Below are 72089 nucleotides of genomic sequence, written 5' to 3' on the forward strand. Positions count from 1 at the left end.
GAGGACTTCTGCAATCTGCCTCCCCCCAAGATCCCGTAGCTCCCAGCAGCTCCGTGGAGTGAGAAGAGTTTCGCACTGCTGTGCAAGGTGGGACTACACACAAACAATATGGCAACTGCGTGTACGTTTATCCAACAAAGAGGAATTCATAACTTTCTCTTTTGTTCATTTGCCCATTATTATCTTACCCTATGTTCTCCCCACTCTAGTTTTTGTAGCATCCAGAGGATGGCACAAAATTCCTCAGGAGATGGTTAAGGACAAAACCCACAAAGCAGCTACTCCAGCTGAGGAGAGGGGAATTTAGGAATAGGCCAGGAGTCCTATCCTCATGTTGTCCAAGGAGGAAAGGCCAGGCCAGATACCCCTCATGGCTTGAAATCTTTATTAACAGCCCTGTGGCAACTGCCTGGCTGTAGAGAGATATGATACAATCCATTTTTCTGACAGAGCTTCAAACAAGAGCCTCTATTAAGAGGAATGAAAACAAGGTCTCAACTGACTTCCAGCCTGCCTTCCCTCACGCACACCGCATGAGCCACACACTTAACAAATCGGCTCTGTGGTTCACCCTCCCTCCGGAGCAGGACCGGCTTCTCTGCTGTGCCGCAGGTACACCACTGATCTTTCCATACCCAAAACCCTTCCTTCACGAAGTGGATCAGAGCTGTTCTTAAAACCACGGTTATCTTGAACTTGCAAGACAGCAAAGGAATAAATAATTTAAAACTTGGGGAAAGTGTCCATTTAGATTAATGCTAGGCTGAAAATAGTGCTTTTGTCCAATTCACTGGATGACTGTTATAACATTCAGTCCAGTTTAATGGAGTGATATTCCAGTTACATGAAGTTTCTCGGAAAGAAATGTACTATCTATCACCCACTTTCTACTCCATTTATCTGTAATGGAGATGATTACTTTAAAAATATCTTTCTTTGGTAGACTCGCATGCAAGTCATCTCTCTTGGCTAACTTTTGAGAGACATATTGTGACGATAAATATAAAGCCATCAACTTTGAAAGCAAAGAAAGGTGACCTGTCTATTGATACAGACAAATCAGACTGGGAAAGAGTCCAAGGAGAAACACAGAAGAGCTTTTAACCCAGATCAGGAAGCCCTCCCATTTCTTTCTCCAGAGATGGAGGTCAAATCAGACAGGCCAGACTTGAGAAGTGAGTCAGCTGAGTGCCTCCAAGGGGGCAAGAGGCGAGCTGAAATGCTCCACAAGTGTCTGAGGGCTCCTGCACGGAGGCATGGGCAGGCACAGGCACCGTTCCTCCCTCTCCCTTCCCATGGCCAAGGGCAGCATCACGGGGTTTGTAGCTTGTGGCATCCCTGCCAGACCACACATCTGCTCTTCCTGCCCACTCCTCTACTCGCAGCATTTTAGCTCTGCCTCTAGGGATGTTTAGGGAACTCTATCTCTAAATTACCCTGGTGACCCAAGCACACCTATATGTGTGTGTATATCTCCTCTCCCTGGAGACCCCCAGCAGCACGAACCCCAAAAATACTTCAGGAGGTTTCATACCTCTCCAGGTGAACGTTTTAGTCCCTGACAGCTCATCTTTCTTTCAGGACAGTAATACAAGAACTGTCTCCCTGGATTTTTGCTCTCCCAGATGAGCCCTTCCCTACCTCAAGGCCTCTTCCAAGGAAGAGATGCTCTTGCACCAGTGTGCTCAGTTTTCAGAGCAGCCCAAGGGTTAAGTCCACAGTTCCACTGCAGACTAACCTGGGATTATCCTACAAAGTGGTGAAATTCTTTATCCATCTTTGACAGATGAGAGGCAGACTCAGAGCCAGAACCAGCAAGGTGCCTGTAAGAAGGGTTCAGATGGAGTTGGGGTAATTACAGCTAAAAATCACCGTTTACACCTTAGTCTTGGCAATGTCACCTCTCTGTGTGACCTCCAACTTCACCAGGTCCCTTAAAAACCCACTGGAGATGTCCGGAGCTGCCCAGGTTTGAGCCACTCACAGCCCAGGACCCTCCAAGGAGGGCGGCATTTTCAGACATCCCCCTGCATGTCCCAAGTGGAGGCAGCCCAGAGCGTGCCCAGCCTACACGGACAGCAGAACAGCATCTGAGACAGCTTTTCCTTAAAAGGGAGGTCAAGGTGTCCCCATTAGCACCACCACCACCATGCTGGAAGAACAACCTACTCAGCAGAGGCCAGGAGAGGAAGGATGTCCCTGCTGCCCGCGAGCTGAGGCCACAGGGAAGGATGTGTCTCAAAGGTCGATATTATTTGACTAAGGTAACGCTTTACTTCTGGAAAATAACTGTAGTAAAATAACACCTTGTTGGCTGTAAGCCAGTGGCAGAGCTGGCAGGGCCCCAGGAAAGCTGGGCTCTACCCCAGCCCCGCGCTCCCCCTTTCCTGTTCAGTCTGGACAGTCGCTTAATGAGATTTTCAGGCAGAGCTCTAACACGGGCGCCCGCGCGTGCCAACGGCCCCTTTGGGTGCAAGGCCGGGCTGCGAGGGTAATTACACCATCCGAACAGCACCATTTGCTTCGTTACTGCAGAAGAGCATTAACATCTGAAACCAGTTGATCACCTTGCTTCATAAGACCGGTTTTCACAGGTATGGTTAAAAGTCACATTCCAGGAGGAAACGAGACCACGGGGGAAAACATCCTCATGTGAGGTTTGCTGCCAGTGCAGTACATATACATTGCTATAGGAAAGTGAGACCATGGCTTCTTCTGCGCCCAGGTAGCCCATCCTCAGCAGGAGAAGGTTTGCACCATTTTCAGGGCCCACCTAGGAAGGAAGGAGAGAAATTTCACCGTGTTTCAAAACTTGATCGAGACTGCCACCTACTAACACGCAGCTGAAATGACCAAAATTGTGCTGTGTTTCCAGAGAGAAAAACAGAACAGAAGCAGGAAAAAAGCTAGAAGAATTGCACTTGTAAAAGTGTTTAAAATGAAAAGCATCTTTCCTTTTTCTGGATGTGATGGTGAGAAGGCTGGTCACGCTGCCTCCGCAGGGTGCAGACACTTGCTGAACTGATAGCTCCCAGCACCTAATTCAGACTCAGCTGATTATTTAATTAATTAATTAAATTATTTTTTCTTTCCATATATGAAGTGTCCACAAGCGCACCATGCTTTCCTAGAAGAGGCCATCTGAAATAGTTTGACACTCTGGGAGAAGTACCTGCACTCCAGCAACTGCGGCATTTAAGCTGTATCTCTTCAGCTGTGATAAGCCATGTGGTCTTGCTCGTTCCCAGACCATGAGGGAGAAGGAAGCAGAAAGGTTTTACTGGTGTAATGGGGACCCCAGCCCTGCCTGCAACCTCAGGTGTGACCTCAGTAACCAGTGAATCTTTGCTCTGGCAAAGCAAACACTTGGAGTGTCACTGATACACATGCCTTTACCTAAAGGTGTAAGCAACACCTTTTTGTCTGGGTGATTAGAAGGGCCATCAGGAACAGTCCCTCCAGAGCAAAATTTACGTAATCAGATAAAAGGCTACATTTAACATGAATCAATCCCAAGTACATTTCATTTGACATAGTGGTTTAATGCACATCAGAGCTCAGCACATCGGCACAGGGAGGATCGGCAATGAACCACTCCAATTAGGCTCATTTTCAGATGAATCTCTACAAATTTCTAAGAGCAGATTAACACAGGCTCTCCAAAGAGCCCCCTAATAGGACTAGCAACTGGGAACAAATTAAACAAGTACCATAAGAGAGGATATGTAAAAGTATTTTAATTCAGAGAGCGAGGGCCTGTTTCAGTGCAGAAACAATCTATTTCATTCAAACGCTAAATACATGCATGTCCAAGCTGCAGTTAATTTGGGGCAAACACTGGAAAAGGTGAAATATTTTCCAAACAAATCTTTCAAAAGAAAATGGATTTATAACAAGACATTAATTTTAATGAAAAAAAGGCTCTGAACTATTTTTGGGTCCCTTAATGGTGGAATGAACCTGACCTGAATTCTCTCTGCTAAGGTCATATTTGTTTGCGCCCCATGTGTTAATATAACATTTCTAATATGATACATCATATACATATGATAAACATATCTAAGTGTGTCCTGCAGCAGAAGCTATCCCCTGCCAGCCAGCATGCACAAGGGCACAGCTTTCCCAAGCTCACCTGCACCACCCACAGGGATGCTCTAATTGCAGCTCCAGGAGCTGGACCCTCTCCACTGATGGGCAGGTAGAAGAAGGAGATGAGAGAAGGAGCTCCTGAAGGTACAAAGCTATAAAGGCCACACTGGCTGCTCCAAAACTGGTGATTTTTCTTGAGCCCAGAACCAATGAGCAACTTTTTCCAGCATAGGTGGGACATTTGGAGAGCCAGCTAACACCATCACGTCCATCCCAGAGGCTACCTGAATGTGACCGTTCCCCAAAGTTTGCCCTACTAACAAAGGAACAGAAATCAGTGTCCATGTCAAGATTTTGGAGACTTCTCACAGGGAGGAATAAAGATTTTTCCCATTTTGGTTAACCAGAAAGGCCCAAGAACAATCAACCCATAAATCAAAGGATGGAGATTAGACTATGGGCCCAACCATTCCTGTACTCCCCCTGTTCTCAAAAAGCAGACATAGGAAGAAAATTTCCACCAGGTCTTTGTGATTTTTCTTTCTGTCTTCTGACCAGCTAGTGGAAGCTGTTTAAAATTTATATTTCAATTAAAATCAAAGAAGGATAAGGGGAAATTCCCAAAGTTTTCTCTTAGTTCTGGATATGATTCCCTGCTGATAGGTATAGCTCCTTAACATGTATTCTAGTAGTCCCCTTAAGGAGGAAGAAATTCCCCTTTACTCCCTCTCTTTCAGTAGAAATTAAGTACCCAGGTAGGCATTAACCACTTACATAGTTATTCTTTGGGTCTAAGAGGAAGCATTTCTGTAAAAAGGGCATTTGGGGCTTCCTGGAAAGGAGTTTCCCCACAGGAGTATTCAGTACAGAGCTCCAAGCCCAAGTGCATGCCCTGACCAGAGAACCATCCTTACCTTTCCTCATGGCCAGCTGGGAAGAAATAACTTTTCTTGTAAATGCAGGATGTAGCTTTTGCATTTGGTGTTCAGTTGATCTTCTTTTTGCTCACACTGTTGAGCAGTTTAAATTAATAATTACATCTCTCTAAATACAACACATGTATCGTATAGCAACACACATACTGTTATATATTATATACACAGAAAGAGAGTTAGAGCCAGGTATCATTAATCTTAAATATTTATATCTTCCTGGAACAACTAGTTGACAGCTGCTAAACTACTGGCAAACTGTCTGCCTGAAGTATTTTTCTCCTTTCTTTTGGCACTATGCCCCTGGCTTGGTTTCAACTACAGATTGCAGAGACCATTCAGAATAACTACGCACTGTCTGGTAAAGTAAGCCGGGGAGTACATTCCCCCTCCAATCACGCCTGCAGCTCATTAACAATAATGTGACTTTTACACACATTTGCATGGATAGGAGAAATTAGCTCCGCTATGGATCAAATGACTTTCCTGTCCTTGCTGAAGCCCCCCCAGCACACCAGCTGAACCAGTGGAAAACTCAGTTTGCAGACTGGTATTTGGATTAGCAGCAGGAACCACAAAAAGCTTACAGGGAGAGAAAACTCAGGTTCTGTGTGCACTTCTGTATAATCTATATTTTATTCTGCCATTACTGTTTTACACTTGAACGGTGCCGCTTTGCTCTGTTTTGACTAAGTTTACACCGGGGTCAATGGCAGCACAGGAGGAGCAGTGCCCAAACGGAACTCCATCAGCTTTGCTCATTAACATGTCTCTGATTCCTCTTCCTCCTGTGCCACCTTCCTCTGCCATGTGGTACTGCAACTACTGCAAGAGAGCACAGTGACTTTAAGAAGGGGCGTAGAGGTGCAGCAGGAATTACATTTTTGAGGCGGTGATGTATAAAGCCTAATTCCCATTGCCCTGCACTGTATACAGTCACTTAAAGAAAGGCAAAAGGAATCGGATGCTCTGTGGTCCCTTCACCTCAACAGAGCTGACTTCATGCTACGATGGACTCAGTTTCACTGGAAATGGTGTCAGTAATGCAAAACAAGCAGAGCGTAACACAAGTGCCTGGCCTGGGGAGATATAATCTTTGTAACATTTTGCAGCCTGCATCACCTGTCCATGAAACACTAGACTTGTGCGGTGTTTCCTTAGGAAAAAATGATGTTTAACTATTGTAGCTGTACCAGTGAAGTCACGGGGAGCCTGTGAGCACAAACGATGAGCAGGTAGATAACAGACTAACAAGCAGGATGCCTACAGCCCATTAAAGAACTAACAAAAGGCCTACATGAGACACCTGTGGTATTGTACAAGGAAGGCGTGCAGACCAGGAAATGCCTAAATATAGCATTTAAAAATGTATAGAGTGAACTGAACATGTGGTATCGCTAATAGCTGGTGCTCTAGTGCGTGCTTAGCATATGGATAAAGTAATTAACCAATTAAAAAGTGCATGAAAGACAAGTGACAGAAGATGCTAACCAACAGGAGAAGCAACAACTGCAGTACCAAGGACTGATGCAGTGTACTTAAATGGGGGGTAAGGCCTGGATTCTCTGTATCAGGGCAATAGCTGGAAGCCACTCTGCTGTTTGCTGCTGAAGACTTTGCGTTGTGCTTGCGACTTGCATCAATATAGGAGCTGAACTGATAATGAATAGAGTAAGGGGAAAACTGAGTGATTTGGAGGGAGAAGTGGACTTGAAGCAGCCTGCATTAATACTGACCAGAGGGCAAGCGGCCAACTCGAGGATACCTTGAGTATTCCTGGAAAAAGGAGACAAATCACAGCTGTGAACAGAATATGTGCACCTTACAAAAACACTGACATGTTTTTAGCGCACAAAATCCATCCAATAGCATGTGTTGCATTAACTTAACGTATTGAATCCATGGCTTTTCCCTTCCAGTTTTAGCAATTTTGGAAAAAATATCTTTAGCCACTAGTGGTCGTTGTTGGCCTGTGCAGCAATAATTCCCGGAGTTCGCCCAGAGAGAGAATACTGCCAAATAATTGCCACGAGCTTATTTTCATCAGGTACAAACCATAGTCAAAATTTTAAAGTCAAGCATAAAACAGTAGCTCTGCTCATTCATCAGAAGATGAACGGGTGTTACATTTACCTGTTCCTGTAAATTATATTCAGTGTCAAGGGAAACACAACAGTTTGACAACAATTAGGTATTACAATGAATTGGAAACACTGCAGCTAGCCAAGCAGATGCTGCTTTGTTTACGGAGTTCATGTAAACACTGATTTTGAGGCAGCTCCTTTTATCCCGTGCGCACGTCTGTCCCCCAACCTAATGACAGGCAACTGCAAAATCACAGGAAAATATGACACCCTGTTTTGTGGAAGTTTTGTGTGTTTGCTGAGTGCTTATACAAAGCAAGTGCTCAAACAAAGCAGATGCTGCTTTCCCTAGCTTCCTCCAGACAAAGTCTCTGCTGTATATAGAGTTAAAAATTTAGGCCCAGATTGACAAAGGGACACAGGCTTTTAAGTGCTTAGCTTTTAGGTATCCAGCTGGTGGAGCAGAATTCACAAATATGAGTAGGGCATTGAGGGGGGGGCTGCAAAGCATATTTCAGTGCCATGCAGAGTTACCCTGGCTACTCTACATGAGCTAGTTCAAGCAGTGGAAACACTACAGTCACTAGCCCTTCTATAAATGCCACAAGGTATACAAAAGGTGACCACAGCCATAATTAATAAGTTGAACTTTACACTTCTAACTGACTGCACTGGTGAAAACCTCAGTACCTACGGACTCTGAAATGCTCTGGCCACCAGGCATAGTTTTTGTGGGTCTGTGACAGTCTTATGTGGTTAAACTCTGTCTTAATTTTTTTTAGGCACTTGTGATTTTGGAGGGTTTGGATCTCAGATCCCCTTTGGGATCTACGTTCATTAATGAAGGGAAAAAAAAAAGTTCCATTCCTTCCCCAAGCTTTGTTCCTCCCTTTAGCTGATTCACTCCATAGCCTAAATCCTCCTTCTCCAGACAGTCACATCTACCTGCTTTACACCCAAGTGGGACAGACAGCCACCCAAAAGAGACACCAAAGGCACCTCCCACTTTCCAACCAGATCGCAGACACTTACGGTCTACCTCACTGGGGTTAACATACAGTACTATTTCTAATCCACCTCAGAAGAGAGACAGATTTCAAGAATAAATGCAACTCTCTGATGAGGGTAAATGCAGGTTCTGCATTTTGTGGAGGATGTATTTTCTAAGTTCCACATTTGTAACAGTGTTCTCAAAGCTATTCCACAAGATTAATCCCAAGGGCTAGAGGTAAAATACTCTCATTGAGCAATTTTGCTAGAGGAAGGGTTAATAACAAATGAAGATACAAATTAGGGGAAAGGATGAATACGGTAACTGCCTGCACTTGTTCCAGTTTCCTGCATTTTACAGATGATAAATTGAGTTACTGTAAAAATCTCAACCTTTAGTAAAATGTCATATTACTATTACCATCCAATTATCATCACTAATCAACACTGTAAGGACACCATACTGTTTGCCCTCTTTCTATTGGCTTCAATGTAACATTTCAAAAAATAGAAAGCCACAGCTTAATTTTAAAGCTACGTCAAAAATATGAAGGTTTTAATTATACGTACGTAACTATACGAGTGTATAAATATATGCATGTATATATTCACACTTACACACAATTCACTTTCACATGGGCAGGAGCTTGTCACCTTACTTCAGTGGGGCCAGATATCACCTATAAAGGAAAATCCATCCCTTCTCTGGGAAAGGAAAGCAGGAACTTTCTCTGGGACAAGCGTGATATTACCGCCCATTTTAAACATTTAGCAGTGCTTCCACATTTTGCCCATCCCCCTGGTTAAAGAACACAGGAAACATTCCCCATGGATGCACACCAAGCGGGATTGACTGATTGAGACAATCTGATAGAAAAGAGGACTTAAAACAGACTAATACCACTTTGAACAACGTGGAAAAAGGTTGCTAAAAAAATGACCTAAGATTTAATTCGAATTTCACTGTTGTCATTGGGAATTTCTCCACTGACTTTGCTGAGCTTTGGATTAAGTCTCAAGCCTATAAAATGAGAAATGGAAGAAGGAACTCTGGTCTTGCAGAAACCCTCATGTCATCTCCATCACAAGCCTCCCACAAGCCTGTACAAGCAGGTGTTACTACTACACAGACTATAGAAGGGAGACAGCACGCACCTAATTTCCAAGTGTCTTCCTCATTCAGGTACAAGAAACCATTCTGAAGTAGCTTTCTACTTCCTAAAAAAGTTTTTCTCTTCTCCCTTTGAATTTTCGTGCAGAAATGTACTCAATACTCATCCATACTCCAGTGGCAGACATAATCAAACATGTTCATACCATTCATGCAGCAGATGTTCTAGACACTCAGTTCACTTACTTGCAGACTGTCCCAAAGGCTATGTACTCATGGAAAAAAAAAAAGTTAAAAAAAATTATTTACTTTAAATCCAGTTCTACATAATTCCATTTTAGTGCAATCTATATTCACGCAAGCATTTAAATATTCTATTAAAATGGATCCGTCATCAAATAACATGGAATCCAGCAAAGTAATAGCTAACATCTTAGTGCTAAGCCTCCATCAGAGTCACAACGGTGCCTTGATACCCCCTTCATTTATTTCCAATTCTGGCACCTGTAACCATGGCAACATACACTGAAACCTTTCAAGCAGAACAGAACTGACAATCACAATAACAGCACAAAATACCTGAGGTGGGGAAAAAAGAGGAGAGGCACAAGCAGGTAGTTGTTGAAATTAAAAGCTAATGACAAGAAAACAGCTGGAAACAAACGCTGGCTCACATGACCATGTTCTCTAGGCAGATGTATTTTTGCAAACCTAGTCTGCTCCATCGTATTAGCTGTGCAGCTATGGAAAGGGAGGTAAAATAAATATTGTTTCAGCAAAGAGTAAAACTGTGAACTCGAAAAAGTAAGTTGCTTCAAATAGAAAGTAACTGTTTATCTGTTGCATGCATGTCCAGGAGTGCTCAACATTAGCCCATGGAAAAGCAGGGATTTTTTCCAAAGGCAAATAGTCACAAACGTGCTTCAGAGAAACACCATCCAACAAGAAAGAAAGAGAAGTCACCTTTTAAAGTGATTCTAAAAGAATAATTCCATTAGCCTACATCAAAGAAAAGGTTTGAAATGAGCATGAGTTAATAAACCATATATGTGTAAACTGGGATAACTTCCTAGACATTTAAGGGATCTAATTAGCATTTGAATGCTGTGAAGCAAGAAAGGGAAATTCTATCTTTAAACTGTAACAATCAAAACTAGAAATGAGATTGACCTGTGTGGGAGAGCCTGGCAGGACGCAGCTGCAAGGTTAGCTTCGAAGGTTTATGGGGCCGGAGCTGAAAAAACACAAAGATCAAGGCCATCACGAGACCTGCAGGGAAGGCTTGTCGTTTTTATCTGTTACCCCATGAAGCTGAATTTGGAGAACAGAATTAGAAGAACAAGAGATGGACTTGCACCAGCCTCCCCATTGCAGCACCCCACTCACCTCACAAGCCATAAGCCATGACTCAGGCATCAGAACCACCAGGAAAGTCAGTGAGTAAGGCTTACCGAAAAAAGGAAAGAAAAATAATACAAGACAAAAGCAAACAAGATGTTAAACTAGACAGTCAAGGGAAAGAGGCAGTGTATCTAGGGATTTCTCTGCTAAGAAACCATAACCCACAAGAAACCAACATGAGCTACTTCACCAAACCTTGCTTTGAGATCGCTTAACTGTTGCCTACGGGGCTTCATATGCTCTCAAAAAAATGCATATTATATTTAGCCTGCTACAATCCATGTGGTCTTCTTTTAGATACCTTTTTCATCCTTAGACATCAGAAGGAAACAGAAAAATAGTGCAGCAGGTATTAGGCAGGATAAATCCCATGCTTGCATGGGATAGAGTGACAGCAAATGGGATAGGCAGAACTGGTTGCAGACTGTACAAAGGCCTGAACCCTGCAAACCTGTAAATACACCCAGGGGAAGTCAGACTTCCCAGGATCAGACACTGCAGCCAGTTCTCCTCCCTTTTCAGTGCCTTGTGCATGAAGAGGAGGACAAAGAGCTGTGGCGGCCCTGGCACGTCACTGCTCCATCTCTCTGGGTGACGATGGTGGAGAGTCTGTGTTGTCCTCCCGCTCAGGGCAGTTTCATCCACTTCACACTGGGTCAGAAGATCAGGAGGAGACTCCTGGAGGAAGGCCACCGCTGGAAAACCAGAGCTAGCCACAGGAGCCTGAGGAGGGCCTCTCACTCCATGGGGTGACTGGGACCTCACTCCTCACAAAGCACCCTATGCCCTGTCTTGAGTTGTGTCTTCCCTTTTCCCTTGTCCAGGAGTGCTTGCGGAGACCCATAGTCCATAATCCTGTGAAACAGCAAATGCACCAGGCGTCTCTTGGTTTCCCCACGGTGCATGGTTGTGTCTCCATGCTGAAGCTCCTGGTGTCACTGAGAATTGTGTTTCCCACTGCTGATGATCCAGCACCCAAGGGCTGCAGCAGCGGGTGACATGGAGGGAAACAGGAGTGCTTGCTTTTAGGGCAGGAAGCAGAATGTCGGTCCATTCCTCTTTTCCCCGGTCTTTTTTTCATTCAAATCTTATTGTGCAACAAAGACGGGTGCAGGATTCAGAGGAAGCAGAGGAAGATCTGGACTTGAAATGGAGAACACCGAAATGAAGAAGAGCTGGGATGTGAGTGAGCATTCATGTTCTGAGAAAAGAGTTAGTCTCTCCTTTCTCACTTGCTTCTCAGGGGGAAAATGTAACTGTCAAGCCACAGTACACAAAAAAGCTGTCATTCACTGTCATGTAGGAAGCACCTTATTCTCCTTCCTCTGGGGAATTTCCTCAGTCACCGGATTTTGTAAAAGAGAATATTTTTCCTCTACCATTGTGTCTCATTGACTCCTATTTTCTTCTTTCTTATTCATAAGACTCTTTTTCCTGACCGCCAAGAACGTTTTGAGCTTCCATCCGATTTCTCTAATGCCTTCAGGTTAATACCGGTTCAGCAACGGCAGAGTTTAACAGCGGGTTTGCAAGTAGCAGTCGCTCAAAGGTGTGGGAGCAACAGGAAGGGATAAGGAAAAACTAGACAAGCGCAAGCCACGGGGCAAAGCCTGCTCCATCCTGTCACCTCCCTGGACGTGTTTTGCTCCAGCTGGAGCTCACAAGGGACCACTGTGCTCCACCCGCACAGAGCTGCACACCCGCACACCACACACCTGTACCCCACGCGTCGTTCAAAGTCTCTGCTTCCCAGAGCAGCCACATTTCAGCTTGCAGACCTGACTCTTACCTATTCCATGAAGCCGGAACCCACGGATGCCAAGGCCAAAGGAGAACATCGCGATCCTCTCTCATCTGAACTCCTGCATAACACAGCATTTCACCCTGCCACTCCTAGATCTAGTTGAACAATCTGCATTGTTACAGAATTTTCTTGAAAAAGACATCCCACCTTAAGTGAAGGAGTTTAAGTGGTAGAAAAGGTACTGTGCCCTTTGGGAAGCTATTTCAATGGTTAATTAATCTCACTTTTAAAATGGCCTGCTTGCTTTCTAATTTTCGCTGACTTCTTCCATTTCTAGTTACATGATCTTGTTATACTTTTTTAACAGACATATAACAGGTTTTCTACCTTTACTAGGGTGCTGACAGACCAAAAAATTCAGCTTCCCATTTTTTCAAAGAATCTAATTAATGTTCCAATAAAGATGACCTTTTTACTTCAAAATCTCATTAGATCAGTTTTTTTGAAAGATATCCATTTATTCTTGGATTGCTAGGAACTACAGCAGTGAAAGCATTTGCATCCAGCGTTCCTGTATTTCTGCACTCACTTTCACCTAAAAGCAGAAGTGTAAAAATCTTAACTGGCTCTGAATTTAAAGATTTTTATATCACTTTGCAACTTCAAAGCTAATTCATTATCATTTGGCACAAAATTGCAGGTTTGATTGCTATAATGAAAATGTTAATATCCTGGACTTAAGCAGTTCTGACCAGGAAGCAATCTGTCAATATCCCAATTATTATTTTTTTTTTAGAATTTTACATTCTTTGCCATCCCAAACTGGGAGAAGAAGTTTATATAACGAGGAGAGTACTCACTAACCTAAAATGTTTTGGAGCCATGAAAGCAGAATGCTTTATCTCAAGTTTGACTTCTCAGAAAGTATAAATGAGCTAATATTTCAAAAGAAATGGTCCTCTAGAGTTGACAAATGAAACTTGTTCATTGCCACTATTTCAGATTTTTTTTTCCTACTTTGTTTTCAGATTGGTTAGATTATGTGAAATCTACTCATTCTTGTGAACATCTTTTAGTTTGGTGAACTAAACTTAAGTTTGGATGGGGCTTTGAGCAACCTGGTCTAGTGGAAGGTGTCCCTGCTTATGGCAGGGGCGTTGGAACTAGATGATCTTTAAGGTCCCTTCCAACCCAAACCATTCTATGACATGTTTCTATGATTCTATAACTACAGTTTTCTTATAGAAAACATTTCATCAGCTATTTGACTTGGTATCATAGGACATTTTTCTAGTTTAGAAACTAAAAATACACCAAGGCAGCCTGGCAGAAGTTAGCACAAAAGGATACTAAACCGAGAAAAATGCACGTTTGAAATCCCAACTACAGCAAGATATCGTCAATGAGCAAAGTTTTTCCAAGAGTCCCACAGGGACCAGCTCCTAGCTCAATACCTTACCATGTTTTATCAATGGGCTGCAGAAAAACATGGACATGGGGGATGTCAGAAGTGAAATAAAGCAGCCCAGCAGAAGGTGATCTGGATAAAGCAAACTGGATGCAGAAAAAAAGAAAGGAAAAAAAAAAAGCAATTTACTGTGATGACACATGGTCCTACATCTAGGCAGAAAGTACCCAGGAGCCGAGGAGCTTTTCCTGGGAAGCTGTGACTGTGGGGCATGGTGACCTGAGCTCGAGCTCTCAGCGTGGGCTGAGGCTCGGTGCACGGCTGTATAAGGAGGAGTTCTTCCAAGGGCTCAGAGCGAGGTCTCTGGCAGGGAGCTTCAGTGGAAGGCTGCTGGCATATGCCCCTACATCCTCTTCCAGTGTGCTGCAAATTTTGCCGGCCTCCTAGCAAGCAGTGGCCTGTCACTCAGCACACTACACGCCGTCTGCTCTAATTCGAGTTCATTTCAATGCACCACGCACCGATTCTTGGTGCCAAGAGAAAAGAACAGTTTGAAGCAAGATATCTCAGACCTACCCAGAGCAGAGTCCAGGTAACCAATACAGCCCATGTTAAAAATAAGTGTAATTGGTTACAATTTGTCATCTGCAGGTGTTGTTAGGGATACAGGAGAGGAAGGGAAAACAGTAATAGTTGCTTCATAAAGGCATGAATGCCAAGCGAGACAATTCTGAAGTGAGAAATTGTATTGTTATTTGCTTCCACCAGCTGTTTCTGACTTCCCAGCCAGGACAGCAGTACCACAGCAGGAAAGTATATGGCCATCAGCATTCAATCCCACAGCCCTGTCAGCCCAAAACCAAGTCCTAAGATCCTGATTCTCTACAACCTACCATGTGTGGCTGAAGCTAGTACAGTAAGGAAGTGTGATAGTACAGGGTCAACTCTCCGATGGCACTCCCCAGCTGTAACAGGCTGTCCTCAAGAGAATAGAAAGCCCTAGTAGCACTGGACACATAAAATCTCATCTGAAAGTATTGCTATTTTGTTAAAATAATCAGAATTATCTTACTTGGACCAGCAGGCACTCTGTCATGTAACTACGAGTCCCAGAAGTTGTTCTCACTTACACGTGCACACTTGCTCAGCGTTATAGTTACACCTGGGTGCCTCCCATCCAGGCGTCCCTTCCACCCCGACACCACCATCCTCACCCCACCAAATCAAGATATGGCACTGGAAGGGCACTGCATCGCTGTTACTTCTTCTTTGTCACCCTGGAAATCTTCTGTACCAGGACAAAGCAGAAGCAAGCAAGCGCAACTGTTACCTGGCCTGTTTCTGCTGTAGGACCAGTGTAAAAGGCAGGAGCAGAGCCCAGGATTAGGGCTTTACAACTGTCCAGCTGTTACCTTTCTACCTGTGGACAATGTTTCAGGGGTTTTTTAAGTTACTATATTTTAAACTCATGCTTTATGACTTCAGAATTAGGGCTGAATCCTATTAGGGAGACAAAAGGCTCCTTGTAGTTCCTACACGTCTAATAGTGTGAGAGATAGAGAGACTATTATATTTGGCACAATATTTAGAGAAATTAATCCTCAAGCGCTAAAGATTTGAGGGATTAACAGACTGAGTGACAGCTGAGCTCATCCAGCCTATATCCCTGGATTGTGCAGCAAAACCATTTGCCTTCAAGTTGAACATGTTCCTCCCTTCCACCCGAGTCAGCACAATTCCTGCTTTTATTGCACTCAGGTCCCCGGGGGAGATCAACAAACTAATAAATCCTTATTTCATGGTGGTTTGCAAAATTGTCATGTTATGTTCATTTCTAAGATTTGATATGTCCTTTCCTCCCTTTGTAAAGAAAAAGACGTATCCCATGTATAAAATGTATTGCATTTTTAAACCTTCAAAAATTGATTAAAAAGTTATTGAAACTGTCCATTTTCAATGAGAAATGATGTGTAGCGGTCACGCATGTAAATGTGTCCACAAAGTATCATCCAGACCCTCCCAAGCATTGCTTGGAGAAGACCTGATTAGTGGAAGACCTTAACTACTGTGTCATTCTTCCCTTGCACTAATTGCACACAGCGGAAATGTGACTATTCCCCTGGACTAAACTGGGGTGAAGAGAAGAGGGGAGACATGCTCCCATCTCCAATTACTGCACGGGGGTCCTACAGTGGACAGTCAGGAAATAGGAAGAAGTGGCCCCAGTACTGGAAAGAGGCACTGCCATGATTGGGGCCTCACTAGGCAGAGGCTCCCCAGCCAAGCAGACAAGACCTGATAGGGAAGGAGAGGAGATTTTGTGGTTGCCATGGCAGTGGCAGCATGGGGCCATGGCAGGAGAACAAGAAATATTCACTGCAAGCTGATTTTTGTAGCTTCGTAAAAAATCTGTGAAAACAGCTGAAATAAATTTACAGTGAATACTTCCAATGTCTCAGTACTCTGGAGTCAAAGAAACGCACGAGTACCAGCACATTAGACAAGGTGCAATTTTGCTCTGAGCTGTGCAACTTTGTAGAAACCAACGAGGTTACAAGGTTATGTCCAAAAGGATCTTACAAATCGCAGTTCTAATGTGTTTCTTGCCTTTGAGGGCTTAAGATGCTACAAGAGGAGGAGAGTTCCTCCAAGAAACAGTCACCCAGGCGGCTGGCAGTAATCACCCAGTGTTGTGCAAAATGGAGCCATTTACTGCCCTCCACACAAATTCTTGCAGGGAAACTGCTCGCGGCAGGATGGTTTTGCCATCTGTCTTCCCAATTATCAGCTTACTTCCACAGCCATTTTGGAAGGTAACATCCACTTGCAGTTCCTGGGCTACAGGAAAGGGCTCGTGCAAAATGTCTTGCAGCATCACGTGCAGATGGAGATTCATGGATAAGGTCTGCAAGCTGGCACACACCTGCGTTACAGATGGTTTTTAGGAACAAACAATGGGGAGACGCTTCAAGAGCAATGGGAACATGATGAAATGTAACTGGGGACAACTGCATGTCACCATGAGATGCTACTGCAGAGGGTTTCCTGTGGGTATGAAGAAGATCCAGACTAACTAGAAAAATGTACAGAAGGACTGGGGGTTTTCTTGCAAGCGGAGAAAGTACCTTAGGCTGCGGATGACCCTCACTACTTGTAATCTACTTCCCTATCCAGCATTCATAGGACTCACAGCTCTTAACTGTGGATCAAATTAGGATCTTTATGAATAAACCATAAATTTCAGTGTCTTCAGGGTAAGAATACACCTGAGAACTGTCCTCTCACCAGGCAACATGAGCAGCTGCAGCACAGTGGTGGGATGGGGAGGAGAGCATCCAGCATTGGTCCCTTTTGCCCAATGATCTCCACATCTTTGGGGTGTCTGTGCATTACCAATCCACTGTGGTGTGATGTGTGGGATTAAATGGAGAACATGAATGTGCCCTCAGTCTTTGGCAATATATAATGTTTTCTTTTCCTTCCTTAAAATTGTCCTTTGGCCTTGATTAGCTCACAAGCCTGTTGTTCAAAAGCTGAGATTGCCTCTCTGGATTTCCCCCTGCTTTAGTTCAAATCACATCTAAAGATAGAGCCATCCTTTCATGAACAGAACCATTTCTTTTGCTCATATTGCCAGCATGGTTAGGGCCTTATCAAATCTCTTCCCTCCTGTAATATATCTTTTCAAGGTAGCTCACTAACCCTTACCTGTTTTTCATTTTGACCTGCAAATAGCAAAATACCGTCAACTGGAAAAGATAATTACTCACTTGTGAAAGTAAGTGTTATTTTTTTATTCTATGATATGGGCAATACAAATGTCACTCCAAGTCAGGTTGTATTAAGTAGTTTCATGTCACATGACACAGTGTGAATTGACACACGCTGTGCTGTTGTATGAGATCTAGGGTTGCTTGTTTGAAGAGACTTTTTTCTTTTCTATTTAGGAGAAGATATTAGGTACTACAGATACTACATGATCCATCCATTAGCTAAAAAATACATCCAGAAATCATCCAGATTTCTGATATTCAGACCAAAAGAAAACCTGAAAATGATTGCTTACTTCTAACATATCTATTGATAGTCAGCTTATTCCTTACTGTTTGTTAAAGAGAATAAAGGGAAGAGACTACATCTGTAAGTAAATATAATTAATATAGAAAAATATAATAAAAAAACCTCATGCAGATGCCAAAAGTCAAACTAAGTCAGGGACACAGTAACTTTTGCTTCATGTTAGTAACTGGTAGCACCCTCTGAAAAGCCTCTTATAAGTTTCAGCATTGGTTTTTTTTTCAATAAGTTATGGAAAAGTCAAGGAGTTACCAGCAATAATTCTTACTCTGCTAATCCACATACCAAACCAGTATTACCAGCTATCCAGTACTACCAGCTTCTTCGTCATTTAAGTTTTATTAGAAAAGCTTGGGATGGGACAAAAGAGTTAACTCCTTATTTAAATCACACCTGAGAGCATTCAGTCAAGTCACATCTACCAACTCAATTAAAATCCTAACCAAAGCTCATTAAACCCATGCATACAAACCTTGACAGCATTTGTTTGTTTGTTTAAGATTTTCCAGAACTTGGTGCTTTGCTTTCCATGAGTCTGGAAAGGCTTGGTGTAGCTCTCTGGCCCAGGAACAGGAAGGCTGTTACTTACAACCAAAGAGGAACAGAGGGGTTCCCCTGGTCACAGTCTGATTATTTCAGTGTATGTCACCATCCTCTCCCCATTTTCAGAACTAAATGAGAAACTGGATTGCTCAACAAATCTACCTCTGAACAGACTGGTTACCATCAGCAGCATCTGCTTCAGATGCAGTGAGCCTTGCAGAAGCCTTCTCAAAGTGGTCCTCTCCTTCACTTCCATCATGCTCCCCACCATGTCAATAAGCCATGCCAAAACAGCCGTATTTCCCCACGCTCATTCACCTCCAAGCACACAATCTCAGCTTTGGATTTATTATTACCTTTAATTCCATCGTAAGGTCCTCTCTTACATTCCACCTTAGACCTTCCCTTTGCTCTCCCTAATATTTCGGAAGCAATGATTGCCTGCATCTGCACTTCCCCTTCATTTCAACGAAAGGAAAATAAAAAACTCAAAGTAAAATCTAGCTGAAACCTCACCCTTTCAGTGGGTATTACATCAAGTCATGGATTTCAATATCAAATTCCACAACACTTTCACTTGAAACCAGGCCCAAGCTGACTACCAATATTCAGTGACTCCCCAGTGAACCAGTGCTTACAATTTGTAATGAACCCCCAAAGCAAAGGAGCCTCACAAAGCTTTATGATTTGATCATGAAAGTTTTGCCGCGCTCTGAGGTTTGAAACACTTCAGCTGAAGATGGAATTAAAAATATATGTATTTAACCAGCTCTGCTTGAAGGGTCTGTATTCCAGGTAGTGAGGACAGAACAGCATCAAGAGCCTCAAAAAGGCCTTGATCCAAAGGAGGACAGAGTTCCCCTGGCACAGAACTGAGGCAAATAGCTGCGGGTTGTCCTCATCTCCTGTTCTGGCACAGGGGACCTGGCAGGAGAGACACATGTTGGAGACACACAGCAGAAACCACCGGCTCTGAAGCCAGAGCTCTGCAAGACGGCACAGACGCTCAACCCTGACTCTGGGGACCAACCCCAGTTCCTCCGGAATTAGTAGCAACATGCACGTGATTTCACTGTCACATCCCAGTCCTAGAGCTCTGTCAGTACATCTTGAACTTATCGACAGCCTGATCAAAACTTCCACGAAAGTTTGGAGTGTTAGGCCGCTTATAAAATAAAAAGCAGCACTGTTGGAACCCTCTCCACTGTGTTCCACTTGTTAGATTGTCACAAAGGAGGGCCTTGGGTCGATGCTACATGGCAGGCCAAGCTAATGACCTCATGCCCAACCTGCAGCCTCCACAGCACAGATTTGGAAAATCTGGCCTCACACAAAACACTTTTTGATCGTCATTTTGCATGATTCCCTGCATAGCTCATGTGCTTGCGCGTGCAAAGCAATGCAACCCCCCACGTTTTGTCAGCAGCACCAGAATCACGTATGCGTAACAATGACTGTGGTCGGGGTGTTGCATTTGCAAGCAAAACACACTCTTACTTTCTCAATATTGGCTCCTTTATTGCAGGCTCTTATAGCTGACAACACAGCAGAGAACTTCATAAAGAAAGTCTCATGATAGCTGTTATTTATTATGCAAATACTGTCTGCCATGGCAACACTGCATGCAGTAGTTTGCTTTATTTGCTCTGGTACATGCATATTCAGATTAAGGCTGCGTACATTGTGCCTACACATTACAAAGATTTTGTTTTCCTTGACACTTACAGGAGAACAAACTGCAATTAATACAGTCTGTTTAAGTAGACAGCACCCAATTAGTTATCATCCATTTTCAGATTGGGACTCTAGACAAAAAACCATGGAGCTGGCTTCTTATTCAAAAGGAAAATACATCCAAACTACAGGTTTTCAAAGACACATTTAACTCACAATGGCCAGGATACTCACTTGGCCTTTAATGTGAAATGGAGTGTTAATTTTTCTCTGTCACCTCTTAATTGCTTCCTTATTATACTGTTCAAGCAGTTAATTGCTAGACTGAGTGAAAGAGTGTTTTCAAGGGAAAGGAAATGCCACAGCATGAAAGAAAAAAAAAATAGAAGCAGCACACTAGTGAAATTGGGCCTGATATAACGTTAGTTGTGGTATTGTCTTTAATGGTAACTACAAAAATTAATAGGAAAAGCCAAATTGTTTTCTATTGCAAAACAAGCTAGGAGACATATTAGGAGGTTTTGCATTCAGCTGCCATGAACTTAGCTGGATCACACTCTCAGCAAGTCAATCTATTCCACGTGTTTGTACACAGAGCATTTCCTTCTGCTTCATCTCTTGCAATAAGGTACCTCACTTATTTGTAGTGCATGAGCTGTTTCTCAGATTCACGTCTCTCATTCTACTCACAGTTCTCTACGTAGCTGACAAGAGCATCCCAGTGCCTCAAAGCAGGAAACACGAGGCTGGAAACAGCCATGGAGATGCAGCCTCCATGCAGCCTCCGGCTCTCCAAGGCCGTTGTCCGTGACCGCTCTGCTGAGTTCTCCGCAGCCTCCTGAGCAATCCTGCGCAGCAGACTTGAAGAAACAACTATCAAACATTTTTCTGCCATTCCTGCAAATGCAAGGAATTGAAATGACTGGCCTCACCTTTCCAAAGGCTGTGAAGATACCTGACACTGACAGCAGTTGGGTTCCCCTTTCTCGCCTTAGCCCAGCAACACTGATACTCCTTCTCAGAAATAAAGGCCAGTCCTTTTGCAAAAGAGACATGTGAGTCAGTCGGGAAAGACTTTACTGATGTCACAGAGGGAAAACAGATATTCCAGATGCAAAAGCAAGAATTATAGGCATTTATTTAAACAACAACATGTGATTGCAGGCTCCAATGATGATCTTTGCGTGACAGTGCTAGAATTCGTGATTAGCGTTATTTCCCCCATCCTCTAATTTTTATTAGAGAGTAGTAATTATTAATGGAGGAAGGAAGCAGAAAAAAAGCAGATGCCAATGATACTGTTGCATGGTAGATTTAAATATGCACATTAATTCATAAGAAAAGTGAGTTAAATACGAATTTTTAATTAATTTCCTAAGTGTAGCTTCCCAGTGGACAACAGAAAGGAGATGATCCAGTTACCAACTTGTGCTTATTAGCATTCAAACATGCTGATTAACTCATTAGTAAGACTACATTTGAAGTCCTCCCTTTTGTTTCCTTCTCTAAACTGTTGGTCTTCCATTTATTTGTTTATTTGCCAGGAGGAAGAAAACACATTTATTTAGGACTGAGAAGAATGAGTCAACCCCAGCTGAAGAATAGCAAACATCATAGAACATTAAAAATATCCCCTTTCATTCTACAAGAGTTTATGAAGTAGTACTATCATCTGCTGAACTGGGTGAGTGAAGATAAGCATATGCCTGATAGTGTTGTAATTTCATTGGAAGAAAATTATGGGCAGCAAATATCAAAGCAAAACTTAGCTTTCCACCAGACAGATCTCAGAATTGCACAGAGAACTCCAAAATGACATTCCTAATGTCGAACTGAGAGACTAGCTAGTGAAGCTCTACCTATGTCCTGCCAAGGGGCCAGACTGCTTACAACTCTTGTGGCACATCGCTGCTGTCTGTTTACACACACTGCAGGCGTTAGCCACCCAAATTCTCAGCCACAAAAAATCCCACTGAATGTGTGGACCGTGCGATTTACAGTCTCAGAGCTAAGAAACAAAGTTTTGGCACAAAGTAAGTAGAAGGTGTGAGCTGCATGTGTCTTCACCACCCGCAATTACCATATCCAGTAAAGACAAACATGACAACCCTCTACAAGGCTGCAGAACCTGCCCATTTGCCCGGCTTAATAAGACTGTTTTCATCTCACTGGTCCAGCCAAGGTACCACTTTTAGTCAATAGAAAGAATGAAACAAGGTGAAGTCTTACTTTGCAGGACTTAATCAAACTTCTACCACCATGCTGAAAAAGGTAAGGAGACCCAGAAGAGCCCAAAGCAGAGGTAGCAATAGCTGACATGCAAGAAAATGGCTGCAGAGGGAACATATCACTACATTAAGCTTTCTGGGACTCTGACACTTTGTCATAGGGAGAATCTCCAGCAGGAACCTCAGCTCATCTTCCCCACATAACCAGCAAAGGAGAAAGGACCTGTTCTGTCCTTGCGAGCTAGATACCCATCTATGATACAAATGACTTACCAGCTCTCACAAAGGTGAATCATTTTGTAGCAATCACAACACCAACTCCCATTCCTGACCATGCAGAGTCAAGATATTCTCAAGTCAGCCATCAGGGAAAAGTTTCAAAACTCTGTAGGCCCTTTTAGTGATTATTTCAGTGCTTATTTATACTTTATTGGACTAAACCTCTGAGAATTTGCACAATAATAGCACTGCAGTACCCTGAGATTTTCACTTCTTTTCATACAGTAAATGCTATGTCTTGGCCATATCCCAGCATCTCCACTGTCTGCATGTTTATATGGCCTTCACTTCCACCTGACCTATACGCCTCACAAGCTTTAATTCATTTTCTTCTGTCCCATCACCCTTGTGGAATATTTAATAATAAAATGCTGAGGTATAGGATAAATCAAATATTCTACCGCAGGTAACATAGACCACCTTTCTCCTCTGGCCTTCTAATGTCTTCCTGTTTAAACATAGGAAGAAATTGTTAAAAACACTTGAAACACATCAAGAAATATCTCTCTCCCACTAGTGTAATCAACAAGTCTTTATAATTCAGTCTAAACACACCTAAAGATCTCATTTTGCATAGCAGAATTTCTGAAACCTTTATCTGAAAATGTTTGATCTCCATATAATTCTTAAGTATATGTATACGTTACCCCCTATGTAGTATCTTGCTGTTATTATAGTATAGTAACAACCTCTTCAAATACTTCTGCAATTTAAGAGGACATAAATATGTTCCCTGAATAGGATGTAATTAAATTGAACAACCTGATGTCTTATTTTCATAGAAATCCATTTTATTAAACTGTCTGTTTCCATTCTTATATATTAAGTTCTTTACCTAAATCTCTCTTTTTCTCTTTAACTTGCAATTTGCCTTTGTCTAAGGATACTGACAATGTCCCATATAGCCTTGAAATCAATTTAGTGAGACAGTCTCTTTGTACAACAATTTTTCAATCTGTGACATTTGCATTTCTATACCTTTTTTTAATTCACAAAGAACAGCATGTCTTATCCGAAGGAAACGGGAAAAAAACTGAGCTCCAGAAATATTAAAATCTCCTACAAATTGGTCAAACGATTTAAAACGTCCATCCTTAAACAAATCTTTAATACAAATGAAGTCTTTTTTTTTTTTTTTGCTAGGTTCTAAAGGCTCCATTTTTAATACAAGTGGAAGGTCCTCATTATAACACAATAGAGTTAAGGGAGACAATTTCTCATTCCAGCCCATGAATTTATGCACTTTCCCCATATTTTACAGACTGGGAAATAGTTGTTAACATAGTCTTTTCCTGGCACACCATTTTTATGTATATTTTTATGTCTGTGTTATCTTTCAAGTTCAAGTTCTGTGTGTGTGTATATATATATATCCTTCTACAAACTTGTAACGGAAATTACCCTTGTCAGGTCCTTATCACTCAGAGTTGTGATGTGTTAATCCTACTCTCCTGTTGCAATTCTTGTGGACCTGCCACATTTTATTGCAATAAGCCTTCCATTTGGCTTCCCTACACCTTCAAATGTACCACGACCTTTATCAATAACAGAAATAGTCTACATTTCTCTTTATCTCAATTATGTAAATGAAAGAGTAAAATAATAGTCATTCACATAGAAAGAAAACAGAGAAGTATTAGAAAGAACTATAACTTTAAACTGAAGTTTGTTCTACAGGATTTAGAGCATAAGAGATTTAGATTCCACAAGGTAGAAACACTCCCTAAATCTTCTGATCTCCCCAAAATAGAGCCAGACTGTTTAGAAACTGCCAATTTAACCAGGACTATAAGGTCTTCTGTATCATACTGAAAAGGAGATGCCTCTACCAGTCAGAGCGCTGCAGGACGGATGAATTATTTAGGATGAGTTAATCATCTCACTGAACATTGGGCTGCAAAAACACAGATGTCTGGACTATGCTTTCTCCATAGTTAGTGGAGACAAAGAGCAGGTCTCCCACCTAAAGCAGGTGGGATGAATTTCTTTCTGGAGGTAGAGGGCCGACAGTCGAGGGACCCTGGATGACAAGCTTAGACAAAGTGCCAGACTCTAAGCTGGCTAAGCAAAGCAGAAAAAACCTTTGTCCCATGGGTTTGCTTCCATCAACAACTCCATCACTTCTTCCGTGTGACCACCTGTTTGGCATATATACCATCCAGCTATTTCTCAACAAATAAGGTACCTCTTGAGAACAAAGGAACAGCCTTAAACTCTGCACAGTTAGTAACTGTATATCCACACAGAAATCTCTCCATTCAGGTTCATGTAACATTCCTGCTCAGGTTGTCTTCTGGACTCAAAGCTGCCAAGGTATCATACCTCAGTAAAGATGCTGAATTGCAGCTTTTCTGCTCTAAAAGTAGGAAAACATCAGCATTTTCATGACAGACAGGAAGTGAAAACACTAAAAAGGCAACAGTAAAAATAGGGCTGTCAAAGCATTGACAGGGAAAGCGGTGTCTGAAGAAACTATCCTTTGACACCTTCCTGCCATAACCTCTTCCCCTTCCTGCAAATTGAACATCTTATCAGCAGAGGGCTAGATATCGAGAGATGCTAATCAGCCAACACCAAAGTCAATAGGCACTGAAGGTGCTTAGCACAACTGGTTAAAAGAGGTCCAGGTCCCAGAGAAAACACTGCTCAGCTTCCCCCAGAAGCACTGCCAAATACAAGTGGTCAAAATAGCACGAGACCCATTTAAAAAGTCACACGATTCTACATGCAACTTGTTTACCCTTTCTGCTGGTCTTCAAATTTTGAGCATTTCTGAGTTGAAACTGTTCTCCAAGTGGGCGATTGCAAACCTTTTTTTCTTTTAAGTAGGAGAACTAAGACTCTGCGTAATAGCATGACCCCAGGAGCTGGTGTGCATGGAAATTACAGGATGGTACAGTAATACTCCCACATTCCTATGGCCACTGGAAAGTCTTCAGGTTTTTTTCCCTGAATTAGAATAGGTTGAAATGCTTCCTGTTCTGGGATCCTCACCTCTCTCAGTGATAATTAATTACAGACCCTGACCTACAACATGTCTGTATTCAAAATAAATAAAAAATCTAAGTATGCATTTTCTTGGATACACCTAATGGTGACAGACAAAAGCCAAGACTAATTCTGGAAAATATAGGTATTTCTTTTCTGAGAAATGCGGCATCTCTTATCTTTGCCAATTATCTCTTTTTGCTCTAAAAATTTGTAGGTATTAGTTACACAAAGTGGCTGCTGATGCCTACACCATGCTCTATGTCAGAATTTCAGACCCAGATTTCTCTGGCAATATACTCCTGATCAGAGAGTTCATGCATGCTGTATATCAGCGGTAGCAAAACCAACCAAAAACCAGGTTCTAATCTCTTGTTGTACTAATACACCTCTGGAGCAACTACAGTGATTAATGCTCTCCAGATTGAAATAGGAGCCACGGCGAGCAGTGCTGGTGCAGTCTTAGTACTGGCTGATGCAAGGGCTTTATAAAGCCAGTTCAGTTTGACTGTGGGCAAAGCATTATCAGTACCAAAAATAATCATGAGCACCTGGAACCTGAGCTTGAAATGCTAAATACCCTAAATACTAATAAGAAAACCATGTAATTAACCACCTACCAATCAGAGAAAACAAAGATGAACGTACAACTGTAAGATAATGACAAATAGTAACCTGATACTGTGTCACAGAATTACAAAAGCACGGAAAGGCTGAGGTTGGAGCAACCTCTGGGGATTCTCCACTCCAACCCCTCTGCTCAACACCAAGTCAGCTAAAGCAGGTTGCCCAGGACCGTGTCCAGTCACGTTTGGAATATCTCCAAGGATAGAGACTCCATAACTCCTCTGGGCAACCTGTTCCAGTGTTTGATTACCCTTACCCTAAGAAATGTTTTTTCTTGCATTTTAAGTGGCTGAAAAGTTGAACATAAATGCTACTACATAGTGGGGACACCAGAAGACCCTTCTCTCCATCTGTCCACCTCAAGAAAGCTCAATGGCATCTTTGAGAGGTGTTTATCCAACCTGTTCCCGAACATTTTTCCATGACAAAAACCTCCACCACAGCCTCCTCTCTCTGTTTCAGCACTTCACTTTCCTTCCACTCATTCACCTGCCTTGCCTTCTGACTTCCATTAGGCTGTTAGATTTTACTTCCCCACTTTAAGTATTTAATATGACCAAACGAAACAATTGGGACCAAATTCATTCCACTACTGTTCTGTTAAAGCCAGCGGATTTACTTTAGGATTGAATTTGCCCCTCTTATGTGAGAAATGGGGGATTCAGAAGGAGATAAAGGAAGAATGAAAAGAAAAACTGACCTTGGTGGTCATATTTTCTTTAATCCACTAGGGCCACTCGATGAATGCATACAGCCAGACCAACAATAGCGCTTGCATTTAAACTCGGGTGGGTGTAAATATAGGTAAGGGCACTAATCAGCCAGGTGGCTACATGTTACCCTGAACACAAGCAATTAAGTACAAGGGCAATTTTCTCCCAGAGGTTAGTTATTTCATAGCCAATTACCCAGGCAGCTTCACCCCACTTTGAACTGTGTGTGGAGTAAGAGCCATGTCTGCATCTGGACCTTCAATAGATTCCCTGTAGCTTTAGCCATCAGCCCTATTCATCTTTTTCTAAAGTAGTTACAGCATCCACCTGCCTTTCAGTATTTAACTCCTTCATTTGTAAAGAAGCAAGCAGAACATTTGAACAAAAAGATATTTTTATCTTTATAATAGGCAAGGCAATTTTAGCACTATATGTCTATGAAACTCAGCATTCAGCCTTGTGTAGTATCTTCACAAAATCAGTGAATGCACTTTATTAAACATATACACTCTCTGCAAAGCTGGCCTTTCGAGTGAGAAATCTGTATTGTTTCGTGTTCAGAATATGGCAGGTCCAAGAAAGATTGACTGAATGCACAGGAGGAGAATACATCCAGCTAACACAAGCTAACACTGCAATCTCTTTATGTAATGCATTAATAATATAATTACACCTTAAATATTAATAGAATACGCTGAATAACTCTGAACAGATACATATCACAGGCTGTGTATGTCTGTGTGCATATAAGCAATACTTATGTTTTATTCCCACAAGACACACATTACATTATGTTACAAACACCCAGGCGGAACACATACATCTGCATCTCCGTGCATCCAACCCACACACATGGGCTCAAGGCAGATGCGGCCACTGCAAGAGCAACAGTGCTGTGGACTCCAGAGGCAGAAATCACCGTGCTGTCCCAGCCCTGCCCTGCAGTGCACCGTCCTTGGAGCGGAACTGTAATTGTATCATCAGACACTGATCTTTTCTCTCCAAAACTTGCATCCCCCAGGCCACAATTCAGCGAAGTACTAGAGCATGTGTGTAACTCTGATATAGTGAGTATTCCCATCAAAATGTGTGTATAACTGGATCAGGTTCTGCCTATAGATTACCCACACAGCAATCCTCTGTCAGAGCAGCTTCCTCTGCCAGGTCCTGTGTCTCTCTCCCACCAGTGACGCAAAGAGCCTGGAGAGCACATCACAGCTCAGCTCCCATAGACTACAGTGCCCTGGGATCCATTGGGGACCCCACATCCCTGGTGTAAGTAACACAAAAGCATCTCCCAGCACTATCCAGGTCAGTCTAGAGGAGAATCAGGGAACAGTTTAGTGTCCTGGTGCTGTGATTTCAAAAGCACTTCTGAACCCCTGGGTCTCATTCTGAAAATCTTCCCCTAAATTACAAAGTAGACAGAGTCAAGAGTGTAGAGTTAGAATAACTGGAAAGTCCATAACCGTTAGGAATTTCTTTGAGCTTTCCTTTGCATTCTTTGTGAGAGATTTTAATATAAGAGATATTTCAGATCTTTTTAAGGAGAAAAATCTATAGTGTGGAACAACACCCTAGACAAGCCACACATTCTCCTTCCATAAAGGGATTAAAGGATATTGAGGAAAAGAAAGGATCCCTTGGACTTTCCAGTTTCTAGGTTGCCAAGTTCTTGCTAAAATAATAACATAAAAGCAGAACACAAATAGAATTTTGAATAAAATTTAAAATAAGAAATGGAAAAAAAATGGAGCACTGTTTCAGTAGTTGCTTCTCACTCTGGACAGGTTAATAAATTGAAATAGATATTTAAGTGAAAAAGGTTTTTTCCAGCTGTCATGCTGTTTCCATGCTGCAGGAGCAGATGTGTGCAGAGGCAATCACACCCAGCACTGCCGGAGCCGCAGTCCTGCCGGGTGCCCAGCAAGGGAGCTCTGCCTCCCGGGACCATCCCCGCAGCATCACATCTCCCCACCCCACCCCACCCCACGGGGCAACAGGGCTCCCCAGGGCACAGCGGGCACGGCTTGGCTGTGTTTGGCCCCCCAAGGTGTGTGCTTCCTTCAGCAAGGAAATGTCCAAGTCACGGTCCAGAATTTCTTTGCCTTCCCCACGGGGAAAATTCCTAGTCCCAGTAAAAAGGCAGTAAAAATTGTCCCTCGGGAAGCTAAAAGACTTAGCCCTTTGCCCCACAGTCTGAGGCAGAGACACCATTTGGCACAAGTCAGCAAAGACCAAAAACCACAATAAAATCTTCCCAGCTCACAAAAAGAGTCTACCTAAAAATTTTGTAATGTCACTGGTTATGGTCAGGATCATCATAGAAGACTTTGGTTATAATTTAGCTGCACTAATTCCCATCCCCCTGCCCTTGCTATTTTCCGTGCATTTCTCAGTAACCAGCCTGTCATTTTAAGCATTATTTATTTACCACACAACCACGGTATTGTTTGATATGTGGTAGAATATTTCCATGAATTTTGTCTGCTAAAAAATAACAACATGAAATAAGTTTTTAAATCTGTTACAATAAGTAGCAAAAAAACCAAAATTAATCAAACTCATGCTGGCAATTAGTTAGGTATCACTGATAATTAAGTTCTGTTCACTACAGCTATTATTATTTACATAATAAATTTATTATTCACATAATAAATTATCATTATATAGTTTAGGCAGAGAATTGTAAAATATATGCAGCTTATACAGTTTACATTTTAAAATTAGCTGCTCCTAGACTGTATCCAAAATGAAAGTTCAAATTCACTTTTAAATTGTAACCCTCCCACATTACAGATTGAAAAAATATGTTATATCAAACATCCACATAAATTACAAAAGCTCCTTTAAAATGTCAAGTATATATCCTACTGTGCTTAGGATGTCAGCATAACTCTAAAAATACAGAGTGATGAGGCATGGATACAATTTATAGCGGAAATCAAGCACGCTTTTCAACTTGCACGCACAAAAAAATGTGGTAAATCAAACAATTCTTTCCCTTTTTAAATTGAAGTTGATCTAAAACTGTATTAACTTCACACAAATTGTCCAGATTAGTGATATCTGATTGCAGTATTTAGGGATCCACAGCTGTAATGTCGTATTGCCTTTTTTTTTTGATCGCTTGGCAGTAGCATTACAAAATCTAACGCTGCAGTTTTTAAGACAAATGCACTAGTTGAATGCATCGAGTTAGCTATTTGCTTAAAATGGTGTTGGATAGGAAACTCGTCTGTTAGTTCAGTTGTGACACCCCTTCTGGAATCTGAATGTTTCCAGTAAAAATTAGTAAGCAAATACTTTTAGGCTGAGCCTGCAAGGAGATACACCCTGCCAGCTCCCCGGATCTGCGTGGAGCCCCGTTTGATTAAAAGGGCCCCCCTACAAACAGAAGAATCTCCTTTTATAGATCTCATTGCGGGACCAAAGCGGCAGTATTTCCTGTTGATTATTAACTATTTCCCAGAGAGCTACTTTAAAAAAGGAGCAACAAATATTTACAAAATAGTATTATTTATACTGAAAACTTATAGCTCTTGAGGAATAAAAAGGAAGAGGGGGGTGGGATAAAAAATAACGCTCCGAATTAACACAAATGTAGGCACGGTGTGATTTTCATACATGGAGAGAAAGTTCTTGGACTTCCCTCAACAAAAGGCAAAACTTCTGCTATGTGGCTATCTTGCAAACTGCTTCAACTGCAACACCTTCAAATAATGAGGTTAGTTATGGGAGAAATCATCAGTAAATAATACGGTTCCTAGGCACCTAATCCTTACTTTTTATTTACACAGCTCTGCCACGTAACCGTCAGAAATCTCTGTCCAGTTATTAGCAACCCTCGGAGGTCGTTCCCTTTCAGGCAACCGCTCTCCAGAGAGGGATGGAGGACAAGCCATTTGTTGTTGCAGATTTTTCTCCTTTTAAATCACCACGGTGAGACCTGTCGGCCATTTCCGAGCAGTGCCAAGAGCCAGGCCACGCAAGCGGCTGGGGAGAAAGGCGCGTTCCTCTCCCCGTGGGAGCTGCGGGGCTCTGCCCACGAGATGGCAGGCTGCGATGCTGTTTGCATTTTCCAGCCAGCGTTCAACTGGAAGTAGTTTCCCCTCTCAAATGACAGCAGCCCCAGGTAGCAGGGGTGACATTTGCTTTACATTATGATACACACTAATTAATCATTAGTGATCCCAGAAGTATGTCGACTAAAAATGCTTTGCTATGGCTCGTCACAGTAGGGGCTTTCAATATTGATACTATTACACACACTTATGTTCCACGGCTGGATGTTATATACCGATGGATTTAGTGGTTTAGGCTACAGAATATCTTTTAAGTGCTGCTAATTATTGTTTGATCTAAATTCTTATAGGCCATAATGAACTTTGTATCTTGTGCTTTATGCGATAAACACTTGAAGTTAGGTCACAAAATGATTGCTTGACTGGGCAATGAAATAGGACTTCTACAAGCTAAAGCTCCTGCAAAACTGACTGGAACTTTGTGTGGCATAGTCCAGGCTTTTTGGACTGGTTGACATTTTTCCACCTATGCATCAGTCTCTATGCCAACAGCCTGGGGCCACCTTCTTTCAGCCCACTAGCAACCACGGCCACAGCTGAACAGTGCCTCAACAAAGACGACTGGAGACATGAGAGCACTGTAAAAGATGATGCCTAACCACATTTCAAATATGACCAAAGCTTCATGCCACTTCGGTGAAGACACTGAGGTGTTTTGATTCACCTCTACTACCAAATACATAGGGACATCTGGGCTGGAAAATAGGAGGTGATGAAGAGTATAGGACAGTTCATGTTAATAAAGCTGAACAGGGGGTCAGGAGGTCCAAAAGCACCAGCAGCTCTCAGTCTAGTCTCATGTGCCTTCAACCCCAGTGAAAAGCAGCCAAGACAGTGAGTAACGAGGAAGAGAAGAGGAGATTTGAACCTTGGTTTCACGCCAAATATAAGATGGGCTTTTTTGGAAAGGTAAGCACAAACCTTCTGCCTGGGAACTCTCTTCAGTGGCTGCAAAGCTGCTGACCTGTTTCTTTCTTTCACCTCATCATTGCTGCACACAAGCAACCCAAACCCAACTGTCCCTTACAGATCCTACCATGGCAGTCCTACTGTCAGTAGGTTCATTTTCAGTCATCCTAAGCAGACAGCCACTCTCCCTACTCTACAGTTAAGGACATAGAGTCCTACCTTAGCTATCATGGTTCAGGAGTCCTTCAGCAAATCCTTTCAAATGGTAAAGGATGTCCAGGTGCAGACCAATAAGGGGAATCACAGATGGTTAAAATGTTCCATAAACCAAAAAATCCTGAGTTCTAAAACAGTTTGTAAGGAAAAATATAGTCATGATAGCTTTAGAAATGTTCTAGTTGATGCAGGAGATGATTGGTTCAAGGTGGTCCAAAGATGATTGAGCTCTGAAATTGTATTAGAGAAGACAACATCCCCATAGCGCAAAGTCAGGGCCTGGAACAGACATGAGGGTTTTACCCACCATCCTTCTTTGGGCTCCCATGTGTTTAACACTCGAGTTTTCCACTGCACCTTCTTTATTTGGATACTGCAATATACAATGAGAAAGAGATCCAACAAAACTAAAGCTCTTATTTTAAAGAAAGCCTACTGAAAACCACACACCAGGTAGACTGACACCATTACAAGCTTCTCTGGGGGTCATCTGCATTGGATGAAAGCTAAACTGTCTAGAAAAATCTTTTCTAAACACAAAAAATAAAGCCTTTGAATCTGCTAGTCTTGCAAGACAAATGTTGAAAGGTGAAGAGCACAGGCTTTTGCAAAGGTTATGAATTGAATATCGATGATGCTTCTCCTCAGGGAAGTAAAGCTGAAGCAACCAATAAACATTTGTTTAGGGATTTTTCTTTACCACTACGCATCAGCTGTGTGTCAGAGGGACACATGCCAGCCTGGATGTCAGTTGCTTTCACCTCCACAAACGCTTTGCTGGGCACAGGAGATGTGTCCACACTCGTCTTACTCTCTCCTGTAAAAGCTCTGGCTCAGCTCCTGGAAATCCTGTTTCTAATACGAACAATTCATTGGTACAAGTCAAGACTAGGTCAGCATTTAACAGCTAAAGAACTGGCAAAACCATTATTGATCTAATGGGCCAGGAAATTAGACCTGTTCAAGTAATGGAACTCTATTAAAACCATAGAAAGCAAAATAAAAAGAATAAAGAGGGGGAGAGAGAGGCAGAAAAAGAGAGAGACTCCTGGTTCTATATGATTTCAGGACTTGGGGTTTTAACAAAAATACCAAATATCACCAAACTTTTGATACAGCTGTGACAGTTAAGTAGTACAATTTATTTGGCTACTTGCACTTTGACTCACACTAATGCAGAGTTTGGGGATTATATATAGTAAGCCAAAATTACAAAAAAATGAGATTTACAAGTTCAGTTCCTGGATTCACAATGAAGCCCTTCACATGGGCAGGTGACTTCTGAAAGGGTGAGCAACCATCACCTTCAGGATCTGCAGAAATCTTGATCTTGCATTTTGATGTTCCAAGACATCAGTAGTTTGCAGACCTGCAGCTACCCGCTCCCACCCACGGCTTTTCCCATGCAGAATTTTCTACAAGGAGGAAAGTTGCCTCTTTCCCCATACGGCCACAGTCGAGGCTCACAGTGTCCACAAAGCTCTGCAGCGCTCAGACACATCTGCATTCAGCCACTTACATCTGCTCCTAATGTTTCTTCTTAACTAGCAACCCTCAAGAAAGTTTTCTAATTCAACAATAAAGTAGTTAATATGTGGATATATTTACTGTGCCATTCCAAACACTTTTTTTTTTTTTTAACCTGGTCACTAGAAAGTGAAGAGAAAGCAGTAGTCAAGGCAGAGCATTTTTACTGTTACATCAATTGATTTTTAAGCCTATACTGTTCTATTTTAAAACTTTTGGCATTAAACCTCATTCTATCCTCTCCCTCTCTCATGCCAACCATAATACTTATTTAAAATTCCCTCTTTTCCTGACGTATTACAGGTCTGAAAGCCCTCATGGTAGTTTAAACTTCAGCATCTTTTCAGCAGCCCCCTGATTTATGAGCTTATGGTTTCTACATTCTAGCTGCTTTACACTGAAGCTTGAAAATGTAGCAAGAAAATAAAAAATAAATAAAAAAGAGAGCTGACTTCTAGCAGCGGGATAGTATCCCTCAAGACGTGCTGATTTTGTTCCCTTCTTACTTGTGAAACAGATGGTGTTTTATGCTTAACACAATCGGTACCATTCTCTATCTGTTGCCTTCTAACCTTCCCCACCTGTGTGAAACCCAGCCAGAGCTTAATGAACATACTTGGAGCTGTCTGGACTGAATTAGTCCCAGTAGGAGTTACCCTTCAGGTACTCCACAGTCTCTCATGGCCGTGTAACTGCAAAGGAATACAAGAAACCTTTACACTGTGGCTAATTAAATAAAGGTTTGCCTCTGCTAAGTGCATTTTTTCCCTTCCAAAAGCAGGTAATGTCTAGTGTGTTGAACTATTTTGGAAGTATTTGTCACTATCTTGGCATTCTGGGAGACAAATGGCATGAAAATGGGGTCAGAATGTTATTTTAAGCCACATTCGTCTTCCATTTTTAAAGCTTTCTTCACTTCCGCATACCAAATTATTACAATAATTACCTTGCAAATGTAAGGTGTTACCAAAAGAATGTTTTTCAAAATTCACATACAAGACAAAACTTTTTGTTCCTATCATTCATCCCCTATATTTGCATTTTCCCCACTTGAAATTCTAAAAAAATTATCTTTTTTTTATCTTCTGGCAGCAGATTCTTTAAAATGAAGATGAAATTACAACCTGGTTACTTCGACCACGTTCCACATCCCAGAAGGCAAATCTTAAAAATGTCACGAAGACATGCTAAAGTAATTTCCTTCATGCTAATCATCAATTGTAGAAAATTGTTGCAGTGAAGTAATTCAGCGGCCTGAGATTGCTTCCAAAGTACCTATGGTGGGATCTTTGAGTTGGCTTATACACTGAAATTTTTGCTGCTGGCTTTCATTCCTCTGATGTGTGAGGCAACTCTACCTAGTTTCCAACCTCAATAAGCACAAAACTTCCATTAAATTAATTGGACCATTGACATGAAGGGGCAAAATGAGTTTCGCAAATCTAACTTAGATCAAGGATGGGATCTCATTGGATTGCAATCAGGTGGATGGCCAACCTTTCTCAGGAATTTTCACTAAAATAGCAAATTATCCGAGTTCTCTATCTGCAATTCCCTCATGCTGAGGTTTGGCTGTGGATCCTTTCTACGGTGTTCAGGTGCACACAGGTAAGACAGACACACATTTTCTTAACACACCAAGGAGAATGCCAGGAAACTGAGCCAGCCACTGTGATGAGTCAGTATGGGAATCCAGAGAGTTAAAATTAAGTGTTTATCATAGAGAAACAGAAGATGCCTTCTCCTACAACTTCACCATGAAACACAATCAGGAAGGTCTGCAAAACTTTTATTCAAAAGGAGCCATGCCAGTTTCTTCCCTTGAAGAAAAAGAAACCAAACTTATGCCCATGATAGCGGCCAAGGCGTCTCTACTCTTGATGCAGAGAAGGTGAAAACTGTATTACCACAATCCAAAAGAAACAACTTTCTTGTTAGGGATAGAAGAGAATGACACAGACAGGTACTTAACAGAGGCAAGATAAACAGGTTTCCAACAACGAGTACTCTGGATTTGCCTCTTGGGTACCCCTCTGCACTTCTACATTTGGTTCCCAACACAGTGCAATGGCTGGGAAGCAGTATCGTAAGCAACGGCTGTCAGAACTGGACTGGGAAGAGCAAATCAACAGACAGACAACAGCAGGGAGATGGATGGGAAGAGAAATGCCATCAAGCTGAAATCTATAGGAAATACCAATCTCCTACAAGGTAGGAGAGAGTCCAAGAACTACAGGTCTGATCCAAAACCCCAGGGACATCAAAGACCACCAATAATAGAGCCTTTCCTGCAGGAGACAACAACTGATCTTTAGTAATTCAGTCCTGGGCTTCAGCTCCTTAAAGCAGCATTGGTCCTTGCTGCTATCTCAGTTTTGCAGCGTGAACATATGCCTGCATGCCATAAGCAGATTCTGGGATACAAGTCCTTTTCTCCTCCAGACCATTGTTGGGATGTCCTGTGTTGATGCCCGTCTTAATCAAGTGGACGCTTTCTACTCCCTTAGCCTGCGGTCCCTTGCAAGTGCTCTAGATTGACCCTCCTCTTCCAAAAGTGGCTGTTTGCTAAAATGATTGTACAGAGATATCGGAGAGTTATTTGCGTAGTAAGTGGGAAGATGACACCTCAACAGACTGCTCAAAAATCCTCCTAGGGTCAGCTAGAGTAGAGGAACATGAGGATCTTTAAGTGTGTGTGAAGGTAATGAACTGTGCAGAAAGAGGGTTTCCCCATATCACATATCAGGCAACTTCTGGGGTAGGAAAAAGCTAAATAGAATCAGAACTTTGTGATAAGAAAACTGGCAAGATATGGGGGTGTTATTTAAACTAGAAAACAGGGGAAAACTCTTTTTCGAGGCAAACAGAGACAGGCTGTCAGTTATATGTAGGTAACAAGAGACCTGGTTGTAAAGGAGAGGGCAAAAATTACAGCTGAGCCCTGCAATAGGCAGGTGGCCCTCCTGGGGGGACGTTCCAGCAATGCAACTCAGCATCACAAAAGGTGGTCAATAAAACAGAGTGCAGTGGTCAAACAAATGCCAGCAATCGCTCTTTCTTACACTGCCATTTAGCTGAACTCCAGGAGGGATTGGACATCCCAAATAAGAACAGAGGGGGCACTTTGCCGGGGGCACAGGCGGAAGGGTAGCTAAAATAGAAAAGCCTGGTCAACAGTCTAGGGACTTCAATAAGACAGACTGGTGAGACAGGATGGAAGGACAAAAGTGGATGAGCCACGTACCAGCCTTTCAAGTGATTTGTCACCAATACCTGAAGTCACGTGCCTGGAGATTTTTCTGACATTTCTAAGATGTGCAGGCTAAGTATTTAGGAACCATTGCCCTGGGGACTCTGCCCATCTCTGATTCTGTCACAAAGACTCACAGAGGAGAAGGTAGCGGGACTGGCTGTGTAGGACTTAAAGCGAGGAGTTAGTCACATAAGTCTCACATTCACACTGTGTGACAGGGCAGGCATTCCCATGATATCAGACTTTATCCTTAGAGTCATGGGAATGGCTTTAAACTCCAAGAAGCCCACAGAACAGACAGAGATGTCTTATCTCCAGGAGTGAAGAGACCCATGGCAAGGACCTGTACCAATCCGACATGTACCACTAAGATACAGAACTGGGGAAGAGACAGTCTTCTCCACAGTCATTCTACCTAGTAATTCTAGTCCTTGGTCTTCTCTACCAAACCAAACCCCCAACCTCTCTGCCTGCAGTGTCAGCTCTCCTACAACAACCCTGGCCACATAGTTTTAGAGAAGTGCACTGGATGAGGGCAACATTCCTTGGGCTGTAGGCTCTTTGTAGAAATGTCCCATTCGGATTGTAAACAGAGGTAACTGTTGAAAGTTACCTTTCTTGCTTAAAAAACCCAACAAGGTACTCCTTTAGCAGTGAAAATGACATGCAGAAGTGAGTTGAAGAACTAACTATAGCTGAATCACTAAGTACAAAGGGGCATAGTGTAATTAAGTTCAGTGTCCTTGTGGGAGGGAATGCAACAAAACCTAGCACTGTGACATTAAGCTTTAGAAAGGGGATTTAAAAAAAAAAAAAAAAAAAATGAGGAAGCTAGTCAAAAAGGCCCTGAAGTCAGAAGTAAGGAAATTAAAATCCTTCAACTCAGCATGGAGGCTACTTAAGCAACCATAATAGAGTCCCAGAAGGAATGCGCAGCTTTTCAAAGAAACATGGAAGGCAAGAAAAATAAAATTAGCATGGGAAAACAGCAAGGTTCAAGGGGTTATTTAAGCCAAACAAGTAGCATTCAAAAAGAAGTGAAAACCTACCTTAAGGGAAGGCAATGGGAACGAATGCAACCCATGGAAGGTTCTCCCCATCATGCAGACATGTTTCAAAAGTTGTGGTGATTGAGAAACGAGCTAGGCTGAGGCGGGGTTTAAGGAGAAAATAGCTAAGGAAAGAAAAAATGAGTAACCGGAAAAATGGATACCCAAAAGATTTCAAAGGGTCATAACAGTGAATAAGGTGATTGCAGAGAAAATAAGTCATTTCTCATCAGCACGGAGGACACTGTGGGGATATGAGTTGCCTGGGGTGAGGGAGTCTAGGAGAAATAGAAGGGATAAAATCAAGGAGTGGAAAAAATAAATAAATTAAAACCCAAGAGATCCCTGGAGCCAGCTGGAATAGGCAACTGCTCCCTAGGATAGTGTAGCTGGGTGCTGATCACAAGTTATGATTTTACAGTGAGCCCATATGGAAAGTGGCAAAATTGCTGCACTGAGACACTCTTCCCTATCTCCTACAGGCTGCACCAAAAGCCTCTTGATGTCTTACGCAGCCCAGAGTGACCTCTGAAAATATGAGGAGATCTGAAATCCCTGGGAATGCCTCAGGACCCTTCCAGACCATGAACAGCATGATGCATCACTTCTAAATGAGCCAGGTGAAGCAGAGCCTTCCTCACTCTAATTTAGTTGGGCTCCAGCAAAGCACCCTGTCCCCAGCTGCATCCAACCTGCAGCACAGCACACACTCGTTTGAGCTTTAGTCATTTGTGTGGTCTTTTAAGTAATTATCCATTGCATTATTCAATGAGAGAGCATAATAGTATTTACTGGATTACTGGGTCTGTACTCCCTTAAAGAGACAGCTCACTGGTTTAGGAGCCAGCTGCACTGTTGCAAAGCAATGAGCAAACTTTTCTCTTTTCAACTCCATTTTTGAGCTACACAAGAAGGTTCTTTTAAAAAAACAGGAATGGTGGTACTACAATAAAAACCCAGTCAGTTCTAGGTTGCTCTCTTTTATGCAATATATTTGCTGACCCAGTCACAAAATTGGAGGTGGCCATGGTTCACTGGAGTGCCTCATACAGACTCCAGCTGAAAACAGGCAAATTATCTTTCCATGGGCAAAACAATATTAATATGTGTGTGTCACATATTAATTTCTGCACACACTAAAGTACTGACTCACGGTGTGTCCAGCTGCAGCATATGGCTAATTTCTGTGATGATTTCTGCTTTTCAAAAGGCACATGCCCTCAAAGAAACAAAAAAGAAGAGAGTAGAATACATAGTGGCCACTAGCCAAGAGGACCCCACGGTGCCTGCAGGCTGGGAAGATGATGGCGGCACACACTGCAGCATTTTGAGTCCTGTAGCAATCAGCACAGACAACATCCTCAGGCCAAAGATGCAGAAGAATCATTGTGGTTGGGTGGGATAAACCAGAAGCATCCAGAGGCATCAATGTAAGACAGAGAAGGAAACAGGCATATATGGAAAGCGGAAAAGAGCTGCAAAACAGCCCTCTCCAGCATTTTCCAATTGGATCCTATGCAGCTGGAGAACCTTCCATTTGAGCTAACTGCTAGTCAGGACATAGTTAATCAGTTGGGATGGGGGATAATTACACAAGGGTTGCAGGTGTTGCTACACCCAGTTAAGCAGTTGCTATGTTTCACACCCCAAATGGTTGCCTTCCATGAAAACTATTTCTGTCTGTGTACATGCATGTGCACACAAGGACAGGGAACCACGCTGCACATTAATGGATAATGACAACGTGCCTGAGTATAAAAACACAGAGACCAATTTGTGTTGAGGACAGCAAACCTGACTGCCTGGTAATCCTCTACAGATAGCTGCAGGTTACCTGTCCAGCTCCATTTAGAAGAGAGCACCCATCTGACTCTGAGTCCATAAGCCATGGTAGGTCCAGGTTATGGCACTAAAAGACAGAGCAGAAGTGATGAACAGTTTATTTGGGAGACAGAGGCATGTCCTCCATCGGTACATGCTATTTAATATCCTCATGTCCTCTTCCACTGATAGATATTCAGACAGAGGTACTGTCTGAATAAGGAACTGTTTGGGCTGACATTTTTATATTGATGCAAATGAATTTAATAAAGACTTACATGAAGAAAATTTGGAGCTCTGTCTGTGTCTCTAGAACAAGCTGTCTTTTACAAATATTCCTGGTTATCACTGCAGCAAATATTGAGCACAAAAATAGCTGCACCAGCTCAGACAAAAGGTTCCTCCAGCCCAGTTACTGGTCTCCAAGAGCAGTAAACAATAGGTGTGCTACACAAGAGTACATGCATAGGGCAAGCATACAGTGGTATTTATGCAGAATGCTCCTTCAAGACTATTCTTGGGGAATTCCAGTGGCAGAGGCCATGTCTTTTATTTAAAAAGCTCTGGGAGGGTTTTTCTCCCACCTTTTCCTAAGAGAACAGGTATTCCTCAGTCCCCTTTACTGCCTATAGTTCCAGCAATCAACAGCATAGCTACTAAAACAAATCCCCGATGTGGATATTACCAAATATGACCAGAACCAAATCTCAGACTCTGATCCGGTCTGGTTAAAGTTATCAGTATCCTGTGCTTTTGTTAGCGTGATCTCTGCTCTGCTGATTGTAGGCTAAACTTTATTCACAGTTACACCATGTAAATCAGGATTCCAGCAGAACTGAAGGAAACTACACTGGAGTTATATCACTGTCATAGAGCAAAATTTAGTTCAACATTACATTAATTTTTTTACCAATCGCATAGCTTACACATCAACTAATAAACTCACTCTGGCTACACTTACCCAGTCAGGAGCAGGGGGAGGATATTGCAAAATATCGCTGAAACTCTATTTGTCCAGCATTAGGTTGGCTGACTTCCACGAGGAATGCGTTTAGTTAATTGAAAAGGTTTTGGTTAAAGTTTGCCAGCAAGAGATCATAGAGTTCTAGACAACACATACTGTGAGTATGAACTCCATTCAACCTTTGGAATACCTCTGTGAAGGCAGGAAATTGAAATATTGTGCTATATTGGCAACTAAATGGTCATTTATCATCCATGCTAAGTTTGGAGCACAGTGAAATGATTTTTAAACTCTCAGAGGGCCCTTATTAACAATTACAAGGTGTGTCTATATAGATATAGATTATGTACTGAAATACAGTTTCAAGAAGAATATGAGATAATCAACAGCTGTATCTACCCTCCTATTTGCCTAAGATCAAATTTGGACTATGCTCAGAGGCACAAACACTATATTAAAATACAATAGAGTTAAGACACCTACTGACAAAAGCAAGGAAATTCACAGTTGAGGGGGAAAACACGCCATATGTTCTGCAGTACCTAGGAACAACAGGGAGCATTCAGCTCATCATTAAAGAGGCACCCAGTTGTGCCTAGGTATTGGAGAACATATGGAACACTTCCCTGCTCATGTCTGAATTTCCTTACTATTGTCAGCTTATGGATCAAGCTTGACTTTTTACTATTTTTTTTTTTTTAATATCGAGTTCAGGGGATTCTTTAAGTAGTTGTTTAGTTTGTAAAATACCATTTTATTTTTATAATTATCAGCCCCACGGACATGCATAAATTATTGCAAGTCTGCTTTTAAGAAGAGTTCAGGATCACTGGAAACCACAACTTGTAAAAATAAAGCAGTGAGTTGCTCCGGGAGTTTCCAAGGAGACACCTATAGAAGGTTACAACTGGCAGGACTGATTGGATTTACTGTAACTGAAAAGTAGCTCTTTCATTTTATACTTCAGTCCTTCCCTTTAAACCACCTCAAGGTTTTAACTGCTTAAGACAACATAATCAATCCATTGCACTGCAAATCTTTATATTTTAATTATTAGACTGTTAGGAGTCCCCAGTCAGAATTGCCATGCACTGTGCTTGGTACTGTGTATCTATTTATGACATCCAAAGCACTTACAGTCAAAGCAGCTAAGGAGCTAAAAGAGAAAAGATAATGGTTATTGTCCCCATTTTAGAGCTAAGGTTTCCCTCAAGCAAGAATGACCTGGGACTAGGATGAACTGAGCTCTGTAACAACTTTCAGTGAGCATTCAGCATCCTGCTCTGGCCACTTCTGCCTTTATTTAAAATAATAGTGCAGTTAAAGCCAAAACTGCCGCACCCGGAGATGGCAACCCCATCGGCAGGACCACACTGTGGCTGCAGGGCTGGCACGGTGATGGGCTCCTTTTAATGTCAGCACGAGAGGGCAGCATTGCTCATGGCACCCGTCTGTTTGCATACAGTAGCTGCCTCTTGCAGGGGAAGGTGGCACCCAAATGTCCCTTATCCCCAGGGAGGTCCCCGTGGAGACGTGGCAGATGATACATTTTGTTCAGAACTTGCATGGAAATTAACGTTGCCTCAACCTTTTTTTTTTTTTAATTTAAAAAAGTAATAAAATGTCAAATTATATAAAATGTTACTTCTTTTATGAAAACATACAGAAATCTGGTGTCTTTGAAACCACTCTAATCTTGTCAAAATGCATCTGAATTTGGTTCTCTCATTCAAAATATACCAGGGAGGAGAATAGGGAAGGAGCGGGGGCTGTACACACATATGAGGTCCTGTCTGATCTGAATTACAGTATGATCTTATATATGTACTGGATAACCACACATCTCATTTTCCAAGGAAACAAGCTAAAAGAGTGAGTTCATCTTCATGTTTTGCCTCCTAAACCCATCTCTTCCTGTCTCCAAATCTGACTGTTCTTTCAGTAAAATTAAAATAATCAGAATAGAATTTTGACGTTTCAGAAACTTCCAATTTTCCATTTTGCCCCACTTTGTTCAGAAAGCAACAAACTCTTTACAGACTCTGAGCTGGCCACCTATTCCCTTGGCCTTATGGGGGGCTGAGCCCATCACTGCTGCTTAAACAGTTTTCACCATTTAGGACTAAACAGTGACCTGAGAAAATCCTGCACAGCCAAAGACTAATCTCCACAGGTCCTGTGGGGTCCTCGCATGCATTGCTTGCCAGCTTAGATGCCTCCATTTCTCTCCCAGAACCAGTTACACCCTTAGATGCTTAGATAAGGAGGATGAGGAGTGGATCTGCCCTTCATTGCCTTTCCCCTACTGCATCTGGGAAATCCCAGAGAAGTCCCTTTCTGAAGCTCTCCTGGGGATGTTTGCTGCCCTCAGCCAGCAACCACTACCCTTACTTGGTCCTTACCCAGCCACACACTGAGCAATTCTTGAGTCCACCCCTTGCAGTTTAGCCAGAAGAGGTCATGGGGAATGAGCACTAACCAAGGAAGAAAAGTTTCTTTTGCCTGACAGGTCATTCACTGGGGCAAAAATGCAGCCTCCTGGCTGAAACAATATCATCATCCAGAAGAGTGCAACAGAGAAAGATCCTGTACCCACAGGAAATTGCCCAGCCTCTTCTTCCTTAGCAAAAGGAGGGAAGAAGGTTGCAAGAGGTTGGTTTTAGCCAGTCTGGATAACTAAGTCTGAGCCAAACTCAAACAACCTCCCCAGGCCAACGTAAACCTATGAGGGCTGTACTCTCAACTCAATCCATGCAGAAAATGAAGGTAAGAGTGAGATTTAAATCAAAACAGTGAAACAACTCAGTCACAGTATTGCAACTCATTTAGGTTCCTCTTTCAATCCTTAAATCACCTTCCTTCCCCTCTGATAGAGCATTAAAATGTTCTTATGATCTGACTACAAAAGCTAATTCATATTTGTAAAAGTAGTTTTAACCAGGACAATAAGTTAACAAGAAAACTATATACTAAGACCAGTGAATTATCTGACCATGCTGACATTGTCAAGACTGTAAGTATCCCTGGCAAGCTGAACCATTTCATGTATTTGCATAAAAGTTGGGTGGAAGATTTGTAAGGAGAGCACTTACCATGAGCAGAAAGAGGCAAAGGAAAGTGCAGACAGCAGTATTGTTACACTTAATTTTCTGTTCCAGCCTGCTCGGCTCTCCTGAGAGGCAATGCCTTTCCATTTATTAAAGTCCTTGAGAGACTGGATACTCTACAATTCAGATTTTAATAGCCTGCGTTGATGTTGACTACTCAGTTATTAAGTTGTCTTCCAGAATTTCATCCAAACCCTCCATCTGAAGAGGCTGTGGAGCAAACACATCAGTGTTCCCCTTCAGATGCCCTCTGTCACCTTGAGAACTGGCAGCAGTATCTCTAGGGAAACTGCAGTCATTGCTCTGCTCCTTGGCTGCAGGAGAGAAAGGCTGAGCTGCAGCTGGGGAAGCACAAGCTTCTGCACCCTCTTCTGCTGAAGGCTTGTCTGGATCTCAAGAAACAGCTCCACCAACCTCCCTTCCTCAGCGCTTTGCGCTGACATGACTTCAGGACTCGAGTGACGCAGCAGAGACCACCACCAGTGATGTTCCTCACCTTTTACACGCTGAACACTCATAGCTAGAATGAGGTTTTAAAGAGCGAAGGAGGCTGGCAGGATCCCTCACAAGAGCCATACCTTCCTCTCGATCTTTTATCCTCTTTTAGAAAATAACAAAAATGCACTAACGACTCAAAACCTTGGAGGTGTCTTTCCAATCAATAACATTTCTGTACCTGTTTAAAATGCCAAGAAACTCTTCTTGAACACCTGCAATGCACATCTCAGTGCAGACACAAGACTGACGGCTGTCTCTGCACAGAAACACAAGCCAGCATTAGTCTAGCTCCATGGTTAGATACCCATCTCTCCACTAGCAAAAGAGCAATTGTTTGGAGTCTAGATTTCAAACTCAGCAGCATCACACAGTTGGCAGGGAATATTCCCACAGTGCCTTAAAATATTGGGGTCACCCTGCTCCAAAAGAGCCTCCAAAGCTGGGGATCAAACATACTGACCTTAAAAGAGTGCCAGATGTCGCCTGCCACTCTGCCGGCCCGCACGGGACAGGGGATGGGATGCTGCGCTCTCTTCTGCACAGCAGCTGAATGAGGAGGAAGCTGGTCTGGCACACAGGGCAGCACAGTGATGGCAAACCCTTCCTTGTCAGAGGTGTTTGCACTGTGCAAGGAGTAGGAGCAGCTTGCCCTGTCCTAAGTGGCAATTAGTCAGACAGAAGTTATATCAAGTAACAGGGCACAGAAACATAACCTTTTGTCTGATGAGGCTTTCCAAATTGCCAGTCATCTGGAAAGGGTGTGTGCATGCAAGGGTCATAAGTTTAGCAAAGGGTATATTAGTAGCATGGCAAGGCAATAAACTATCATGCAAGTATGTGCAAATATTAGCTGACTGTAGATTTGAAATCTTGAAACAGATTCACTGAAGATTTAGGACTTTATTAAGGTCAAAAGGGTTATGCTGCAGTTCATAGGCACATTTGTTTTATTAATTGAGTCATAAGTTCTGGCAGCCTGCAAATACATTTCAAAACATGCATCAGCTGCTTTCGATTGCCATAAGAGATCTGAAAACCTGCCAGTAAGTCTGTTTGCAGCTCTTAAAATTTTGGCTAAAAACCTGTTTTAAACTATTAGCAATTTTTTTTTTTTTTTTTTAAAGTGTGCGGGGAGGGTGGGAGTTAAAGAGAAAGAGAAGCACGTATTTTGTTTAAACTCAGAGCACAACAGTTACTGATGTAAGTGTACTCCTCTGAAGGAGGCTGATTATCTTCTAGACAGTCAAAGCCTTACCATTTCCCTGGTGTCCCAAGCCTTAATGCCTCTCATCTCATGCAGGTCTTAGCATGTTTCAGAATGAAGAGCACTTGGTCAGCATCCTGCTGGAAAAGTAATGTCCAAGCAAAAGGGGAAGATGTCTCATTTTCATGCCTTGTTTTAAGTCCGTTGAGCACATAGGACATAAAAGAAGAAAACAGTAACAAGTGAAGCAGTGCAAAGAAAGCCAGGTACAGCACTTGCTAAGATCTGTCCCAAACACATGCCAAAGAAGTACCAACAGACTAAAGAGCAGCTGTTTTTCTTGCACAGTACCAAGCTCAAAGAGACCATGTCACAGCTCTGAGAAGGAGAGGTTTCAGCTATGCAGATAGTGTTTCAGAGATGAGTCACGTGAGCTTCAAACCCAGTAAGTCTCTCCTACTATCCCACCACACTACCAGGATGATTTGTCAGCTGCTGTCTTAAAAGCTTTCATATCCAGAAGTGACCAGACGCCAAAGACAGAGCTGCTCAGTTTGCCCTGCTATGAAAGGGACTTGACTTATTACAGTTCATCCTAATGGCATAAAAGGTTACAGATTTGGCACCTCCATTTCCCCTGACTGCAGAATCAGCCGTTGAAAACCGCTATTCCAACCCTGTGCAGCTGTTTGGTTCTTCTGTGTCCACATCCCATTCCAGTCCTCCTGCCTTCTCCTCTTTCTGTGCCTTCTGAAGGCCAAGCAGCTCCTATAAGAACACAAAAGTTGATCTGAAAATGAATGTAAATTACCACATTTTGAAAACAGACTTAAATTTTCGTTCCCTGAGCTCACACAGCTTCCTGGAGCTCAGTGCTCATAAGCACAGTCTGTGCTCCGGGTTCATACCAAGCTTGCATTGGGTGCTGACCTGAGCAAGAACCAGACAAGAGATGCACCCAGAATCAACCACATCAACTTTTGCCTCTGGCACCTCTTAAATGACTTCATGCTGTATTTTGAATTACATTATCTTCCAGCAAATTTGTCAGATCTCACAATATAATAAAACTAGCCATCCAGGTACCTCAGGTATGCCAACTGAAGCTGAGACATCCCCTAATTTTTTAGCATCTTTATCTTCTTGCAGCCCTTGCAAGCAGCAATATGCTGCTCCCCTCTTCACATTCCCTCTCATCATACAGAGCTGCGACACAGAAAGGCTAGAAGAGAACATGACTGCATTTAGCTCCTCATGAAATCAGGTACCAAAATGCCTTCAGCTATTTGGGCACAGCTCGTTTGAGGGGTCTGTGGCAGCACGGGGAGATCTGTGCTCAGGTCCATGCTCCTTACCAGTGAGGCCATCGCACTTCTCTGTGTAACTCTGTAAACAACAGTAAAAGATCTGATCATGGGAAATCTTGGTATAAAGCTACTATATAGCTCGAGGGTGCCTCTTGTTAACAACTGTAACACAGGCTACATAAACTGAAGCGCTGAAGTGTTTATTTAGCCAAGAACAAGGTTACTACCTTGTAAACAGGAAGCACCCTCAAGCTATCCAAGCTATATTGATAGGACACCCAGGCTTTGCCGAGCAGGCCTGGAATGACAGAATTGTCCTGGGGAGCCTCCAGGAGGCTGATTTGTCTTGGATTTCTGTCTGGGATGGCACCTTCCCCTGAATACCATCTCATTTGTGGCATATATAACCACCTATGCTGCCAAGGGACTGTCCAAATCAGCACTCTAATAAGACACGTATCAAATAAATACATCTGTTAAAAACACACATTTATCACTGTTTATCACTCGAGTTTTTAAGTCTTTTTCTGTTACGGAGTCGTCACTGGACTTCATTACTGTCAGCCCACAAAATGGATTTACTCCTTCACTGGTAGAAAGCACCATGTGTTTTACCAAAGGACTTTTTCCATAGCTGGAGTCAGAGGAGATAAACCATCCTGGCCATCAGCTATAGTGCAGCAAATACCTTTGGGATCTCATCAGTTTTCAGCAGCTTTTTCACTTTATCAGCTTTACCTCCTAATTCCATACACTACACCTTCAACAAATCACCACTTGAGCAATTTTTTCCAATAAGCTCTTTCGTAGTATCAGCTATTTTTTCCAATAAAAATATTTTTTCCCTGTGGTTTCAGTCTTCAGCTACTTTTCCATCTGAGCTAGAAACAAGTTAGTTATTTGTGAAACTTTTATTATTGTTCAACCAATTGAAAAAGTTTTGCATGTCTTGGCCTCATTAGTAATCAAGTTAATGACTCTTCCCATAAAAAAGCCAGAAATGATAAATCTATTTATGACCTCTCATAGGGAACTCCATGTGCACGGGGGCTGAGGGAATATCTGATTGAGGAACAGCTCTTTACCCAGGAAGAAAATTCAAGGAAGGATTTTTTAGCATGCAGAATTGGTTTGTGTGAAGAGCAGCCAGATGACAGAAGCATTTAAAAGCCCATAAATACTATTTCACAAGTGAGACCATAATAGCTATTGGGTCAAAAATCACCTTCCAAAAAATTTCCTACATTTGTGCCTAGGGGATAGAATTTAGAATAAATGTTAGCAGCTACATGATCCTCTTCACAATTCTATTTTAGATTGGCCTGAACCTTCAAAAGCTTAAATGAAATTTTTTCCCCCCCATCTTATTCCTTAAAGCTAACAATAAAAATCTCCAAGAAAAATTCACCAGGGAATGGTGGCATTCTTAGCTATGCTGGGGTCCTGTGGTATTTGAAAAAGGTCATACCTACAAAGCAATATAGCCCATTAGAGATTTAAACTCTGGCCTAAGCCCACATAATATTTAAGGATGCAAGTCAATGCTTGACTCAGGATTTTGTATCTAGGTATGACAGATGGTTGGCCACTTCATGGGGTTTTTTTAAACAATGAGTGAGTTCACACTGTGTGAGATACCACTATGCTAACCGAAACTATGCCTTTCTTTTAATTTCTGGGTTTCCAACCAGCTACTCATGGTTCTGAAAGAACTCTCTTGTGATGTGAATATGGAAATTCAAGCTAGATGATTAGAAAGTATGCAAACAACAAGTACTGAGCTTGGCTTCTAACAAGAAAGACAAGGAGAGGGCATGTGCAGCTATTTCAATTCACAAAAACATCTGTGGAACTCATGTATTTTCACATCTCCCTTGATTTTAAAGGACACAAACCCATTTCCATCTCTTCATGTTGCTATGCAGAGCAGTACACACAGTAATTAGGATCTTACACTAGAAGGGATTTATTTATATTAAATTAAAATGGTGCTCTTTTTACCAAACTGTCAAACACTATAACCAGTGCACTTTGCCATTGAAGTGTAAAGACAGACAGCATCTTGAAGGGCAGGGACTGACACCAACAGATCTCTCTCTTGTAATGAAGAGCACTCGACGCTGTACCAGCAAGCTTATTCGAGGAACACAGTGTACTTAGTCTGTCCTGTATACAACAGGGCCCTTATGTTAGTCATTTAAATTTATAGTGGCTTCACATTTTTCAACAATTCCTGTCAAATTGCATGTATTTATTTAAAGCTTGCCCAACGTCTGGTATTTACAAATACTGCCATATATTTTAAAGCAAGAGTCACTCCCAATTAGCTGAAGTGTTTAAGAAAATCATCATATATTCTGAATGATGAAAGATCACAGAAGGAGGTCTCCTAATGGATGACAGGTGCAGGAATGAAAGCATCTAAGGACTATGAGCCAAAATCTAAGAAGTCACAGAATATCATAGTTCACTTTAAATTGCACCCAGGTCACAAAGTCAAATAAGACCTTTGGCTCAGAAGGTATTTAAAACTACCACTCTTTTTATAACACACATAACCTCCCCAAAAATGCTGATTCTTATAATTGAGACATGTGAAGTCAGCTGCATATGGAGAATAAACAAAAACAAATAATAAAAAATAAATATAAAATAAATATAGAATTGAAAAGCATAGATTTTTTTTACCTCTGCCTTCAGGGAGCTATAAAGAGCCTGGATAAGCTCTAGTCAATCCCAAAGATCTCCTAGACTTCTGTTTGATTACAAAACATTGAAAAACCAGGCAGGTTAACTCATATATTTAAAAGTTTGCATCCACTACACAAGACTACTTTCAGGCGCTTCAAACACAGATGATCTTTAAATAATCTTTGTCACAAAAATAACATAGAGTAAGATCAACAGATTAGTTGGATGAAATTCTCCAAATCAGATTCTCATTTGATTGACACAATGATCTGTATTTTGTTAGAACTTGCAGTTGTAGTACAGGACTGTTGCACAGACCTAAGGTGGTACATGTTGGTACTGTGCTGTACCACATCAAGATGCCTTTTTTCCCCAAGAAGATTAAGCAATAATAGTTTTCTACTTGTAAAAGCTCTTACCATTACTTTGAAAGTAGGGAAATGTAAAACGTGAAGACACTTGAACAGTTACAAATAATTAGCAAATGAGGTACGCAGGTAAAGATAGAAATATGGAAATACAACCTACCTTTAGTCACTGTAGCATCACCATGACACCATAAACACACAGTAAGGTTTGGACAACTCCATAAACCTTTAAATGAATGGAAGTAAAATTAGCTGCAGATTTAAGTCTCTGACAATAAATACCCACGTATCTGCCACATAACTCTAAAGTACAAACCTTGAATAAAGCCTGTCCTTCGGTGCCAGCATCATCTCTGTCAGCTGGATGCCTCATAGGTCTTCTACAGGTTGAGCAGAGCACAGACCTAGCGGGTATAGACAACTCTTGCTCACTTGGAAATTCCATTTAATGTGGCTGTTTTGCTATTTTCCATGTGTTTTTTCTCAAGATATATGTGTCAAGAAGACTTGCTATTATTATGGGCCAGAACTATATTCAGGCAAGTCAGTTCAGGGACATATGATGCTATTTTAGGTTATCATGCATGGGAAGTTGACGATGACCATGCTGAAGAAGTGTGGAGAAATCCAGAAACAGAAACCTCTCTAAGGTTGCCACAGCTAATCAATATGGAATAAAGATAAAGACATCACAGCCCAGTCAGACACACAGATACCATGGGTAAACAAATAAAGTGCACGGGACCACTAGATCCAAAGGGAATCAGTGAAACCAACTAGCTGGCCTGGACAGCACCAGAACCTCTCTGTGTGAAAGCCACTGGGTCACTTAGAGCATGGCCGTGCACAAACCTGGTCCATGAATTTGTGTCATCTGCCCATATCACAGCAGAGAAGCAAAAGAAAACATCACAATCTTCATCCAGAGACCAGAAATGGGCAGAAAGAAGCAGAGGATGTGCAGCACTTGGCCCCTACCAGCGTGCTGGTAGGACTGTAATCAATATAGACTCATTTCCAGAGCAATGAGGAGACCAGAGGGAACTCTAGACTCAGTAACAGCACCCTCCTTACAGACTCCACCACACTGTGCAGTGTAAACATACCCCTGCACCACACTCAAGGCAGATAATTAATCTTTAATCAAGTTTCATGTGCATGTTTAAAACACGTGCAAATGTTACGTGCTCATCCATCCATATCTAGGCACGTACTTTGCATGTGCAAAAGGAGACTTCATAAGTATGCTTTTTATTTCCTAAGAGCTGCACCACAAATTCCATAAAGCATTCGTTTTATACAATCTCAGGGTATTTGTCAAACAAGATAATACTAAGAGCCAGAAAGGGTATGAAAAACCACTGGGAGAAAAAGATATGATTCATATTTCTAGTAGTGGATCAGTTGCAATGGAATCTGTTTTTCATCATAACTTGGTACCAAAGCTACTGCGGCCGCTGATCGCACAGAGATAGTGCTGTATTTCAGTATCCTTCTGAAAACCCCAGCATTTCAAAGGGAATTCTCTTTCTCTTCAGAAAGAATCAAAGCAGCCCATCACCTTACACAAGTCACATACTGCAGCTTCCGCTGCTCCAACCGCAGCAAGGACAACGTCCGAGCTACTGGATAACACAGTTCTTACCTTGCTGATTGCTCTGCTGATGTCACCAAGCCCATTTTGGGTAAGTCAGGATTAGGACAAGGCAAAACCACCCAGTTGTGCCGCTGGATTGCAATCCCAAGCTGCTGGATTAACCTGAGGGAAGGTGAGGGAAGAGAGGACATTGGCTACACTGACAGCAGGATTTCTTTCCTGACCCCAGGATGCCTGCCATCAGTCACTCCACTGAGTAGTATAAGAGGCAGTTTCACTACAGGTGGGTAATCCCAAATGGAGCATGGAGGGCTTCTCCACTTGGTGTTTTACACAAGTTTATTTAGCTCTTACTTCTCAAAAATCATCCTATAGGTACATTAAGCCACACGTGATATATAGAGATTGTTTCCATTCAGCTGTATTCTATCAGCCATTCCCTGCAACTATGTAATTATTTTTAAAAAGAGAAAGGAGAAACAAAACCTGTGCTGTGTGTTAAATCCTGCCTTCTGATTTTGGGAGCATTTCTCACTATAACAGTTAAAAGCAATACCGTGAAAAATATTTCATTTCTATTTACACAACGTTTATATAAGTCTCTGAAGTTTTAGATGTTTGCCAACTGAAGCACTTACAAATTGGTCAGAGAAGGTCCAAGTTCAGTTATCCTGGGAGAAGTGATGGCATATGGTTCCAGGCTTAACTGACGAGGTGGAGGGTGTAACCACCAGGAGGAGCCCCCGAGTTGGGTGCCTCTTGGATTATACTTGGCCAGGCATACTGATTCCTCTGCTTCAAAAGAATTCAGAAGTACTGAGTACAATTTTCAATGGACAGATACAAAACAGAACTACGTTCCATCTTTTTGTTTTACTTTAGACTATTTTCTCTGTCTTTTGGAAATTTGTTTCTCCCTTAAAAATAATATTTTGCAATTATGATGGTTGTAAAGACTATTTCTAAATAACAACTGGAAAACTGTTGCCTATCTGAATCTGCTGGCAGATCATGAGCACCTCTGCTGCCGTTCATTGCTTTCCTCAAGCAGAAAAAGTCACCAGATCTTCCCATGCCACATCTGCAGAAGAGACCCCGGGAGGAGCACAGCAGTAGATTAGAATCATGCTAGTCTCAATCCGCAAATTCTAGTGTAAATCAGACTCACATGAGAGCATGTTAAAAGTTCCCATTTCCTTTAGGGGAAAAAAAAAAAAAAGAAGAAGAAGAGTGGCTGGTCAGCACATGCACAGTAATATTTTCAAGTCAAATGAAAAAAACACAGTAGAAATGAAAGCACTCAGAGTTCCTAATCTTCAACTAGTAAGAAGCTGAGAGGAGCATTATCTTGGCCCTGAGAAATACTCTTCTCAACCATTAGAACAAATCCTTCCAGTTCTGCTACACGGGGTACACAGAATTGAGGCTTCAGAGGTCACGCATCTCCCAATAGTTCTTCCCAGATCTTTGAATCAACTGCGGATGCAGCAGGAACAGCATACTGAAAAAAATCACTGCAGTGACTTCAATACCTAAATAAGGCCTAGAAGCCCAGCTCTGAAAACCTTTGAACTAAATCGTAGCAGTGAACTTCAGCCCACACCCAGCTGACATCTGAACCACTGAAAAACTAGTCCAATTACACCCCAGCTCGGCAGCAAGACACGGCAGCTCTAAGAATGTATTAGCCTTTTGCTATCACATCCAAACCATCTGAAGTCAAAGTCACCAGCCCTTAAATCAGAAGCAGGCAGCACTTCCAGTTTTCAGCAAGACAGAGATGCAGCTAAAACTTCTGCCTTAAAAATAAAAAGTTTAGGCTTACCTGGGGGTCACCTTTGCTGAAGAGCACGAATTACAAGGATAATACCATGTCACCTATAGGATTTCACAGGGTTTGATGCATCACCAGAAAAGTCTCAGTTCAAAAGATGGATTAACGGGTATTATTGGTGGAACTACAGCTACAGCACCACTCTGCTCACATCTCAGACACAAGCCCATGCAGCTTGTAAGCTGCCTTTCCACTTCAACTTGGGATGCAACAGGGTGATGTTAAGAGTTCATCCTTCTGCTGTTTGCCAGTTAAATAAGGACTCCTTTTGATTTTAAATTACTTGAAGTTCTTGATTAGACTAAGGCAACCTGATTAGAAAGAGTTTTTATAAGCAGCATCATGCCATTAATATACTGACTTAAAGAATACAATAAATGTGAGAAATCATCTAGGTTTGGCTATTAAGAGACAATCTGCCTGCAGCAACGTTTGCAAGGTACTTTATTTCTTCTCCTTTAGAACTGATGTAACTTTTCAAGAGCTGTAAGATTTAGAAAGCCACACAACATTGCAGTTGTTTTCCTATTAGCGTACCCCATGCAGAGAAAACCGGCAATTATCACCTTTGTGGAATGTGGTCTGCCTGTGTTACCAGCGCTTTGACCTCCAGCGTGGGTCAAAAGATGTCACTTTCTGGAGAAGTCTGTGGCTGTTTTGTCATCCAAATAGAAAATACTGCCCTGTGCCTTGCAGAAGGCCCAGGAACAGGGCCTTTTAAAACGTGCTGGTATAATGCAGAGGAATTCCTCTGTCCACCCCTCTTACTGTGTCACTCTACAGCTGGCTTCGCAAAAGGTCTTGCAGGATATTCCTCAGGCATTTTCCTGGCCTTGCCAGGAGTATCATAGTTACATTCAGTTCTTTAGTAACCTCTCTCCAAACCCACCAAAAATGAGGTACAGGTATAGGTGCTGCAAAGTTAGCCACGTTGTATCTAGCGATGACTCCAATTCAGATTTGCAGTGCCCAGATCCTAACCCTTGAAGACACAATGCCCATGACTTCAAAGAAACCAGGATTCAGGTCTAAAAACATGCAGAAAAGAACATTAAGTGAAAAATTCTGAATACCATTTTTCTTCACTCAGCACCACAAATCAAACCAGCACTAGCAGTTTCTGGTCCAACTCTGGCAAACCTTACTATTTGCACAAATAAATCTCCTTCACAACAATCTCACAATATCAGTCAAATAATTGAAGTGAAGCCAGCCCATCTGTTAAAGCCCAGAAAGCCCAAGTTTGCAGGAGTACAGAGAAGGCCACCATCCAGCTCATCTTCGTCTTCTCTAATGTCTGCCAGAAGATAGATACACTATGGAGCTTGGTGTCTGCGCTGGAAGCGCCTCTGTAGGAAGGTTGATTAACTTAATGATATTTATATCGTCAGTGGGTTATCTGCAATTCAATCAAAGAGCAATCAAGGTCTGTTTACTAGTGTATCTTTAAAAAGGCATTTAGAGCATAGGTTGGGCACTTATTGAATAAAACTAATAAATAAGACTACAAGAATCAAATCCTTACTCTTCAAAAACAGCACTTTCTGTGGCAAGGAGCGATTTACAATCATTACTGATTTGAAAAGGAATGAAAAGATGAAAGAAAAACATCAGCAGAAAAAGGGGCAGAGTAAGCCATTTATTTTTATTTAAGAGGATTTGCTATCAGAGTATAAACATCACACAGGATCCCAGAATGGTATTATTTCTCATTGCAGATGTGTACCACAAGACTGGTCTCCTCAGTCTCCAAAACTGGTTCTAATATTTTTCTTGTTTGGATTGTAACTCGACCCACACCTTCAATTCATGTTTTGTTCGTGTATACCTTTTATGCTGGATGACTTTACTTGTCTTCATCACCTCAGCAAGTCAGAAGGGAAACATTTTTAAAAGCTGTGGCACTACTCAAGCTGTGAGGTGGGCGACTCAAGAGGAGCAACATCTTAAAACATTCTGCACAGGGGCAAGTAAAAAGTCAATAAGGAAATACCATAGTTAGGCTCTTTTTAACTTGCTGAAAGTGTGAGACAGCAGTTCATTTCCTGATCACTCATGTGGAAATGGTAAAAAATAATTAAGAGCAATGACTAATCACCAAATCAAAGCAAATATTAAATAAGCAAACTTGCTTTCCACCATCAAGCTCAGTCTGCAAATGAGCAATGGCATTCAAAAGTTTAGCCTTTAGACCAATTAAAAAGGGTACATTAAAAGAAAAAAAAGATTCAGTTTATGGCTACGTCATGTCAGAACATCAGCAACAGGAGTTACGGGAGCTGCTGGAGCCATGTGGTCAAGACTGGAACAAAACACAAGGAATTGCTTTAAAGTCAGAAATAAATACTAGATGAAAACAAAAAGTGAGTGTACATGGGAAAAGCAAATTCTCCCCTTTGCTCATATCCTATCCCAATTACATTTCACTGCTGCTTCCGAGCTGGCCGTATTGCGATGACAATAATTGGATGTGCGGTCCTGACTGGCCTGCGAAAGCTTTCGCTCTATTTCCTGTCCTCCACGCAGAGCTTGATTGGGTTTAGGGCTGTCCAGGGGGGCATTAAAGCTGCAGATTAGGAAAATACATTGCCCCCTCTTTGGTAATGAGGTATGCAGTCCATCTGGGAAGAGGCACCCAAGCTGCTCATGGGAAATGGTTTGCCGTAACACCAGGGAGGCACGTTACTGGAGCAAATGAAATGAGCAGGACAAGCAATGCCTAGATTCAGGAAGCTCTGTTAGATGCACCCCTCCTTTTTCCCCATGCCCATTTTAGTTCTTCTCTATTATATATTTTCAGATCTGCCTTAGGGCATTGGTATTCATCAGCCCCTGAGCTCCCAGTTGAGCTGCACGCATCTCTGTTAACAAGATGACCGACTCCACCCTGCCAAGGGCTTGCATGCGCTTTGCAGGCACAACCTGCCTCAAAAGGGCTCCACTGAAACCCATCAGGAGCTCCCCACCACTGTCTATCACAGTATCTTTAACCTGCTCCTCTCCTCAGCCCCCATGTGCTGCACGTGTGCTCCAGAGGAAAGGAAATCTTGGTCAACAAACGTCTTTAGGTTGTTGGGCTCAGAGTTTAGCCTAGTGACTTTTATGAAGGCTTTCTCCTTCATCATATGGTTTAGCCCCCAAATGGGTTTCTGTAAGCACTACAGGAACATAACGGGGGGGGGCATGGAATAAATGATCATCACATTGACATAGAACACAATGTCCTACCTGCCCTGTTGGTGGAGCCTGAACTCAAAATACCTACCTCTGAGCCCACCTGGATTCACAACTCCATTTCCCCTTTCCTTTTCTCCTTGGAGCCTGCTCCCCACCTCAGACAGGTCCTTACCACTCCCTTCTCCCTCACATAACCTAAAGATGAGGATTCAGTCCCCTGTTGCTGAGCATGATTTGGACCTCAATTCATTTCTCCACAGCTAACTATGATTTGGATATTCCAAACAGCAGCTATTGCGCTATCCCTTCTCAACACACTGCCTTTGGTAAATCTGTTTACTGAATTCTGTCCCTTTCTTTCACTGATAATGTCATACTTACCACTAAGATGAAAGAATTAATACGGTTCTTGATTTTTAAAGAAAACTGCCACAAGTTTGCAATTATTGCCTGCTGAGCATAATCTTTTAAAACAATGCATGAAGGACCCATGTAGTAGCTTGGTGTCAGACAGGGAAATAGTAGTGGTTCTCGCAAGCAAATCCTGTGGGTAGAAGACAAAAAACCAGACTGATTATGATGGAATCTCTTTTCCCAGATTTGCAAAGTACTTTTGCTAGGGAGATCCTCAGCAAAGAGTAGCATCATACATTGGACTATATTCAGCCCTGATAGAAGTTAATTGAATTTAAAGAGGGATGAGTGTGGTCTATTAGATGTTAAATTCTCAGAACATAATTTGAAAAGAGAAATCACATGACTAAAACTTCAGAGGGTTAAGATGAGGCAGAGGAGGGCAAAGATAGGAAAGAAACCAGAACAAGTCACCATGCAAAGGAAAGCTCATTACAATTGTTTCCAGGCATTGTAAGTCTCCTCCTACAACTGCTGCTCAAGAAGCCAACCATCTGGTTGTCTTTATACTGATCCAAAATATATATTTGCTGGGCCATTTGTACCATCAGCTAACTCAAGAGAAGGATGCTAGGACACCTGGGGATTGCAGTGTTGAGACAACACTGGGAAGGGAAACATCAGCTTCAGGGGCAATAAGCCTTAAAAAAACACAGAGCTACCAGGGTGGCCAGGAGGATAAGGCAATGAGAAGAAACACACAGACCGCTTGCAATTTGCAAAACACACGAACTCCTCCCAGTAATCCCATTTCCTCCCATTGTTTAGAAGAACTTCTAGCAGGAGGGCAAGACCTGAAAGAAAAAGAGCAGCACAGCAATCCTCTGCTGTACGGTTGAGATGGGCTGGTGCACGAGCGCTGCATGGTGAAACTGGGGGAGGCAAAAAGATTCTAGGATTTGCAAGTGCACATGGGCTGGAAATTAAGCCACTGCAGCTGCACTCTGACCCAGGACCACCATCACAGTTAGCTTCTAATTCCACAGCGTTCATTAAATCCCATTGCTGCGACCAGGCTCCCCTCATGGACGCTCTAAGGAAAGACTCCTCAACATGGAGTCTTGTACAAAGCTGCAATACCTTAACTGAATAACAAGAGATCTCTCAATGACACAGAAAACAAGTATTTTTCTTCTACATACTCTCAGCAAAAGTGTTACTTACCTTTAATTACATTAAAATAAAGGCCTCTCACTTAAAAATAATAACAAGTCCCACTAACCTTTCCTATGAAAGGGCTTTGAACCAATGACTGCGCGTAGGTCACAGAGTACTCTTACAATATGTTGGGCTACAGCCAGTCTTCCACAAGATCTAGCCCTTCTAGATAAGATAGATCTAGGAAAAATGCAGCAGAAAGCCCAGCTAACATAGGAATGCATCAAGACAGATCAAGGTCATTTTTGCAGGACTATGATGGAATAAAGACCAATACGAAATCGCTGGATCAGATTCAAAGTTGTGGGTGGTGTTTACCTGGGGTCCCAAACCATGAAATGGAGAATGAAGAGTAGTGGAAAGCTAACACGTAGCCACACTGAAATCAATGGGAGTTTCTGCCGCTGATTTGGTCACACACAGTATTTATCAAGCCAATGGAGATTTTTCAGAAGTGTCTTTTCCTAAGGTCCAAACCAGAAGGGAAAGGCTGTTGGAAAGCTAAGGACTGACGTAACAGACTGTTCCACTGCTGAAAAGGAACTAAGAACAGCAAGCACATAATGTGCTGGTGGAGACCAGGTTGCACATGAGCCACAACACACCCTTGTGACAAAGAAGCCCACGACCTCCTGGGCTGCATGAGGAAGAGTGTTTCCAGCAAGTGGAGGCAGGTGATCCTTCCCCTCTGATCAGGACTGGTGAGGCCACATTTGGAGCGCTGGGCCCAGCTCTGGGCTCCCCAGAAGGTGCTTAAGGGAGCATCTGACAGACAAGAAGCTGAGAGAGCTGGGATTGTTCAACCTGGAGAAGAGAAGGCTCGGGGGTGGATCTTATCCATGTGTATAAAGGGATGGGGGGTAGTAAAGGCAACAGAGCCAGACTCTTCTCAATAGTGTCCAGTAAAAGGAAGAGAGGCAATAGGCACAAACCGAAATACAGGAAATTTCATTGAAACATAAAAGACCTTTATGTAAGAGTGATTGAACACTGGAATAGGATACCTAGAGAAGTTGTGGACTCTCCCCATCCCTGGAGATATTCAAAACGCAGTTGGACATGGCCCTGGGCAACCTGCCCCAATTTACCCTCCTTTGAGCAGGGGGGGCGGACTAGATGATTTCCAGACATCTCTTCCAACATCAAATATTCTGTGATTTTTATATGCTACTGGAACACAATTTCAGTTGCAAGACTGAAAAAGCACCCCCAAATTCAAGCTTAGCTATAGAAAAAAAAAATGCAATTCACCAGACATCACTTTATTCAGGATACTTTTTTTGGAACATCATGCATTTTATTGCACGCTTGGGAAGTTTTCTGGAACAGCAACAAAAGCTGTCCTTCCAAGCACATGATTAGAAAGCCAGATATTAACCCAAATGCTTCCTACTGGAAAACTTATTGCCAATGTGTGATAGGCAGATGAGGCTGTGGAAACAAATTCTTCTAAACTTTGGGATGAAACTTTCCAAGTTTAGATTTGCATCCATTTTTTGGAGCTTGAACCTAGTTCAGCTACTGATTCCAAGGACGGTTTTCTGAATATTCATCATTCGGCTAAATTCACACCGGGAACCAGCAATGATAATGAAGAAAATGAGACTCCCATCTTGAAGCGGCAGTTATTCTCATACTGCTGTTGTAAAAAATGCTGACAGTCTGGTCTTTAAAATGAGGCAAAAGATGGTACTAACCCAAATTTATTATTACGGGACTAGCTTCCAAGATGTGAGGTTGGCCAAAGGAGCGGCAGGGGGGAACACTATCTCATAGAAAGAAAGAAGAAAAAAAAGAGAACAAAAAAAAAAAAACCCACAACCCACAACTCTGAAAAGGAAAGGGATAATGGTGGGCCTTTATACAAACATAAAAAAATATTCCTGAGTTTCAGAAGACTGTTGTTTCTTACGGTTGGTTGAGTGGGTTTTAGTTTAAAACCAAACTGACATATGTTTTTTTGAGATTGTCAGTGTTCTTTCACACACAGTGTTGTTTCCAACTTTCAGATCTTTAGCACAAGAATAACCTCAGCCTTTTCCCCATGTCTCACCTGGCTTACCCCTAAGTGACAAGTCAATCTCTGTTCCTTCCAAGTAGGATTTAGGGCCTTTGGAACTGCTTAGCTCTCAAAAAAATTCCCTTTCTGGGAGCCACCTTCCAGCATGACCTCTATCCTTTTCATCAGCTGGATGGCTGAAGAACCAGCAAGAAATGCCATTCAAATGAGGTGAGAACTTAAACTACACAAACCCACTTTTTTTCTTCCCAATGATAAAACTTAAATTTCATTTTATTTTCAGATATGAAAGTGGATTGATGTGCAACATAAGGAGGTTCTGTAAAAAGAGGTTTTACAAAGCATGATATTTTTCTAATTGTTGTAGATTAATGGTTATTCCTTCAGGACTTGCCCTCTGACCTGAAACAAAGAGCACATCAAACCATTTTCTTTTTTGCATTTAAGAGCAGAATTTTACATCAAAATTAAACTTTGTGCTAAAAAATATAATGTTCTTTATAAAATTACTTTTAAAAAAAATTTTTAAACACACTGAAAATGTTTCCCAAAAGTTTTGGTTTTTTCCCCAAGGAATATTGCACACACTTACTGAAAAACAGTTTTTTGGTAAAAAAAAGTTTAAAAATTATAATGTTTAATTAAGAACATAATGGAAATTTTGTGTTAAACATAGGAAAAAGGTTCTTTTCACATCCTGTAAAATGGGGGTGAATTTTTTTTTTTTTTTTAATTTCCACAAAGTCCTAGTGCATTTTTCAGCCTGTCCTAGGTGACCAGGGAAAACATGGATCCTGGTTTTTTACAAAAGACCATGGGCTCTTCTTGTTAAAGCAGTCACTGAAAACAGCTCCTCTTTTACTTAAAAAAAACCAAACCAAAACAACACACACACACCTCCAATGCCACAAAAAAACCCCACCACATCTCAGATATCTATCATCTCAGACATCAAAACTGCTGTGAATAAGGTAACAGTTGTATTGCAGAAAGATATGGCTAAGGAAAATGAGTCAAATTGGTTGCTTGACTTCAGCCAAGTTAGAGGACCTCTTAATAAAGAGACCAATGTTTATTTTCTCTCTGCCTCCTCTCATTTTGAGAAACACAGGCTTTTTATTCGTATCATCAGGGTGGCACAAAAGGCCAGAGAGAACTATATGGGAAAAAATATAGTAAAATTTTGGGTGATGTCACTACACAGAGAAATTTTTATCTAGAAAAGTGAATGAGGAATTTCAGCAACAGCCCGCGTCTCACCTCAACGTATTCCAAAAATACTTGTATAATTTTAAGCACATTTTGAAGAACACTTATTACAAAGACGATTGTACAGGAGCGTATATATAGAGAGAGAAGTTTATTTTAAAAGATTTTGAGACATAACAAAAGCTGTTTTAACGAGTAAGCCAGATACTTAAAAATGGCCCCACATTCAGCTGGTTCCAGCCAGCTCCATAACTTCTCCCACTATATGGCAGCTATAGACCTGATCCAGGTTCCCATTAACTCATTGCATGAGTTTTATTCTTTTGTTAAAGTCAGGGTGCAAGAACATGCTTAAATAACTGAGAGGTCTGGAGGAAATATGGAAAGACATATTTCAGTGTACTAAAAGCAAGTAATTGTCAATGTTTTAATGAATCAATTATATTTCAAAATGGACTTTTGTTTTGTTTTAGATTTCCTTCCCTTGTAAATGGCATGCCAACTTCAATACTTCACTCAATAAACGACTACTAAATGAGTGCAAAGTTACAGGCACGTTGGTCTCTATGACAGGCCATACATAATCACCATAGAAATATATAATTACACCTGTCAACCTCATCTCATGCAATTGATTCAATAACTAACAATGTCAGTAGCAGGCTAAGCTTAGAGGTCTCACTGTGTGAAAATACTCATACATGGCTAAACATCTTGGTATTTTAATTGCCTGTCATACTGCCAAGGTTCCTATATTGTACCTATCTCCACAGCAGCAGGCTGGAATGAGTAAAGCACATTTAATAACTGAAAAAAGTGAATTTATAAGCTTGCAGTTATTTTATGGCTCTTACAGACACTGCAGAGTATTGTGAAGACAGCTGGAGATGTAGTTGTATTCGAGGAGAACAGGTTTTTTCTTCTCTGGGTGGATTCTGCGTATGTGCACACTATGAAATAAAACTCATCATATAAATCTGAAAATTGTTTCTAATTACAGCTACTGGAGAGGTCAGCTCATGCCTAGAAGCGTACACATGTCCAGCTTGACAGGACATTTAATCTCGACACGCCAGGAATGGTTGTGTAAAAACAGCTTCTTAAAGGCTCCTAAGGACTTAATCATGACAAGTTTGTTAATAATAATAATCAATATGATTCCATCTAATATTCTAAATTACTTGTAAGCTACGCTGCACTGAAAGGCTCTAATGTGCCCAAACGCTAACCCCACTGAACTCGATGGCCAGGCTCCCAGTGCCCTTAGCACCAGTAGGATTTATGTCTACTGTCTAGCAGTCTGTGCTAATTGCACATGAAGATGACAAGGGCAAAGTCTTTGTGGCCTGAACTTTTAACAGTGACAGAGTAAGACCAAACAGACTGGGTCAGGGAAAGGAACTAAGCAGAGATCCACAAGGAGATGAAAGACCAACAGACATTGGGAACTGATGGGAAAGAGAATGAACTCTTCCCCAGGAAATAGACAGGAGCCAACAAAATATCTGGCAGGTAAAAAAGATAATGTGGAAAATGAGGAGGTAAACAGGTGGAAGAACTGCTCCACACGTTAGCAACAGGTAGTTCTGGAGGCTTCCACACTTCAGGACTTTAAAATCAACATTGCAATGTAAATTCTGTTCACATTTTCCCTAGCACAGAGAAGCGTTCACCTGTATGAAATTTCTATGGGAAAAATTAAATTGCTTTCAAACAATTCATGAGCTCAAATACTAACGAACACAAGTAAACAGCGTCATTGAAGAAATCCTTCTACTCACCAGCATAGTAACAGAACTATACTCTTATAGTTCATAAGAGAACTTCATATAGAAGTTCTATTCATATAGAACAGGCTATATTCTTTCTCTCTGATGACTGTTCTCTGGGCCTCTTCAATCCTCCTCTGTATTTTCGCTGAGTTTGGCTTTATTTCTTAGACTCATCCAATATCGCCATGAACCGAAATCCTTAAACATAAGAGAAAAGGTGCAATTCCAAAGTCATCACAGAAAAAAGAAAAAGCAGTGACAATTTTCACCTACAAACAATGGTTACCAAATACTTTGCAGTCAAACACTCAAGAGGAGCATACCATGGCAGAAAGATGAGCCACAACATCCATGCTTATTGCTGCATGGTTTGATATTGAATGGACACAGGAAGGGGATGGAGGGCAGATGTTAAAGTCTATGAATACAGAACACAGGAAAGTAGGAAAATAAAAACCACTTTACCTTCTGCTTTAATTTACTGTAAACAAAACATGCCAGAACTTCGAAAATAGCGAAGTGGCAAACACCATTTTTATAAGGGGGTTATCATCAACCTCATGGAACTTATCTCCAAAGACAGGATTTTACAGAACAAAAGAGAAAAAAAAGTCTCCTGTAAAGCCCAGCAGAGCCTCTTGTTTCCCAGCTTAGGTCTGAAAAGCAGAATAAGCCTGGTAGTGCCAGGCAAACAAGCCTTCCTGTTGAAAAGTGGAGTAGGAGAGAATTTATTTATAGCAACATTCAATGGCCAGATCAAAGGGGGATTTCTCACATGAATCTTAAAGCTCTGAAGCATTTTTAGACCTTCTGGAAGGAGATCACTTCTAAACAAGTCTGTATCAGAACTGCCATGAGCACAGCAGGACCCATAAATGCACCCTAACCTCCCCAGTTGCTCTACCTCATGTAGAGGCAAACAGGTCAGTCGGGAGCAGGGAAAAAGCTAGCAGGATGCACAGGAGCTATACGGGACGCAGAGCATGCCAGGACAGATGTCCTTCTGTGGGCAGGCAGACATTCACCTGGCCAAGCACTCGCCCCAGCTGACTCCCAGGCTGAGCAAAAGACCCACTTGCTGAGAGCTGAGCCACAGTACTGCCACTACCCAGTCTGCTGAGAGATGACAAGGTTATTGTATCCTGCTTCCCAACACAGCCAAGTAGTTCCCTACATGCAGGTCAGATTTCTCACTGAAATAACTGCATCCAACTTGCTTCCACTGTCTTTGCTGGAAATAACACTCAAGTGAGAAAAAAAACCAGCAAAAAACAAGTGGTGCCTGTGCATACGTAAGGAGGTGGAGACTCAGATTCTCAGCTGGCATAAATCAGCATCACCATGTTGAATGAAACAGCACTACGCTGATTTTCACTGTTGTGGAGTAAGCCTATAAACAAATACACAACTCAGAAGTAGGTACACATTTGCCTCCCTGATTTTCAGGGTAGGTGCAGTTGCCATCACACACTGGCCAAGCATTCTTGGAGCTGCTTCAGAACATCAATCTAGCATGCTTTCAAGCCTGTCCTTGGAGAGCTCAGCTGGCCAGAAGACTTCCCAAAGGATGTATTTTCTATATCCTTTCAAAGCAGAGAAGCCAGAATAAGTCTCAGCTCAAAGAATTTTACAGGGTCTTTTATACTCATTGTAGTACTTAAGAAACAGGAAGGGTATCACAGCTCCAAGTGGTTTATAATATCGATGATCCACAAAATTACATTCAAAAAGCCTTTCATCCACATAGAGTTACTATCTTCTCTGCCCATTCATCCCAACAAAACCCCAAAGCAAGGACAATTCATAAAACCTTTATAGTTTTTCATATCAGCATTTGCAGGAAAAGCTCTGCAAATTTGTAAGAACTGCTTTTTCTATCAACTTAGTTTATTTTTATTTTTGCTAATTAGGCTCATTTTTCCCTTGCAGCCAAAATAAAGTAAAAGGAAAAGATATTGTTCCTTTATAAACAATGAAAATGTCAAACTACCAAAGTTCAAAATAATGATTATTAGAATCCCTTTCAAGTGAAACATTTTTTCCAAAGATAATTATACATTTTAAACACTGTTCACGGAGCAATTTAAGCTCCTAAGTGAACAGCTGAATGAAGCAAAACCCAGAGCTCCCCCCTGAATAGAAAGCGCTGCTGAAGTGCGTGCGGGACTAGAGCAGGAGTTCAGGATAGGGTGCTACGTCCTCAGCAGGGTAAGTCGGAACGGCTGTCTGATTGCCAGGAGCACAAAGCCAGGTTACATCAGCCAAGGATCAGCCCCAATATCTGCAGCTGAATTTTCAAACCACAGACAAGGCCTACTTCAACTCCCATTAAAGTCAATAAAAGCCTCCCATTGATTACAGTAGCAGTTGGATCACGGCCATACTGATGTTTACTAGAAGCCAGATACAAGGTCTGATTACTTTTATACTGTTACACATCAGATCCTTATTCGCACCATTATTTACGGGCTTGCAAACAAGCAAGAAATGACACACAGTCATACAGACCTCCATTTGCATCCTTGATTGGCACGATGAGAGCTGCAGAGAAGGGTTTGAATATGTATTACACAGAGCGGTAGTGCACAAAAACCTGCAGGACGCAGTAAAGCAATCAGGCAGCATAAAGAAATTGAAATGGAATTCCTTGGAGAAAGGGATCATTAAGTGCTTAACAAGCATCACTCCGTTATATCTGTTTTAGTGATGTTAGCATAATTTTAATTGTTACCATCCAATCTGTTGTGATAGCTTTAGAGTTACCAAGATGTTAAATATTTTATGGTGACATTTGAACAATCAGAAAGATTAGCTGCAAAGCCTGCTACCCAGTAGCCCAATGCCTGTGAATAGACAAAAAGAGGGATCTATTTTCTGTGTGGAACAAAGACAAGACAGAAAGATCAACACAATTAAATATTAAACAGAAGTAATTACATAGGCAGCTAACTAATAACTCAAACATCCTGTATTTTATTATGCATTTCCAACCAGCCAATTAAATTATACAATATTCTGAATGTGCCTGGCATATCCTGCTCCATGGCATGTAATTTAGCCAAGTTTTACTTCTGGTATAGGTGCTTCTTACTAAAATTTATACTGAGCCAAGGAAAGCATGCAAGATAGGGGGTCCTACTTTGTGCTAAGCTGACAAAAAGCATAGTTGTTCCTTCTAAGAAGTCTCAAAGTCCTAGAGTCCTATATAATGCTAATGGATTGCCAGCTGCAGCTTCAGTCTCATTTAAGGTGCTGACTTAAGATATGACATGCTTGGCAATTTTGTGCCCCAGTGTCACACCTACTAAGTAGGTCATGGAGCCAGAACAATATGCACAGTTTCAACCTACATGCAGGCATTTTTCAGATCTAGGGTTCATGAAATCAGTGGATGCTAGGCACAAAACATAACTGAGGATCTGAGCTATGCAGATTTAAACAGGCTCATTCACTTGCTTTAAAATTACACACCTGCTAGAAATGTTTGCTGAATCAGGGCCATAAAGGTTATTTGCAAGTGATCCCTAATTAAATGCAAACTAGTGCTCCCAGCAGAACAGTAGCGAGTAATAATAATTATAATAAAGCTAAACGTTATCCAGAACAGAGGCAAAGGACATAATTATTGCCATATGAAATATGGCAACACTAGGGTTTAATATGCTCGTAAGAAAAGCTGGCAAAATCTTTGGTAACACAGGGCTGAGACTTCCATCTGGATAAGTAAGGATCCAGGCTGAGATCCGACATGTTTTCAAGTTCTTTGGAAAAACTCAGAACCTAGCAGCATATACTGCCCTTCAATCAAATGATACTACTATCTAACAATTTTCATCTTAATAGCTCATCTCTCTGTCTGATGAGAATATGAATGTTTTTTTAGTTATTCAACTCATGCTCATAAATGTGTATTCGGAAATAATATATCTCAGGAAAAAACGGTATTCTTTCCCTGGGAGGAGAAAGAACAAGCTTCAGGTTTTCGGATTAATCTGATTAGTCAGGATATTGCAAGGCTCAGGCTGGCAGGGCTCAGAAGGGCCCTGCAAACTCAGGGTCACGCTAAGATACCAGAGGATCTGGGTATGTTAAGCTCATCAAGGTCAGGCACTGGCCTTTGTAGCCTGTGTCACCTAAAGACCTACAGACTCTTCTGTGCGGGCTTTCAAAGGCAGCGGCGATGCACAGCTAAAGAGGACACACTCCAAGTTTGGTCATTCAGCATCAACCTTTTTTTCTGATACTGGAAGCTTAGAAGCTGCCAGCTCAGTACTCATCAGGGAAGAGACTTACCAGCTGAGGCACAGTGTTTGCAGTGCACGTTTCCTGCTAACTTGAAAACGGGAATCACAAAAGGTCCTGTTGAACTATGAACAGGACAAGGGCAAAGGTTCAGGGATAGCTGCTCGTCCACACATTCCCCATGATTCTTAAAGGGAAATCTCTTCTATTTAGCAATTGTAGCGGCTCCTGTCCTTCCTTCAGATGGGAGTCCCCGGAATGACATCAAGGTACTCTACTGTGGTAACAGAGCTTGCTCTGTAGACTGTTACAGCACCTCTCTACTGGTGATGGGGCCTCTGAGAAAAGAAGCTATCTAATGCTATGAACGTTGTTGCTAAGATTTTTCTTTTTTTCAAGTTCAGGCAGTAATGTTTCTTTCTTTTACAGTCAAAGGTCAAAGTTCTGCTTCCTGCTGCCAAAGGGAGGAGGGCAGTATGCTGAGTTAGTCCACAGTAAATCCATCTGTGAGACAACATTGTTTTCCAGCTCACTGTGGATATATTCAGGAAATTTATGGTAAGAGTTTTCAGGCAATTTCACAGTCATTGACACTGGGCACTAGACTAATGCCAAAACATCGGTCAGTGCCTGACTTACAGGGCTTGGTGACAGGAGTGGCTGCTAGCCACTTCCTCTGGTATCTTGAAAACAACGGTACCAGTTTCCCTCCAGAACATGTGCTAAATGTGTTAAGTCTGAATAATTTGATTCAAAAGGGTAGCAACAGCTTCCTAAGCAAACAAAGCTTTAGAATAATTAATAATGAAGAACAATATTTTTTAAATTATCCTGAGAGAATACAAGAGGACTCCACTCTGATCATCTAAGGAGAAAATTAACTAGTAATTGAGCATCTTCCCTGATACATCTAAAATAGTTCTGTGTTGCACCCCTGGCAATGAGCTAGAAGCACCAATAGCCTTCACACTGCACAGCACTTTCGCCAATATTTTTGTGCACGTTTGATAAAAAGAAGAAAACTTTCCAAAGGCAGAAACACAGTAATCCAGTGGAACATGAGGTAAGGGGGCTAAAGACGAAGGATTTGGAAGGCCACACATAAAAGGAAAGCTCAGAGTTCCAAGAGAAGAGGCGTTTATGCTCAGCTCCTGCAAATCCCATCCAAAGAGCCTACAGATAGTGCAGCCTACGAAGAAGAAAAAAATGTAGGGGGAGACCGTAACACTTGCATTATCTCAGAGACTCTCACAGCAAGCTCTGACTGTGCTGAACACTCATGTGGTGTCTGCCTGACCTTTTTCCTGACACATCACTGGAGATGGCAAGGAGAACCCACGGGCCATGCAGAAGACCATGCTGCCACCGCAGGGCAAGGGGTGCAATATTTGCTGTCTGTATCAGCAGGAGCAACTCAGGACCCAAAGCTGCTTCCTGGATGTCTGGGTAATTTAGAAGCTTTTTCTTGAATCACATTTCTTATAACAATTGTGCAGCTACTCCAAATCACAAACACTTCAGCCAAGTCTCAAGAGTGCCATTCAAAAAATGAAACCTCTTTAATCTTTTCAGTAGGAAAATCAACTTAAGTGGATAACTACTCTTTGTCATTTGAGCTGAAACTGGTAAATACTTGCATCGTAAGAAAGCTTCAGAGCAAAGATATTAGCTAGAAAGAATAAAACCAGAAGAGTGAAATTCTCCAGCCTTGATGTTAAAAGTCTGCAACATTTAAAAGATTAAATAAGTATTTGATATATTATTTTTAGCTAAAGAAAAACAGCATTGCCCCTATTAGACATTTCAATTTACTTAAAATAATTGTGCCTCAGTAGTTTACAAAGGAGTGATTACATACAATGTGACAATTGTATTATTTACTACCCTTGACATCACTTCAGTGAGGGTCACTCTAGTTAAATATTTCATTTGTTATAATGTCCATCTTCATCAAGCTATTTTTGAAGCAATCTGAAAATCTTAAAACATGTGTTTCTTTGTCTTGCAAAAAAAGAGGGCCCTGTTCATTTGTTCCCTTTAATACCTAGCAAATTGCTGTAGCAATTCAAAAAACCCTTAAAAGAAAAGGGCATGCAAGAGAAATTCAAAGTATTTCATTGAAAACATCCCTTCTCACTTTTTAGTCCCTTCCGCTGTTAAACACTCTGCCTAAGTCCAGTCTCTGTCAGAGAGGCAAAGATGCTTTATTAACAGTATCCTCATAAATATTCTGTGCTTGAATGAAAAGACGAAGGATACTTGACATTTAAATGCTTCTCACAATTTCATTTATAAGGCAATTCTCTGATATCAAAGCATGCCTCCATAGTTACACATGAAAAAAATTACAGCCTTCTTATATTCCTCCATATATGTCTTACACGTCAGAGATACGTCACCATTTTCTTAAACCCATAATGAACCAAATTCTATTTGTTGAATCATAACCACCAGCGTAATGTCATTGAAAAGCACACAGCACTAAGCTTTGGTATCTACAACTTACCTATAAATCTTCACAACAGAAGTAGGTTTATGTCCTGGTCAGACTATGGAGAGCTGCAAATTATGATTTCTGGCAGGGAGCACTGGGGAGTGGAGGAAATATTACAACGGTGTAACCAATATCAACAATAGTAATATCTCCTTCTCAGCTGGACTATTATGCATAAGATTATTTAGAGGCTTAAAGGTATTGGGATTAAGTGTATTTGCTCTTGTTGTGGTCCTGACTAATTTCTACTTCATCTGCTGTGGAGGAGAGACTATGGCTTCCCAAGAAGAATTCTCCCTCCATATGTGAAATAGATAAAGTCACATTTCTGCCTCCTGATGTTTCTCCATGAGAAGGTAGATGAGTTATGATAAATTTGTTTAAAGCCCAACACCAAGCAACGACAACATTTTCCTATGCCTGGAACCTACCATCACCTTCAACTCTTCTGAATATTTCTGGCTCCTGCTTTTTTATGATGAGACCTTAGATAGGAGGTATACGAAATTCCTGGAAATTCAAGAGAGAGAGAGTTAGGAATAGGAGGAGTTCTCCTCATTGCGCTGGCAAACTCAAAGCACTTGGGTTAACGCAGTGGCAATGATGATTTTTGAATTTTGATGATGATCTCAGCTTGCACTGAAAGCCCAGTCCAGGCTGAGGCTTTCTCTAAACCAACACCATTTGCTAACTGGAGTCAAAGACAGGCTACCTTCTCTCCATTCTCAGTTTGATCTGCATTACTACTTACAGAAGCAGGGGAGGGGGGGAAAGTCCAGATGGTCCCCCACCCTGCAGAGAAGGTGTCTCCAGACCAGCAGAGCAAGTATGTTTCCAGCTCAAAAGCAAGAACTCCAAAGCAATATAGCAGCTTTCCACCAAGTCGCAACCAAGGGTTTGCACCTGTACCAGAGTCTGAGACTGATTCCTACAAAACCTGAATTCTCATTAGTATTCCCATTACTTTTTCTGTAAATTAGGGAAAGTCCTATTAAGTATTTTGAGACTTAAGGATAAAAAGAATAATTTAAAAAATGCACTGCATTAGTATTAATTAGTTAATATTATTATTAATAGCACTATGTATTTTCATATGGTAAATATTACTTCCTGCTTCTCACATCAGCATGAAATGAGCCACAGCATGGAAATGTCATTGTGCAGATCTCAGCACAGGCAGGCTGACCTCAGTTCTCAAGAATTAATGCACAGCTTTAAAGCAAGTCATACCAGAAGCATATATTACTTTATGGGTTTCTCTGTAAAATAACCTATCCCTCTTTGAGGCATGGTTTAAAGACAGAGCCCACAGGACATAAATCACAGCTGCTAAAAATACAAACCCCTTTAGGACATCACTCCTTAATGGCAGCAGAAATCTTCACAGGAAGAGACACCTGCCCCAGTGACAGAGAATAATCACCTTCTTAAAAGCACGTGTTGGATGCCTGCTGGAGTTAGCAAGTTCAGAGTGCCAAGTTTTCCTTTGGAAGAGAAGACGAGTTACAAAATGCAAACCAAAAATCTCTATTTCCTCTCAAAAAATATAACTACTTTTCAAAAGGGTGAAGTGTATTATAAAAAAAGGTGTAATGGTGCACTAAGGTCTCACACACAACTCCCTGGGAAAGGCCTCCTCATTCTTGCACCTCAATTACCAATGCAATCAAACCAGTACCATTAGAATCAGCTGCCTAACAGCCACCCACACATATTTGCTTTACTTCCCTAAGCTACTGGTAAGAGATGGATTCAGATAGTTAATTGTAAGTATGAGGTCTTTCTCCAAGTTTCTTTTGATGATGCACTGGCTCATCAGGTTTTTGCAGCAATACTGACTGCAGTATCAACGATTTTGATCTAATGCTGATTTTCTTTCCCTTTCTACCAAAATAACAGTGTCATATTACTTAGGCCATTTTCTTTGGTGAACAAGATTTCCCACCTGTCATGGGAAATGTTAAAATGTTGATACACAGTTTCATCCCAAATTTGATTAAAATGTCTATAGTATTTATCCTATTTTTAAAAATGGAGAACATTATCAGGCTTCAAGCTTTTGATGAGCTTCTAAGTTTTCCTTTCCTCATCCCATTCACATTCTACTGAACATTAGAATAATTTTATGGAGTATAATCCATGCGCATCCACGGGATACAGAAGCATTCAGCAGAAAGAGCACAGTTCGAAAAAACCCCCACAGATTTTGTCAAACCAACATTATCTTACCACAAAGTTATTTTACCACAAAACGCCTGACACATTTTGCTGATAATACCAAAACA

The sequence above is a fragment of the Gymnogyps californianus genome, chromosome 9, assembly GCF_018139145.2.
Source record: "Gymnogyps californianus isolate 813 chromosome 9, ASM1813914v2, whole genome shotgun sequence".
Classification (NCBI taxonomy): domain Eukaryota; kingdom Metazoa; phylum Chordata; class Aves; order Accipitriformes; family Cathartidae; genus Gymnogyps; species Gymnogyps californianus.